This window comes from Pecten maximus, chromosome 3 (genome assembly GCF_902652985.1).
Source record: "Pecten maximus chromosome 3, xPecMax1.1, whole genome shotgun sequence".
Lineage (NCBI taxonomy): Eukaryota > Metazoa > Mollusca > Bivalvia > Pectinida > Pectinidae > Pecten > Pecten maximus.
In genome coordinates this window covers 35,415,411-35,476,358 of record NC_047017.1, presented here as the reverse complement: position 1 = coordinate 35,476,358, position 60,948 = coordinate 35,415,411, and the positions used below count along the sequence as shown (strand labels likewise).

The window sequence follows — 60,948 nt, the reverse complement described above, 5'->3', positions numbered from 1 at the left end:
TACAGTTAACGCGACTGTATGATTTACATGTATGTACAGAACTACAGTTAACACGACTGTCTGATTTACATGTATGTACAGAACTACAGTTAACGCGACTGTCTGATTTAGATGTATGTACAGAACTACAGTTAACACGACTGTATGATTACATGTATGTACAGAACTACAGTTAACGCGACTGTATGATTTACATGTATGTACAGAACTACAGTTAACACGACTGTCTGATTACATGTATGTACAGAACTACAGTTAACGCGACTGTATGATTTAGATGTATGTACAGAACTACAGTTAACACGACTGTATGATTTACATGTATGTACAGAACTACAGTTAATACGACTGTAAGATTAACATGTATGTACAGAACTACAGTTAACACGACTGTATGATTTACATGTATGTACAGAACTACAGTTAACACGACTGTCTGATTTAGATGTATGTACAGAACTACAGTTAACGTGACTGTATGATTAAGATGTATGTACAGAACTACAGTTAACGCGACTGTATGATTAACATGTATGTACAGAACTACAGTTAACACGACTGTATGATTAACATGTATGTACAGAACTACAGTTAACACGACTGTATGATTAACATGTATGTACAGAACTACAGTTAACATGACTGTATGATTAACATGTATGTACAGAACTACAGTTAACGCGACTGTATGATTAACATGTATGTACAGAACTACAGTTAACGTGACTGTATGATTAACATGTATGTACAGAACTACAGTTAACACGACTGTATGATTAACATGTGTGTACAGAACTACAGTTAACATGACTGTATGATTAACATGTATGTACAGAACTACAGTTAACACGACTGTATGATTTACATGTATGTACAGAACTACAGTTAACACGACTGTCTGATTAACATGTATGTACAGAACTACAGTTAACACGACTGTATGATTTACATGTATGTACAGAACTACAGTTAACACGACTGTCTGATTTACATGTATGTACAGAACTACAGTTAACGTGACTGTATGATTAACATGTATGTACAGAACTACAGTTAACACGACTGTCTGATTTAGATGTATGTACAGAACTACAGTTAACGTGACTGTATGATTAAGATGTATGTACAGAACTACAGTTAACGCGACTGTATGATTTACATGTATGTACAGAACTACAGTTAACGCGACTGTATGATTTACATGTATGTACAGAACTACAGTTAACACGACTGTATGATTTACATGTATGTACAGAACTACAGTTAACGCGACTGTATGATTTATATGTATGTACAGAACTACAGTTAACACGACTGTATGCTTAACATGTATGTACAGAACTACAGTTAACGCGACTGTATGATTTACATGTATGTACAGAACTACAGTTAACACGACTGTCTGATTAACATGTAAGTAAGATGTTTACCAAGGCCATCTATATTCAACAGACTGATAAAGAGAATGATGTAGACCAGTTTTTAATTAAGATTTATACTTATTGAAATATGACGTCTACAAAGACGGTACAAACTAGAACCGTCTCTATTCAAACTCTATCATTCTGTAGTATCAAGACCGAGGAGTTAGCTCTCCTTAACTCCATTCTTTTTAAACAGAAAATCTAAGAGCTGCCATTTCGTACTCGTTCTCTACTTGGCATCTTTAGACGTGGTGTTCTGTATTCTATGAGGTATGTACATGTATTATAATATGTACTCGTGGGTATCAAGCCATAGAATCAAATAAATGAATATAGTTACTGCACCTTTACAATAATACTCTAATGAAGGATACACTTTGTATATTAGTGGAAACTAAAACATGTTTTAAATTATGTCATTGTGATTATAGTTCAGACTAATCGTTTTGCTTTGTTTCTTTCTTTTTTTTAATAATCAGTATTTTGTCTGCTGTGAACTATAATTACCGTCAATTAAAGTGTTGTGCTGTTACGACTATTTCTATATGTTTGTGTGATGTCAATTGGATGATTATTCCCACTTATCTATAGTACACACGTTAATTTTTGTGATGATTAGTGTTAATCACCTCCCTGTCTGTGTCTAATTTAAGGAATCTCTACTTTACTTTCATGTCTGGTTTTTCAAAGCACAACTGGAAAGTGTAACGTCTGGATATTAAACACAACCTACAAAATGTATTTCAATCATATTTTAATAACCAGTTCATTCAGCAAGTGTTAATCCTTAGTAAACAAAATTCTGGCAGAAGGTGATTTTAAAATTACGTACTGGAGACTAGAGTTATCGGTTCCCTTTTGTTCACCCTACTTATTTCACGTGTAAAACAAGCGACAAGAATACATAATTCACGTGACGAGAGTGATTTGTTTATATATCAAACATGATAATAATCTACCATAAAGATAGATATTAAGTTCAATTCATTCAAGGTATCAGGCTGTGTTTGGTTAGACAGGTAGAGACTATTAATTATATACTATAAAGATACATGTAGGTATTAAGGTATCAGGTAGTATTTGGTGAGACAGATTCAAGTGAATGTATGGACTGGTGCATTTTATGTTAGAATACTGTAAAGGAGTTAGTGACAAAAGATAGAACATGGTGGAACTTTATATATTTACCATATGTTTCAAATCTTCTGTCAATACGCATGGTTAGGTTTACGTATAATAATGTTATCAAAAAAAAATGAAGAACAGAGTGAGATGTTCGTGTTTAATGTCTTTAGGTATCTAGTTATCTGTAACAAGACTACATTATGCAGACATTGATAATCTGAAGTTATGATAGGTCAAACATATTCACATGCCGTGACGATATTATTATATTCCATTGTCTCGCCGACTATAAAGCAGTATGACTGTAAAATTGATCAGAGATGTTCGGATTCCTTAGATCTAACGTGTACAAGTCGTTTGGTTACGTATTATAACGTCGTTATCGAAAGCTGTAAGCGGTAATTCGTTTACGTTAAGAGAAATTTATCATTAAACGGGACAGCTTTAATCCGTGTTTGTAAGATTCAGGAGTTACTCTCCAGTATGGATAGATAAATTGTCAGTCACAACCCAATTCAAGCTTTAGAAAGCAAGACTTATCTAGTTGAGCAAGACATTCAAATAAAAATATTAACACGAAGTGTTTTTGACATTTTTAATGTATAAGAAATTCATTTGAAATAAATCCAATCTCATAGTTATTAATAGAACAATAATATCTGTATACGTGCGTATAATTTATATGTCGTTCACGTTTAAATATATCTCGTGTAACAAATAACCTGAAATGAAAGAAACATTACAATCAATGACGTCATACATCCATATCGTCAACATGGATATCAGATATATTACATTGAATCATCACATATTTTAACTGACGTCAAACAATACGTGATATGAGTCTGACATGACGTCATACACGTTTCGTAAAAGATCCCTCCTTCACACAACGTCAATCTCCTCTTGTGAGTGGGAATTTTCATTGTCAACTCTAGGTTCTTCGAACCTACTTTTGTAATTGTCACTTGGTGAAGGTGAGTCGGTACAACTGTCGGACCGTTCCGGATTCTCGTGTATAAACTTGGCACTGTGTTCCTGAGCTTTGGCGCGGAGAGAAGCGATGCTTTCCGACCGGATCTCCTCTCTGTCCCTGTCCCGGACATCCAATGTGTCCTTCTCTACCGGTTCGTCGTCTTCTTCTTGTAGTTTGGCAGCGGCTTCAATGGACTTTTTATGCATACCTGCTGGATATAGACAAACTCGACTATACGTCTCTGTCAAAGCAATACATACAGAAGTATCTGTCCATTGTGTTAAATATATTAGCGTGACCGATATATGTCTTGTATCATCTAAATACAATTAACGGTATAGTTATTTTATTATCGAGGCTTGTTGGAATAAAAACAACTTAGTATATTAAGGTAAAGCCTTGGTCCCAGTAGTAAAAGGAGAATTGTAAAGATATTATTAGGAATGTAAATCCGTCTGATACTCACTGAGAAGCCATGGTGCACAGGAATCTAGAACTCCGTCTTTCGCACTCTTTAATATTGTCTCCGGAAGCGGAAGGGAGTGTCGCACCATTGCGCCATATAAACCATATTCTGCCATTATACTACTTCTGCCCCAAGTCTTTTCTGTCTTTCGCCATTTTGCACGTCTGTTTTGAAACCACACCTGTAACCAAATAATACTTTTGATTACTTTTAACAATTATACTTGTCGTTTTGTGTAATATATTATGGAAGGTTTTGTTCTGGTCAATGCACGAGAAGAATGGGTTATTAATTTAATTTATTATTTTACTGATACGGAGAAAATGATATACCATTGACTTCTACCATGTGATCCTCGCGTGTTTATGCCGTCCTCTTTTTTTTATCAATAATATAACGCAGCATTCAGAATTGTTGTATGCAGATACCATTGTCTAAAAAGCCACGTGCTTTAATCGGTAGTGTTACTGTCTCTGTTGGTGATAAATTTTATCCATGTAAGATAAGACAATAACACATTGTCTTGTTGTCTTTTACATATGCTGTTTTCAATCAAGTAAAACACGTATAAATGTTTCACCAGGGGGCTCCAAGGCTAAGGTAGACTTGTGTCCGTTCTCGCACAAGTCTCGCGTTTCACCGTCACGCCATAACAACGTCGCCACGCGATGGATTGTTTTTCAACGTATTTTAACGACCCTTTGCTATAGAAAGTCGAAATTCCAGATAATTTCCAAACCATGGCACACTGTAATTTATGAATTGATGCAAACGTTTCCACGAAGTAATGAAGATGTGTGTAAAAATCACTGGTGGACCATTGTGAAGTTTCCGCTTTGTATCGACGTCATATTGATCGACAGCGCAGCACGTGCCAACGGCAGCCCCGAGTAGTATCACACGCGCGTCATTAGCCGGTGGTAGCGACGGGCGGTATTATCGCTGTGCCACTAAACCAATTACGGCTATTTCTTTGATGGGCTAAGAGGAAGTAATGGGCTGGTATAAATCTTATTAACTTGTAATTAGACACACGATTTAATTGCCAAAAGATATCATTAGCCCACCCCAGGATCATTAGGGACGCATCGGTACCGGTGACAAGGGTTTCGGACACGAAACGGAAAACGAGAAATTTCCTGTCAGGAATGTTGAATTATAAAAACATCTTTATCTGATTAACACAAACACAGCGACATCATGCCATTTGATTCCTTATTGTGTAGAGAGGAAATCAGTGATCGACCACTGAGGCTTGGTCCATAGGTATTGTTAATACCTGACATGGAAAAGAACACAAAAAGACATGACGAGTTTGTGTTTAAATCATTCCTCCTGTCTCCCCGTTAGCTACAATCAATTACGGCAAGACAAAATAAACTAGTGATATTGTTTAATTAAACACATTGATAATTAATAGCGGTAAAATACATTTACAATGTGTTTCCATGAATACTATTAAATGGATAAAGTGATTTCTGTCACAAATGAAAATAGTGTCTTAAATAAGAAAATTTTCAATTTCGATTACAGTACGCAATTTCATTTTTGCATTGGAGATCCAATTTGAGTTGGAGTGCAGTAATTGGAATGTGAGTCTGTTTATCATGTTAGACAGTCTCCGTTTTTTGGGGGGATAGAAACATTTATATTTCCAAGGCTGATATTACACTGTTACGTGGTACTGCCGAGGATCAAAATTCAATAAGATGCATCAATTTATAATGATAGCTGATCTCATGTCTATAAAACGTGACCAAGTGTTCGATTACAAGGCTTAAATCAAGAATTATGACAGCGCTAGTTTACGGACCATTGACTAATAACCGACCGTGACGCTTGGTCTTTAGCGCGTGATTTACTTGATGTTCAATAGTTGACCCGAGACCCCGGGGAAAGTTTTAATCTACTATTTCCAAATCACTACCATTAAGCATCAGATTTTTTCATAAAGAAGAACAATAAGGACAGTTTGTATTCGAATAAAACTCCGCCAGGAGTTATTGAAGTCGCGTTAATTCATTTAGGGTGCCCATCCCGATCACAGCGAGGAAAAGCAATAAACTTAACGCGTCTCATGGCGCGATCTTCAATTAGCTTTTAATTGAAACTGGTCACGACAGGAGAAATTGCATTAGTATAACAAATCTATTAATTGAAATCACATAATTGTAGAGGATGCGTATAAGAATACAGCTAATCTATTAGATAAATGGAAATTAGTCGACAGCATTTCATTCTCCTCGCTCCTGATATCCTCATAGCAAAACACATTGTGACAAATATGTCTCTGGAGGCATCAGTTTCATTCAACGAAAAATAAGTGTCCGAACAAGATAGTGCTCCGATCTGTTTGATGAGGAATTAATCATGGCGATGGTAGACAGGCCAGCATTTTAGCCAGCCTGCACCTCGTGTGATTACCTTTCCCCACCACCGACTCGTCACCCTCATGGGAGGCACTTCTACGGTGTTAATAGACCTTAATTGGGAAGTTGGACTGACCGTATATATATTGTACATGTACTTTTCCTAACTTCCTATCGCTATCGACATGCATTAGCTTCCCTGTGCTCAGTCCATTGGAAGCAGTGCTGTCTGTAACGCTAACCATTCGGTGTGACAAGAGACCGTCTAAGCGTGGAGGGGCACTCGCTTTGATTCGGCTTTCCCAGACACTCTTAATTGCTTATTACATGTCTTTATGACGCAAAATACATTAAATGATTAGCAATCTACTCAATTTCGTGTTTGCTTTGTTAAGTGATGTTTTGTGGCAGAGCCTATCGCTGGTAACGGTAACTTGTATCTGGTGTGTAGTGGTCACGAGTGGGGACTAACGTCGTCTGAGCGAGCTCTGCCTACCAGAACTACCGGTTATTAGTTGTGGCTTGTTTGGATCACGTGAGGGTATGACCAGAGCTAATCACTGGAGTTTACTGTAGTACACCGGTACACGTACACTTGTGTCGTCTAGCACTGATTACAGTTGTTACCGTAAGACGCGTTCACGAAGAAAGTTACACCGAGATAATTCCATTATTGTTATGATACCGCTACCTCCAATTACATCATACCGCGCGACTTTCACTGCATCCCAATATCTCTATAAAACGCACATTGCGTGATTTCTTCGTTTCATTTACTAAAGACATTAGTAACGTTATAGTGCGCGAGGCTTTCTCCAAAAATATGGACACGGTGCTTTAACTTTAGATAAAATTCCCGGATGCAAGTTATGTGACGGAAATAGATATGAACGTTAGTGCCTGGTGTTATACTCTTTATAACAATCCGTCTAATACGAAAGGATATGGTATAGTAATAGCAGTTGACCCTAATATGTTCCATCACTACTCCATTGACAATGTCTTAAAGTGATTTAAGTAAAATTCAGAGACTTGTAGTCTTGAAGATGAAAAGTTACCTGTATTCTGTCCTCAGGTAGGTTAGTTTTCAGAGCTAACACTTCTCTAGCGTAGACATCTGGGTAGTGGGCTTCTTTAAACGCCTTTTCCAGTTCTTCTAGTTGATAGCTCGTGAATATAGTCCTGTGATCAGAAATATTGACGAGTTGAACAATGCAATTTTTCTAAGTTTAGGTGTGTAAAAGCCAATACATTATAATGGGTATTGTTAGTGTTACTATATATAATAATATCGGGAAAACAATGTAGATGGAAACGTGAAGTTTAAAGAGTTGTTCAAAAGACGTGCAAGTGGAAAACTCCTGTAACTATTCACTCAGTAATAGATACAGCCTTTAACTATTAACTCGGTAATAGATACAGCAGTAATAGATACAGCCTTTAACTATTCACTCAGTAATAGATACAGCCTTTAACTATTCACACAGTAATATATACAGCCTTTAACTATTAACTCAGTAATAGATACAGCCTTTAACTATTAACTCAGTAATAGATACAGCCTTTAACTATTAACTCGGTAATATATACAGCCTTTAACTATTAACTCGGTAATAGATACAGCCTTTAACTATTCACTCGGTAATAGATACAGCCTTTAACTATTAACTCGGTAATAGATACAGCCTTTAACTATTAACTCAGTAATAGATACAGACTTTAACTATTCACTCGGTAATATATTCAGCCTTTACCTATTAACTCGGTAATAGATACAGCCTTTAACTATTAACTCAGTAATAGATACAGCCTTTAACTATTAACTCGGTAATATATACAGCCTTTAACTATTAACTCAGTAATATATACAGCCTTTAACTATTAACTCGGTAATATATACAGCCTTTAACTATTAACTCGGTAATAGATACAGCCTTTAACTATTAACTCAGTAATATATACAGCCTTTAACTATTCACTCAGTAATAGATACAGCCTTTAACTATTCACTCAGTAATAGATACAGCCTTTAACTATTCACTCAGTAATAGATACAGCCTTTAACTATTAACTCAGTAATAGATACAGCCTTTAACTATTAACTCAGTAATAGATACAGCCTTTAACTATTAACTCAGTAATAGATACAGCCTTTAACTATTAACTCAGTAATAGATACAGCCTTTAACTATTCACTCAGTAATAGATACAGCCTTTAACTATTAACTCAGTAATAGATACAGCCTTTAACTATTAACTCAGTAATAGATACAGCCTTTAACTATTAACTCGGTTATAGATACAGCCTTTAACTATTCACTCAGTAATAGATACAGACTTTAACTATTCACTCAGTAATAGATACAGACTTTAACTATTCACTCAGTAATAGATACAGCAGTAATATATACAGCCTTTAACTATTAACTCAGTAATAGATACAGCCTTTAACTATTAACTCAGTAATATATACAGCCTTTAACTATTAACTCGGTAATAGATACAGCCTTTAACTATTAACTCAGTAATAGATACAGACTTTAACTATTCACTCGGTAATATATTCAGCCTTTACCTATTAACTCGGTAATAGATACAGCCTTTAACTATTCATTCAGTAATATATACAGCCTTTAACTATGCACTCAGTAATAGATACAGCCTTTAACTATTAACTCAGTAATAGATACAGCCTTTAACTATTAACTCAGTAATAGATACAGCCTTTAACTATTAACTCGGTAATATACAGCCTTTAACTATTAACTCGGTAATAGATACAGCCTTTAACTATTAACTCAGTAATAGATACAGCCTTTAACTATTAACTCGGTAATAGATACAGCCTTTAACTATTAACTCAGTAATAGATACAGCCTTTAACTATTCACTCAGTAATAGATATAGCCTTTAACTATTAACTCAGTAATAGATACAGCCTTTAACTATTAACTCAGTAATAGATACAGCCTTTAACTATTAACTCAGTAATAGATACAGCCTTTAACTATTCACTCAGTAATAGATACAGCCTTTAACTATTCACTCAGTAATATATACAGCCTTTAACTATTCACTCAGTAATAGATACAGCCTTTAACTATTAACTCGTAATAGATACAAGCCTTTAACTATTCACTCAGTAATAGATACAGCCTTTAACTATTAACTCAGTAATAGATACAGCCTTTAACTATTAACTCAGTAATAGATACAGCCTTTAACTATTCACTCAGTAATAGATATAGCCTTTAACTATTAACTCAGTAATAGATACAGACTTTAACTATTCACTCAGGTAATAGATACAGCCTTTAACTATTAACTCGGTAATAGATACAGCCTTTAACTATTCACTCAGTAATAGATACAGCCTTTAACTATTAACTCGGTAATAGATACAGCCTTTAACTATTAACTCGGTAATATATTCAGCCTTTACCTATTAACTCAGTAATAGATACAGCCTTTAACTATTAACTCGGTAATAGATACAGCCTTTAACTATTAACTCGGTAATATATTCAGCCTTTAACTATTAACTCGGTAATAGATACAGCCTTTAACTATTCACTCAGTAATAGATACAGCCTTTAACTATTCACTCAGTAATAGATACAGCCTTTAACTATTCACTCAGTAATAGATACAGCCTTTAACTATTCACTCAGTAATAGATACAGCCTTTAACTATTAACTCGGTAATAGATACAGCCTTTAACTATTAACTCAGTAATATATACAGCCTTTAACTATTAACTCAGTAATAGATACAGCCTTTAACTATTCACTCAGTAATAGATACAGCCTTTAACTATTCACTCAGTAATAGATACAGCCTTTAACTATTAACTCAGTAATAGATACAGCCTTTAACTATTAACTCAGTAATAGATACAGCCTTTAACTATTAACTCGGTAATAGATACAGCCTTTAACTATTCACTCAGTAATAGATACAGCCTTTAACTATTAACTCAGTAATAGATACAGCCTTTAACTATTCACTCAGTAATAGATACAGCCTTTAACTATTCACTCAGTAATAGATACAGCCTTTAACTATTCACTCAGTAATAGATATAGCCTTTAACTATTAACTCAGTAATAGATACAGCCTTTAACTATTAACTCAGTAATAGATACAGCCTTTAACTATTAACTCGGTAATAGATACAGCCTTTAACTATTAACTCAGTAATATATACAGCCTTTAACTATTAACTCGGTAATAGATACAGCCTTTAACTATTAACTCGGTAATAGATACAGCCTTTAACTATTCACTCAGTAATAGATACAGCCTTTAACTATTAACTCGGTAATAGATACAGCCTTTAACTATTAACTCGGTAATAGATACAGCCTTTAACTATTAACTCGGTAATAGATACAGCCTTTAACTATTAACTCGGTAATAGATACAGCCTTTAACTATTAACTCGGTAATAGATACATCCTTTAACTATTCATTCAATAATAGACACATCCTTTTACTGTTCATTCAGAAAAAGACACAGCATTTTAATATTCATTTAGAAATAGATGCAGACATTTATTGTTCATACGGATAAAGATACAGTATTTTACTATTCATTCAGAAACAGATACAGCCTTTTACTGTTCATTCAGAAAAAGATACAGCATTTTACTGTTCACTCAGAAAAAGATACAGCATTTTACTGTTCACTCAGAAAAAGATACAGCATTTTACTGTTCACTCAGAAAAAGATACAGCATTTTACTATTCATTCTGAAATTAATACAACATTTTGCTAGCCATTTAAAATAAATACAGCGTTTTACTATCCATTCTGAAATTGATACACTGTACATCATTTACTACTCGTTAATTAATACATCCATTTATTAATCATTCAGTAATAGATACGTCTTTTACTATTCATTCAATAATGGATACATCATTTTAACTGTTCATTCAGTAATAACTACAGCCTTTTACTATTCATTAAATAATAAATAGAGCAGTAGTAGATACATAATTTTATTCTTCATTCAGTAGTTGATACAGCCTTTTACTCTTATTCAGTAACACATTTAAATACTAAATTCTATCATACAGCTATCCCATCATCATGGGAATCGTAAAACAAGTGAAATCCACAAGAGGAGAAATCAAACGGGCCTTTACAAATATTAATGTATTATGTGATTATGTCATTAAACCCACTCTTTAATAAAATCCACATAAAAAACAAAATGATTGAACAGAAGACAAGAGGCTGGTGAGCAGCTTTAGATGCTGACTCATAAGTATGAAAACGTAACACTGATTTGTTCATACTAATCCGTAATGAAGTAGAATACTAGTATATAAAAATGTATATGGATATAAACAAACTATTGTGGAAGCTGGTGACTGTAATCAGTCGATGTAGTTAAGGAATACGAAACGTTATCTCGATAAACTTGGATGTCTTATTTAAAGTCGTTACAATTTTAGGTTACTGCTCTGTTAAGATAACACATTTGTTTAGCGCTATCTTATTGATAGAAAGATATAAGTGTTATCATATGTCATTGTTTGAGAGTATTACACAGTTTTTGTGATTTATAATCAGATCCTGTCACAGCATTATGTTATTAAACAATAGACTGTGATGATTTACTAAAGATGGACACGTCTTGTAAAACAAATCACACAGTTTAAAACTATAAGACTTTCATACAAAAAGTAGCAAGTACATTCTTACCCCACTTAACAAGAATAGATTTATGTATGCGCTTAATTAGATTCTTCCTCGTTCCTAATGATTGTTTTCCTGATACATCTTTTCCTTTAAATATATTTAATACTAAGCTTCCCAATGTACTTAATTGCTTAACTCAGTAATAGATACAGCCTTTAACTATTAACTCAGTAATAGATACAGCCTTTAACTATTAACTCAGTAATAGATACAGCCTTTAACTATTAACTCAGTAATAGATACAGCCTTTAACTATTCACTCAGTAATAGATACAGCCTTTAAACTATTAACTCGGTAATATATACAGCCTTTAACTATTAACTCAGTAATAGATACAGCCTTTAACTATTAACTCAGTAATAGATACAGCCTTTAACTATTAACTCAGTAATAGATACAGCCTTTAACTATTAACTCAGTAATAGATACAGCCTTTAACTATTCACTCAGTAATAGATACAGCCTTTAACTATTAACTCAGTAATAGATACAGCCTTTAACTATTAACTCAGTAATAGATACAGCCTTTAACTATTAACTCAGTAATAGATACAGCCTTTAACTATTAACTCAGTAATAGATACAGCCTTTAACTATTCACTCAGTAATAGATACAGCCTTTAACTATGCACTCAGTAATGGATACAGCCTTTAACTATTAACTCAGTAATAGATACAGCCTTTAACTATTAACTCAGTAATAGATACAGCCTTTAACTATTAACTCGGTAATAGATACAGCCTTTAACTATTAACTCGGTAATAGATACAGCCTTTAACTATTAACTCGGTAATAGATACAGCCTTTAACTATTCACTCAGTAATAGATACAGCCTTTAACTATTAACTCAGTAATAGATACAGCCTTTAACTATTAACTCGGTAATAGATATAGCCTTTAACTACTAACTCTGTAATAGATACAACCTTTAACTATTAACTCGGTAATAGATACAGCCTTTAACTATTAACTCGGTAATATATACAGCCTTTAACTATTAACTCAGTAATAGATACAGCCTTTAACTATTCACTCAGTAATAGATACAGCCTTTAACTATTAACTCGGTAATAGATACAGCCTTTAACTATTAACTCGGTAATAGATACAGCCTTTAACTATTAACTCGGTAATATATACAGCCTTTAACTATTAACTCGGTAATATATACATCCTTTAACTATTCATTCAATAATAGAACACATCCTTTTACTGTTCATTCAGAAAAAGACACAGCATTTTAATAATTCTATTAGAAAATAGATGCAGACATTTATTGTTCATACGGATAAAGATACAGTATTTTACTATTCATTCAGAAACAGATACAGCCTTTTACTGTTCATTCAGAAAAAGATACAGCATTTTACTGTTCACTCAGAAAAAGATACAGCCTTTAACTATTAACTCAGTAATAGATACAGCCTTTAACTATTAACTCAGTAATAGATACAGCCTTTAACTATTAACTCAGTAATATATACAGCCTTTAACTATTAACTCAGTAATAGATACAGCCTTTAACTATTAACTCAGTAATAGATACAGCCTTTAACTATTAACTCAGTAATAGATACAGCCATTAACTATTAACTCAGTAATAGATACAGCCTTTAACTATTCACTCAGTAATAGATACAGCCTTTAACTATTCACTCAGTAATATATACAGCCTTTAACTATTAACTCAGTAATATATACAGCCTTTAACTATTAACTCAGTAATAGATACAGCCTTTAACTATTAACTCAGTAATAGATACAGCCTTTAACTATTAACTCAGTAATAGATACAGACTTTAACTATTAACTCAGTAATACATACAGCCTTTAACTATTCACTCAGTAATAGATACAGACTTTTACCATTCACTCAGTAATAGATACAGCCTTTAACAATTCAGTCAGTAATAGATACAGACTTTAACTATTAACTCAGTAATAGATACAGCAGTAATATATACAGCCTTTAACTATTAACTCAGTAATAGATACAGCCTTTAACTATTAACTCGGTAATAGATACAGCCTTTAACTATTCACTCAGTAATAGATACAGACTTTAACTATTCACTCAGTAATAGATACAGCCTTTAACAATTCAGTCAGTAATAGATACAGACTTTAACTATTAACTCAGTAATAGATACAGCAGTAATATATACAGCCTTTAACTATTAACTCAGTAATAGATACAACCTTTAACTATTAACTCAGTAATATATACAGCCTTTAACTATTAACTCGGTAATAGATACAACCTTTAACTATTCACTCAGTAATAGATACAGACTTTAACTATTCACTCAGTAATAGATACAGCCTTTAACTATTAACTCGGTAATAGATACAGCAGTAATAGATAGAGCCTTTAACTATTCAGTCAGTAATATATACAGACTTTAACTATTAACTCGGTAATAGATACAGCCTTTAACTATTAACTCAGTAATAGATACAGCCTTTAACTATTAACTCGGTAATAGATACAGCAGTAATAGATACAGCCTTTAACTATTAACTCAGTAATAGATACAGCCTTTAACTACTAACTCTGTAATAGATACAACCTTTAACTATTCACTCAGTAATAGATACAGACTTTAACTATTCACTCGGTAATATATTCAGCCTTTACCTATTAACTCGGTAATAGATACAGCCTTTAACTATTCATTCAGTAATATATACAGCCTTTAACTATGCACTCAGTAATGGATACAGCCTTTAACTATTAACTCAGTAATAGATACAGCCTTTAACTATTAACTCAGTAATAGATACAGCCTTTAACTATTAACTCGGTAATATACAGCCTTTAACTATTAACTCGGTAATATATACAGCCTTTAACTATTAACTCGGTAATAGATACAGCCTTTAACTATTCACTCAGTAATAGATACAGCCTTTAACTATTAACTCAGTAATAGATACAGCCTTTAACTATTAACTCGGTAATAGATATAGCCTTTAACTACTAACTCTGTAATAGATACAACCTTTAACTATTAACTCGGTAATAGATACAGCCTTTAACTATTAACTCGGTAATATATACAGACTTTAACTATTCACTCAGTAATAGATACAGACTTTAACTATTCACTCAGTAATAGATACAGCCTTTAACTATTAACTCGGTAATAGATATAGCCTTTAACTATTAACTCGGTAATAGATACAGCCTTTAACTATTAACTCGGTAATATATATAGCCTTTAACTATTAACTCGGTAATAGATACAGCCTTTAACTGTTAACTCAGTAATAGATACAGCCTTTAACTATTAACTCTGTTATAGATACAGCCTTTAACTATTAACTCGGTAATAGATACATCCTTTAACTATTCATTCAATAATAGACACATCCTTTTACTGTTCATTCAGAAAAAGACACAGCATTTTAATATTCATTTAGAAATAGATGCAGACATTTATTGTTCATACGGATAAAGATACAGTATTTTACTATTCATTCAGAAACAGATACAGCCTTTTACTGTTCATTCAGAAAAAGATACAGCATTTTACTGTTCACTCAGAAAAAGATACAGCATTTTACTGTTCACTCAGAAAAAGATACAGCATTTTACTATTCATTCTGAAATTAATACAACATTTTGCTAGCCATTTAAAATAAATACAGCGTTTTACTATCCATTCTGAAATTGATACACTGTACATCATTTACTACTCGTTAATTAATACATCCATTTATTAATCATTCAGTAATAGATACGTCTTTTACTATTCATTCAATAATGGATACATCATTTTAACTGTTCATTCAGTAATAACTACAGCCTTTTACTATTCATTAAATAATAAATAGAGCAGTAGTAGATACATAATTTTATTCTTCATTCAGTAGTTGATACAGCCTTTTACTCTTTATTCAGTAACACATTTAAATACTAAATTCTATCATACAGCTATCCCATCATCATGGGAATCGTAAAACAAGTGAAATCCACAAGAGGAGAAATCAAACGGGCCTTTACAAATATTAATGTATTATGTGATTATGTCATTAAACCCACTCTTTAATAAAATCCACATAAAAAACAAAATGATTGAACAGAAGACAAGAGGCTGGTGAGCAGCTTTAGATGCTGACTCATAAGTATGAAAACGTAACACTGATTTGTTCATACTAATCCGTAATGAAGTAGAATACTAGTATATAAAAATGTATATGGATATAAACAAACTATTGTGGAAGCTGGTGACTGTAATCAGTCGATGTAGTTAAGGAATACGAAACGTTATCTCGATAAACTTGGATGTCTTATTTAAAGTCGTTACAATTTTAGGTTACTGCTCTGTTAAGATAACACATTTGTTTAGCGCTATCTTATTGATAGAAAGATATAAGTGTTATCATATGTCATTGTTTGAGAGTATTACACAGTTTTTGTGATTTATAATCAGATCCTGTCACAGTATTATGTTATTAAACAATAGACTGTGATGATTTACTAAAGATGGACACGTCTTGTAAAACAAATCACACAGTTTAAAACTATAAGACTTTCATACAAAAAGTAGCAAGTACATTCTTACCCCACTTAACAAGAATAGATTTATGTATGCGCTTAATTAGATTCTTCCTCGTTCCTAATGATTGTTTTCCTGATACATCTTTTCCTTTAAATATATTTAATACTAAGCTTCCCAATTACTTAATTGCTTACCTCTTCTTACATAATTATATGTCTTTAAAAGTAAACTTTTCTTATGCTATTTATTTTAATTCTTATTAACTGTAATGACTGTAACTTAAGACATTTTACAGTTAATATCTAAACTTACTTATATGTAGACACTACATACATACTTGAAACTTATAACAGTATAAATCAGGCTTACAATTTAAATATATATATAAGATATAAAAGTAAGAATTTCCTTTAATTAAGACCTAATCAATACAAAACAATAATATTACAATTGGGTAGGTCCTATAACAATAACATTACAATTGGGTAGGTCCTATAACAATAGCATTACAATTGGGTAGGTCCTACAGTAATAACATCACAATTGGGTAGGTCCTACAACAATAGCATTACAATTGGGTAGGTCCTACAGTAATAACATCACAATTGGGTAGGTCCTACAACAATAACATTACAATTGGGTAGGTCCTACAGTAATAACATTACAATTGGGTAGGTCCTACAGTAATAACATTACAATTGGGTAGGTCCTACAGTAATAACATTACAATTGGGTAGGTCCTATAACAATAACATTACAATTGGGTAGGTCCTACAACAATAACATTACAATTGGGTAGTTCCTATAACAATAACATTACAATTGGGTAGGTCCTACAACAATAACATCACAATTGGGTAGGTCCTACAACAATAACATCACAATTGGGTAGGTCCTACAACAATAACATTACAATTGGGTAGGTCCTATAACAATAACATTACAATTCGGTAGGTCCTATAACAATAACATTACAATTCGGTAGGTCCTATAACAATAACATTACAATTGGGTAGGTCCTACAACAATAACATTACAATTTGGTAGGTCCTATAACAATAACATTACAATTGGGTAGGTCCTACAGTAATAACATTACAATTGGGTAGGTCCTACAACAATAACATCACAATTCGGTAGGTCCTACAGTAATAACATTATAATTGGGTAGGTCCTACAACAATAACATTACAATTCGGTAGGTCCTACAACAATAACATTACAATTGGGTAGGTCCTATAACAATAACATTACAATTGGGTAGGTCCTACAGTAATAACAGTACAATTGGGTAGGTCCTACAATAATAACATTACAATTGGGTAGGGCCTACAACAATAACATTACAATTGGGTAGGTCCTATAACAATAACATCACAATTCGGTAGGTCCTACAACAATAACATTACAATTGGGTAGGGCCTACAACAATAACATTACAATTGGGTATGTCCTATAACAATAACATTACAATTGGGTAGGTCCTATAACAATAACATTACAATTCGGTAGGTCCTACAACAATAACATTACAATTGGGTAGGGCCTACAACAATAACATTACAATTGGGTAGGGCCTACAACAATAACATTACAATTGGGTAGGTCCTATAGCAATAACATTACAATTGGGTAGGCCCTATAACAATAATATCACGATTGGGTAGGTCCTATAACAATAACATTACAATTGGGTAGGTCCAACAACAATAACATTACAATTGGGTAGGTCCTATAACAATAACATTACAATTGGGTAGGTCCTATAACAATAACATTACAATTGGGTAGGTCCTACAACAATAACATTACAATTGGGTAGGTCCTATAACAATAACATTACAATTGGGTAGGTCCTACAGTAATAACATTACAATTGGGTAGGTCCTACAACAATAACATCACAATTCGGTAGGTCCTACAGTAATAACATTATAATTGGGTAGGTCCTACAACAATAACATTACAATTCGGTAGGTCCTACAACAATAACATTACAATTGGGTAGGTCCTATAACAATAACATTACAATTGGGTAGATCCTACAACAATAACATTACAATTGGGTAGGTCCTATAACAATAACATTACAATTGGGTAGATCCTACAACAATAACATTACAATTCGGTAGGTCCTACAGTAATAACAGTACAATTGGGTAGGTCCTACAATAATAACATTACAATTGGGTAGGGCCTACAACAATAACATTACAATTGGGTAGGTCCTATAACAATAACATCACAATTGGGTAGGTCCTACAACAATAACATCACAATTGGGTAGGTCCTACAACAATAACATTACAATTGGGTAGGTCCTACAACAATAACATTACAACTGGGTAGGTCCTACAACAATAACATTACAATTGGGTAGGTCCTACAGTAATAACATTATAATTGGGTAGGTCCTACAACAATAACATTACAATTGGGTAGGTCCTACAACAATAACATTACAATTGGGTAGGTCCTACAACAATAACATTACAATTGGGTAGGTCCTACAGTAATAACATTATAATTGGGTAGGTCCTACAACAATAACATTACAATTGGGTAGGTCCTACAACAATAACATTACAATTGGGTAGGTCCTACAGTAATAACATTATAATTGGGTAGGTCCTACAACAATAACATTACAATTGGGTAGGTCCTACAACAATAACATTACAATTGGGTAGGTCCTACAGTAATAACATTACAATTGGGTAGGTCCTACAGTAATAACATTATAATTGGGTAGGTCCTACAGTAATAACATTACATTGGGTAGGTCCTACAGTAATAACATTATAATTGGGTAGGTCCTACAACAATACCATTACAATTGGGTAGGTCCTACAGTAATAACATTACAATTGGGTAGGTCCTACAATAATAACATTATAATTGGGTAGGTCCTACAGTAATAACATTATAATTGGGTAGGTCCTACAACAATACCATTACAATTGGGTAGGTCCTACAGTAATAACATTACAATTGGGTAGGTCCTACAGTAATAACATTATAATTGGGTAGGTCCTACAACAATAACATTACAATTGGGTAGGTCCTACAACAATAACATGACAATTGGGTAGGTCCTACAACAATACCATTACAATTGGGTAGGTCCTACAGTAATAACATTACAATTGGGTAGGTCCTATAACAATAACATTACAATTGGGTAGGTCCTACAGTAATAACATTACAATTGGGTAGGTCCTACAGTAATAACATTACAATTGGGTAGGTCCTATAACAATAACATTACAATTGGGTAGGTCCTACAGTAATAACATTACAATTGGGTAGGTCCTATAACAATAACATTACAATTGGGTAGGTCCTACAGTAATAACATTACAATTGGGTAGGTCCTATAACAATAACATTACAATTGGGTAGGTCCTACAACAATAACATTACAATTGGGTAGGTCCTATAACAATACATACATATTGTATGTTATCGGTCGTAAGCAGACACTGCTCAGACTCCTCACTCACGCCCACCTGACTCCAATCGGCTTTCTCTTTGTAGCATTGTTTATAAACATTAACTGAGGTAAACAGTGTTTTAAAAACCGTAACACACACATATATATATAAAGAGAAATTTCATGGTATGGACCCGTGTATCACTACAGCTTAACTCCAATACACTATTTATAAGAAGAAATCACGGATATATGAATGTGAACGCTATAGTTGTAGTCGCTTACTTTGATACCTCCTAACATGTAATTACATCAAGGCTGATACACTGTGTTAATAAATTACAACGGATACTTGGAGTTTTCAAAGACTTTTTTACTTAAATGTTTTTCACAAAAGTGATTATTATATATCCACATCTACCTTTCATGATACGAGTGCTTATATGTCTGTTAGTAGTATTATGATAACGCTTATAATTCTTTAGATACTACTATTATACGTTCTTTATAGTATCATAAGTCACCATAAACGATACTATTATACGTTCTTTATAGTATCATAAGTCACCATAAACGATACTATTATACGTTCTTTATAGTATCATAAGTCACCATAAACGATACTATTATACGTTCTTTATATTTGGAGTATTATCATAAGTCACCATAAACGAGACAAACTAATATTATTATGAGTCACCATATACTAGGTAGTATTATATTGAGTCACCATATACTAGGTAGTATTATAATGAGTCACCATATACTAGGTAGTGTTATAATGAGTCACCATATACTAGGTAGTATTATAATGAGTCACCATATACTAGGTAGTATTATGAGTCACCATATACTAGGTAGTATTATAATGAGTCACCATATACTAGGTAGTGTTATAATGAGTCACCATATACTAGGTAGTATTATAATGAGTCACCATATACTAGGTAGTGTTATAATGAGTCACCATATACTAGGTAGTATTATAATGAGTCACCATATACTAGATAGTATTATAATGAGTCACCATATACTGGACAGTATTATAATGAGTCACCATATACTAGATAGTGTTATAAGGAGTCACCATATACTAGACAGTATTATAATGAGTCACCATATACTAGATAGTATTATAATGAGTCACCATATACTAGATAGTATTATAATGAGTCACCATATACTGTATTGTCATTACGAGTCCTATTAAACTTGGTAGTATTATTATGAGTCCCTATATATAAATGCACTAGATAGTATAATTGTTAGTCCTATATACTAGATAATATTATAATGAGTCACTATAAACAAATAGTATATAATGAGTCACCATATACTAGATAGTATTTATTTTGAGTCACCATATACTAGATAGTATTTATTTTGAGTCACCGTATACTAGGTATTATCATTATAAGTCACCATATACTAGGTAGCATTATAATGAGTCACTATATACCAGATAGTATTATAATGAGTCACTATATACTTGATAGTATTTATTTTGAGTCACCGTATACTAGATAGTATTTATTTTGAGTCACCGTACACTAGGTATTATCATTATAAGTCACCATATACTAGGTAGTATTATTATGAGTCCTATAGACTAGATAATATTATTGTAAGTACCTTATTCTAAAGAATATTATTATGAAACATTGTATACTTGATATCTTTTTTTTATTATTTCTTATATACTCTTCTATAATTCTGTATTAATATCTGCCTCTCCTAACCATATTCAATGATTAAAAAATCTAATATATTTTTGCTTTACTTCATAACATATTTCCAATAATTTAAACTGTTACTCTACCTTTTATATTTAATCAATACAGCTTTTTACAAACTTAATTGTAACATGTCTTTATATAGTAATTATAAAGCGTCTTATCATATTTCATAATTTTAAATCCTTTCAACCTTACTATAGTATTCCATATGTAATTAGTGATTCCCGATATAATGTATAACTGTACTATAAACGGCTGTTATACTACATCATACATGCGTTATTACCTAACATAACATGTAAATGTGTATTAACTGCTATACGTAATTAATATACTCATTACATAAGTTGTTTTATGATAACTTCCTTACATGCGTAACTATAATATAATTTTATACAGGTACGTATAATGTTTATCTTTATTTATCATACTTGATAGTCGTGTTTGCATTTTTAAAACAAATCTTCCTTTCATATAATATAATGTGTAAAAAGTCTATAATGCATTCTTATTTGTATAATTATTTGTTATAACTATGCTTCCTTATATACCGTAATGCCTTGATTATTTTCAAAAAAAGAATTGTTTTACTTCCTGACTCGATAAACACACTTCTTGGCCAAATTAATGATAATAATTACAGTAAGTACTTAATTATAATGTAAAAGATATTTTGTCTACAATTTATTAACTACAGACAAGTTGGTCAACCCTATTTTAAACTGTTAAAATGTAACTATAGACATTAAGCAGCCCTCGCTGCTGTTTTCCCCTATTGTCCGTATCAGAGTAAGTAAAGCGAGCACAGTAATTACAGTGTATATTATAATGCATGTATATCAGATAAAAATATGTACACATATACATTAGCGTCGAAGTTATTACAACACCAAACAATATCCTTTCACGTATGGTTTTCAAATGTGATACTTACTGCCTCATATTTTTACGACCAAGAAATTTATCAGCAAATGTAACATTATTGATTACTGAATAAACAGATATTTGATTCGTACTGTTTTTGTGTATTTTAACACGCATTCACATACGACTAACATAATAAGTCTTCATACGCCAATATTCTACACCAAAATGTTGCATTATCCAATAAAGGCTACATATATTGATCTCACTAGTGGGTATGAAATTACTAAGCTCTTAAATACACAAATGCATTTTTATAAGTTGACAACTGATAAATTACTTTGCACGTAAACACTTTAAAGTAATATTTTCTGTCAAAGGAAAATCACAATTTAAACCTTTGTTAAACCTGAGAATAATGAAGATTCATTATAAGTTATCTTACAAGTGTTGTAACATGTATTCCATACGGGGTAGAATTAACATGACAGTCTGATTACGATTTTATATTAATTTCGTGTCAAATGCATCAAAATTTGTAGAAGCAATAACTCTCCTTCCCTAACAGACATGGGTAGAGTATGGGCCTATGGCTTCCTCTGCCGACACGGATTGACATTTTGCGCTAATAAATTTGAAATATTCAGTAGAAATAAAAATGACTACTGCCTAGTTCGGGAAGCGCCTATGTCTATGGAGACAGCTTTGTGCATGCTACACGTATCGATTATGTACGATAACAAATTAGCTCAAATTAGTCTTTCGTGTATCTAAATTGATAAATACGCCAATTTTCACATTACCACTATCAAGTAAAATGTCAGAAAAGTGTTTGCGCCCATTGTCCAGTACGTAAAGGACTTACTGCCCTAATCCCTAGTGGCTTGTTCTCGTCCAATTTATTAATTGCCCACAGACACTAGACAAACGTCTAATAGGCCAATACCAATTCTATGGAATTGCATGAAAATGTGGAACACGACAATAAAGGACAATACATCTGCTGATAATGATTAGGAAGTCTCAAAAGAAGGGATTTATTATATTGTATTATGTGTGTCCTTGTGTTATGGGTGCCCGTCACGCCAGTTTTGTGTTATGGCTTCTCGGTATCAGCTAGCTTCGATCTGGCCACGACGGACCACAGTGTGAAATCGGTTACCTCCGGCGATATTTAGGGGTCAAGTGTCCCACTTTGTAGTTTTCACATTTATAAAAAAAGATGGATATTGACCTTCAGGAAAATCAGTCTTTTACGGTTAATTTAGGCGATATTTTCTTCAATGGAAACAAATGATTGGTCCGACTTTTCCTACGTTCTGCCTTTAGTATGTAAACCTTGTTGGTGATCCTTTCTCAACCGACTTTTTCACAAATTCATTGACGTAGTAATTTGTCGTAAACATATATATATTTTCAATCTACACGCAGATTTTTTCTTGGGTTTTTTTTGTTTGTTTTTGTTTGTTTGTTTGTTTTTGTTGTTGTTTTTTCCCCCCTCATTTTTACGGGTTGGTTCTTTACCGGTTATAATACATGTAATCGATTACAATGAAATATGTGGCTGATTTATTCAATGGTCACCTCCACTGTTAGGATTTCCGACATGCCTCAGTGTGATTTACGATTAATATCCACATTATTTATAAATCTTGCTTTTTCCAATTATATGACAAATGTAATAACGTTGCTTGTGTGTTTAGATTAAAACAAATAAGTAGTTACTGATGTATCCGTGTACATGACATTTCACGAGTATATTCATTCTTCAAACATACATATACAATACAGGATACGTATACATATAACAGAGACGTCACATTGAAAAGTTAATTCGTTTGTTATTCAAGTGTAGTACAACTATGCTATAGGCCTACTTTAACATGTCAAGTGGTTCAATGAATATTCATGACTCATAAACCGCGAATGTCACCCCTAAAGAATGTGTTGTTTATATTTATTAACAATGAGAGATATCAAAATGTTTTGCAAGCGTATGATTGACAAACCTAGGCGTATTAAAGTAGATATATTATTGACGATGTATTGAAGACATTTAAATGTAAACAACAATTGAAAAACAAATAATACTAACCTATATCAATCACGCTTGTTGGTCCGTATGGAAGCGTGTGAGGGGTCTCACGTGAAGTCTTTAAAAGTGGGTTGATACATATTTGAAGATGGAAGGTGTACAATAGCAGATAATGGTGTATTTGAAAGCGTAAAGTCAAAGTGTAGGAAAGCGAAAATTACCTGTGACGTCGCTTCTTTTTCTTTTTCTTGCTGCTCAAACCCGCATTGTCAATATTCTCCAGACTTCCTTTATCACTGTAATTTGATTCTAGATCTGCAATAGATATGAAATAGTGATTAACTGAAATGCGGTAGTACCGTAATCGATTTCCCTAGTACAGTCTAATGTATATATATATAAATAAATATAGTATGATATGAAATTGAAGTTGTTGTCGTGTTAATATTTCTTTTGTTTATGTTTATATAAATATATATCTACTTTTTTATTGAGAACAATTAACGTGTTTAATATATAAGATACATGTTCCTACTCACAAAAATGAATGTGTGCTTCCTCTGTCTAATACTTAATTCATATTTATTGATATATTTGTTTGCTCTTTAATCTATAATGTATATAAACTACAATTATGGATGGAATACGTTGGATAATAGGTGTTTGCAGTTTGATGCCTTTTTATGGAAATCATCGTGTCTTTGTTTTGATTTAGATAATTAAATCTAGGTGTGTGTAAGTGGTATGGTTTATTTAATTGTTTAACTAAGTTAGTAGTTATTAACAAAATTGTGTGAAATTTGTTTATAAATGGCTGTTACGTCAGAACAATTAACATGTGATAAAATTAGTTATAGGATAAATATATCGGTAGTCGTCTACACTATACATGTAGGTGACTTTGGGGATTTCATTTAAATATTACAACTGTATCGTCAATAGATTAATGTATTTAACGAATCATTCATACACTTTTTGTACTTGCGACTATTATTTTTGTGCAATATTTCCTTTATTAATATATCATTGATAAGTACAACTTATTATAACTAAAATTATCAGCATTAATAGGTTATAAATACTGTAACAAGGGTGAGGTCGGTGACGAGTAGATACAATGAGAGCAATTTTTAAGCATACGAAGTAATAGTAAGAGGTTACCTAGTTCAAACAAATAATCATTTGTACCACAGTTTGTAATTAGCTAATTAAAATCCCAGTCTATTAATCCCATGTATAAATTAGCTCGCCGCTTTGGGTGTAATACCAATATCGTTTAATCTTGCTTAAATGGACGAAACCCACAAGCAATTTTCCGATTTGAAAGGAAATCGCATTTCCTCATATTAATAAATAATAAATGTTTTCATTCTATTTTTAATCGGCTATGCCAACGATGCGTGTAAACTGCCGCAGACGAAATGCTTGTTTTCCCGCCGGATTTCCGCACGTGCATGAAATGAGTCAGCTTGACGTTTATAGAAGTCTCTCAGTATCCAGGTAGAGTGGTAAGAATGGAATCTGATGGGGATCAATTTGTGTTCACCTCAGAAGAACCAACGCTTCGCCTATAGCATTACATAGCCCGCGGCATTTTAGGTATCCGACTCATTATTGGTAATACTATATAAAGTCATTACAGTGATGTAGGGACTGTTTCGGGGGTATTCCACTACTGGTACAAATATCATAGTTTATACAGTTAAATATCTCCTTTAATGTATCAAAGTGCCTTTCAAATATCAAATAGATAACATGATAGAGAAAGTAATTGCCTCTTCTTTTGTGTTGTCATAAAAATGGCAGTAAGGTTGAAGGCAGTAGAATATTAGCCATCTGCTGATGGTCCCTCCAATTATACGGCACCGCGATGACACTAAGCAAGGCGTAAGTAAACGCATTTCACGCAACTTTAATTTTCAAACGCAAATTATTTTAGTTAAAAAAATAATGCTTCTAGCAGTTTGAAACATTCCTTAATTGGAGTTGTGAACGTGGGTTTAGCGGTGAGAGCTACAGTAAATTAACTCAGCTAGAGATTGGTAAAATCGTCTTCTAGGACTAGACGTATATTTCCCGTGTCTATCATAATTTACCGCAAACAAAGACGAAATTCAACGTAATTGAATAGATATTAATACGATATACAATTATTCCATTATGTGTGCATACATTTAGGTAAAAAAATGAAATGCATGTACCAGCATAGTTTATAAATGTAAAAGAAGTGTATGGCATTCTTGAGAATAATTTTAAACGTATTATGACACGAAGCCAGTGATAATAACGAGTGGTATATGTCGTTATAATTGCAGTGTATTAGCGTCATTCTTTACTTTATCTTAATGTAGTTATAACATATTTCTAAGTCTTCATTATAGGGCTATACTATACCATTAGTTGTTAGAAAATGTAAGCGTTTGAGCTTTAATTCCATATACTTGATAAACCAGTGTAGTAAATATATGGACACTGGGTATGTAAATGGTCGTTATCATGACATCCTCTCCAGCTGGTCTTTACGCACGTGCGCTAGCCCGTGGTCAGTTAGATAGACCTGACGTGTTTATAGTTAGACAGCTTACTGTTTGACATGTGTACATTATCATTGGGCTTCCAGTATTTACATTCCACACAATTATTTATTGTTACAAACCTAACTAGATTCGCGCCACTGTAACAATTTATTTTAGATAAGAAACAAAAACCTAATTAACAATAACAGTGGTGTTTTATTTCTGTTGTCGGTATTTCATGGTAACATTAATGAAAAGCTTTGTGCGCAAAATCCGTACACTTATAAAAAGAATCTGGCGTAAATTAAAATATTAGAAATAAATCAAATAGCATGTTCGTAAAATAATTGAAAAGTAACACCTTCCGTCGTTTTTAAATCTCGATTAATATGTGAAATCCAAAGAAATAATGTTTAAAAGAAAGAATAACAACAACAAATACGCCAATACATTTGTAATAGATATTTTTCATGAAAGGCGCATCGTAAAAATAAGGTAATATTCATTTTACTTTTGAATCTTCAGCTAAAAATTGGTATAAATTTTATATTGTTTGTTCATGTTCTGAGGGCAAAATGTCGCACAACCCTTGACTTTAAAACAATGCCCTTATCATCCTTGAATTTCTCATGAGCAGAAGTGTCCTTTTATTAAGTGTAGCATTTCTATTCCTTTCATTTCCCCGCCAAAATAGGTCAAATATCAACGAACAACAACGTGAAAATAAGTGATAAATACAGAACTATTTTATCTCTGAATGATGAAAGAACGCTGAGTTTTGTTATCTCAAATTTACGGAAAACAGACACAATTGTACGGAAAACGATTCTTGATAAAACCTGTAGAAATGTTTGTTTTGAGGATTTCTTGAGTGAAAATGTCAAGTACGTAAAGTTTGCCATTATAATTAGCATTCTTCAAAATATGACACATATTAACAACGTTTAAAATCGAGTGATTCAGGTTTAGTTGCTTTGTTTTACAGTCGCATATGAGCGCAAATACAGCACCCGCGTATATGATATGGAATGCATTTAGTGCATTTCAATTGCACGTTATAATTCAGTCAATATGTGTATATCGTTTCCTAAAAAATATATAATTGTTATTGCTTTCTTAAGTTTCAAAACAAAATCATAAAGACATTCTAGCAAGAACTGTTAATAGTTTATGTTTTAATGTGCGATTGCTTACAAGATTGAACTCAAAATATAACATGGAATCATTTAGATCAAAGATAGAAAAAATAATGACAAGGATACCTTTGGGTTTAATGCATTATAACATAATTAATAAGACTCATATACTCACTTGTTTTCACATGGTCGCTACTTTTGGACAAGAGGTTATTCGGTGACGATCCTAAGTTGAACACAGATTGCGCTGAACTGCTTAAAGCATTGATGAAAGTAGACCTCCAAGTGGAGTAAGGAAGAGATACTGGAATGTCCTTGATTGCTGACCTGACTGGACCTAACGAACTGGACAGTGACGAAGCCAGGTAAGATGATGACAGGATAGGGTCACTCTGAGAATGTCTTGGTCTGTCAGATTCCTGGTTGTTGTTACCTAGTCCTAAAAGTTCTTGTATTGCAAACGGCGTTCTCTGACTTCTGTCCGGTAACGATCCCCCGTGTGCGATGGGTGTGGCGGGGAAGGGTGACGAGGTTAGTCCTAGGGTTCCGGACGCCGTTACTCCGAATGCGTACGGAGGGTGATGTGCGGCGAAATTCATCATCGCGTAAGGGTCCGTGTTTTCAGCGTTACCTTCTTGAAATATTCTTACTTTTGGTCTAAATACGCTTAAGAACTTCTTCTATTAATTCCATATAAACATTTTTATGGATATGTGGAAATATGCTAAAACTGAAAAATACTAAACAGTGAATGAGTCCCTCTACCGGATTAAGAATCTAAATCAGAAACTCGCAGATTCTTAATAAAAAGTACTGTGTTATGGTAACACGAAAATAGATGACGTACTGCAGCCTTTTATCGAGTCGTTACCTTGTTTTTGAATCATTTAAGCAGTCTTTTCTGATTATATCAATTTATTAGCGATTGTATATTTACTTTGTAAAGCCACGCCCTCTCCAGCAACATCTATGGCTGCTGCTGCTGCCACTCACAGCCTCTCAGCCAATCGAGTGTCTAGCGAGCCACATGAAGTTATTAGCTGCGTTACTCCTCTCTCTCCGCGCTCGTTCTCGTTGTAATACGGAGTCCCATGACGCCTATAGCCACGGCTTGAGAGGGCTTCAGCACGCGTGTATAGGCCCCTTTTAAGGTGCCATATTAAGTGATGTATCCGCCAGATTTTTACTGTAAGTTTGACAAGTAGAAATGACCACTATCTGTAATTGACTTAATTTGGTCAGCGCTGGATAGGTGGAAGCCCGTCCAGACCAGGCGATACCACCGGAATAAAAATAATTTATATGTGCACGCTTAATTAATTCACATGTCAATCGATTTTTCCATTAGACTGCAGAGAGGATTTAATAATGATCAAATTATAATGATTAGAACCTGTAACCATCTAATTTGAACGACAACAATCATTTGTATGGTGAAATAAATAACTTGTACAGTGAAATGAATAACCTGTTAAATGTAAAAAATATTTTGATAGTGTAATAGAATTGTATAGTGTGATAGGTTATTTGTAAATGAATTGAATAACTTACATAATTTGATAAATAACTTATATTAAGTACAAATCATTTGTGTAGTGTATTACAATTAATGTAATTTAATGAATAACTTTGATAGTGTGAACATATTTTGATAGAGTAATGTAGTTGTATAATGTAATAGATTTGTATGGTGTAAAGAATAGCTTGTATAGTAATGCAATAAATATCTTATATAATGTGAAAAATAACTTGTTACGTTTAATAAATTATTTTATAGTGTAATATCATTGTATAGTGTCATAAATCATTTTAATAGTGCAATAAATTATCCGTATAGAGTAATAAATTTGGATAATATTATACATCATCTGCGCAGTGTAATACATTTCCACAGTGTAAGAAATCATTTTTCCTTGTGTAATAGTTTGTATATTGCAATAAATAGGATTTATAGTGTGATAAATCATTTGTATATTGTAAAACATCATTTGTATAGATCAATAAATCATTTGTATATTGTATAACATCATTTGTATAAATTAATAAATCATTTGTATAGAATAAGAACTCATTTGTGAAGTGTAATAACTAATTTGCATATATTAATAAATCGTTTGAATAGTGTGATAAATCGTTTATATAGATAAATGAATCATTTGTACAGTGTAAAAAAAGTTGGTATAGATAAATAAATCATTTCTATAGTGTAATAAATCATTTGTATAGATAATAAATCATTTGTATAATGTAATAGCTCACCTGTATAGAGTACTAACTCATTTGTATTTTGTAATAAATCATTGCATAGTTAATAAATCATTTGGATTGAGGAATAAATCATCTGTATAGATTAATAACTCATTAAGATTGAGTAATAACTCATTTGTATGGATGAATAACTCATTTGTATTGTGAAATGATTATTTGTATAGTGTGATAATTACATTTAATACATTTTGCTCGAGTTATAAGTAGAAATGTTTGTAACGTGTAGATTGTGTTTTATAGATATATCGAGATTAGATTGACGGTTAATAAAGACGACAATAAACCTAGGAGGTTGTTACGATAACACCCGAGACAAATGCTTTTGGTAAATAAATAAATACTAACATATTAACTCTTTTTTGTTCGTAACCACTACACATGGTAATTGCATAACAAATGTTTTTGATAACAGAGACTTCATACCTAGGTTGTTTACTCCATTCGTATATATGGTGTAAGCCAGACGACTACTGTCATTTTATTGTATACCCAACGTTCATTTCAACTGACCTCTTACTTTCTCTGCGTTTTCTAATTATTTTTCGCAACAGTAAAACGTTAATTATTGCAAAGAATAATGATGCATATTAAATAAACTACTTTTTCTTTGAATATAACATTCAACATATAAAATAGTAACTGACAAGTGTACGGAGTATATCTGGTATCGACATTTAATTACTCAGTTAAAGGCGTATGGTATGATTTGTTACACCTCCATTGATTTTACACTTGTTTATTAAGATGTAATTCTTAATGATGAAATAATTCGTATATTTATATGAACAATGGAAAGTACTTTTAAATGTAATTCTATTTCTGTTACATCTCAACATTTATATGTATATATAGGTAACCAGTGATTAAGACATCTGTTGAGTATGTTTTATAATGATAATTAAATATGTTTTTTTCTTACTGTTGTTGGTATCCAAGTTGGTATAGAGATAATCTAATGGTGTCAATCCGTCTCGATTTGGTATATATATGTATATCAATTATATATTAAATGTTCCCAATTTGGTATGTATTGTATGTTTCCCGTTCTCATTTGAGAAACCCACATGTGTTGATGTATTCAAAAGTGTTCTTCAATATTGGTAAATCCATTCCCACATCCGTATTGGTTGATGATAAATACCCCATCGTGTCATTTCATTTACAACTGTTGGTGTTTAACTCTTACTTATTACATAAAAGTATCACTATCTTAGAATATTGATTTATTAATGCTTACATAACTATTTCATTTCCCGGTGTCGAATTCATATTATTTAATTTTACATGAAAGTATTCCCGTTCTGGTTTAGGTTATAATAATATAATGGGTTGATGTTTTATACATATACTGATCTATTTAATTAATCAGGACAGTGTTCTGGAAAACGTTATATTGCACGAGGAAAAGGCCATGTGACAAAGCAATATAAATGTTTATTGTATGTGCTTATAACTGATATATGTTATTTCATACTTCTAGTTGTCCTTTAATGTGAAGTTGCTGGTATGTAACTGTGAAATGTCAGGAAACGGCGGTGATTTGGAGCCGATTGCGGGGGGAATAATACACCGAAATCACAAAAATATTTAATATTCGTGAAAGATGTTGGAAAATATTAAATTAAAAAGCAAAGCGATGCTTAATGAAATATCAAATACTCAATATCATAAAATGTGTTTAATAGCAAACACTATATTTAATAGGTATGTCAACGAATATCCAAGTTTATAATGTTTAAGTGTTGTAAAGACTTAAACATCCTCAGTGAGGGTCATTTAAGGACGGTTATGATGTTTAAACATTTTCTATTATTGCATATAAAGTCAAATGTCACAGCTTAAAAGAGTCATGATTTTAGTGAGTTAATCATAACAGCCTACAGGAGTAACTGCATTAGTGAGTTAATCATCACAACCTACAAGAGTCACAGCTTTAGTGAGTTAATCATCATAGCCTACAGGAGTAATTGTTTTTGAGAGTTAATCATCACAGTATTAAATAATCACTGCTTTAGTAAGTTCATCACAACCTACAAGAGTCACTGATTTAGTGAGTTAATCATCACCTCCACAAGAGTCACCGTTTAGTGAGTTAATCAACACACCCTACAAGAGTCATTGTTTTAGTGAGTTAATCATCAATATTCTTTACCTCAAGTCTCTTCGTGGTACATTTATTTTCGCTTTTGCAGAAATAACAATTTGACAGAGTATATACAGTATCTTATACAGTACAAAAATATATCTATTGTACACAAAATCGAGTTAACAGTATACAAAAGTAATTATCAACCCTATGCAAAGGTTGGATTTACTAACAATACTAGTCTAACAGTTATCTACTGGACACGTTTGCAGTGAAATACATTCACAATGTTATTGTAAGATTACTTCTACTGTGTTCAAAGACACAACTTACTATATATAATTACCTGTAGATTGCATTCTCTTTGCTCTTTCGTTTAAAAAAAATGCATTGCCTGCTGCTATAGCATTCCTATATAGTGGTTATATTTGATCAGTATCTAACCGTGTAATGTAGGTTAGATATAACAATACTCTAATCTGAACGAAACCAAAAACGCCAGCTCTTTTGTCAAGTTATCACATTTATTAATGACTACAATATTACTGAACACAAGCGTTGCACTCCGTCCGGAACAAAGGAGTAGAATTAAAGTACAGGGCATATATTGTAATCGTCAAACTCTAATGAGACAGTTTGTTTACATGTTATTTACCAACATACAAACAAAGCAGAATACGCACAACTTTTACTGTCGTTTGACAAACTGTTTCATTATCTACATAATACTTACTCGCCTTTCCTGAATTGATTTCATACTTTTTCAATTCATTGAAAGTATTTCAGCAATTACGGCAGTCATTACACGTGCATTTGCATGCACGACCCTATCAGACTGTTACATACGCTGTCTATGGCCCCTTAATATGGAATAGGACACCACCCGATCCGTCAGTGCCGTCAGTAACACTGCGTAATTTGATAAAAATCACAATTTAACTTTTTTAAACTTTCAATTGAGTTACAATACACATACACAGAATAAAGATACTAATTTTTAATTTGAAGGTCTAGCAGGTTTAATTCCACGGTCAACAGCATCAGAAATACGACATTTATCAGTTAACGATTCCACATAAAACTAGCTCAATTTGTCAGTCCATGTCATCGGTTTGTTCGTCATCCCGTGATAATTGGAATATGATCGTAGTGCGCCGGGGAAACCTTAGGATCAACATGACGCTATAGGGGTCACTGATCGATGGCATACTCAAATCACTTTTTTTCATTTCAATTTAAATTGCAGAGACCTAACGGAGTCGTCTAGTTGATGCATGATTTGATGAATGCAATACTTGGTTATCAATAGGATTGGAGCTATATACTGTATTGTGAGGGTCTCTGACGTTTAATAACCACATAGTATTTTTATAGTCAATGCGATCTCTCGCGAATTGGTCATTGCCATTATAATTGTCTGCCTGTCTGACCTGGCTCTATCCCAGAGGTTCCAACACAGATTTCGGTAGATATTGGATACAAAGTTGACGACCCTGTTGTATGTGGCCAGAATGAAGTTGGTCCGGACTCTTGCCTATACACTTTGGTTAAAGCGGAACCCAGAGAAAGGCACACTCTCTTTGTTTGTACTTCTATAAACTAAACTAAAACATGGTTCCTCTTTCAGTTTCATTGAATATGATGTTTATTTTCGTGATTTCACACTGACAGGTCAAAAGAGATGTAAGATTATAGAAAGTTTTGACCTACGACATAAGAGAATATGAACACAAAAGTAACTTTTAAAAAATAGTTTTGAAATGACAGCTAGCATTTAAGTTTAATACTTTCTTGTACCTTTTAAACTTCACAAACTAAACAGTAAAACTATACATCAAAAACACAATAATTACATTGGTTATAAATAATAGAATCGCCCTCAAAGTGTAAGAGGCAGTCTCTGTTGTAGCTGCATGCAACATTCCTAGTGTTTGAAAAGGGGAATCAGGATCTATTTATTGGAAACACCCAATAGATAAGCTCTTACAATTAAATTTTATAGAAAGAGAAGTCAATATTGTGTTTAGCGGGAGTCATATGACCCTTTTTCAGCCAATCTAAATTTGTGAATATCATCATTTTATAACGATATGTTATTATAGCCATTTGTCAAGGTCGATAATTAGTTTATTAACCCGAGAAAAAATATCCACTGAATCACAATTTATTGTTTGATTTTTAATACCTTATTATTGCAGGTCTGTCTGTATAGTATAGAAAGTACATACAATTATTTACATTAACGCAATGCTTCCATATAAACCAAATGTGATACCATTTTGAACATCAAAATGCTTTTTATATTAGTGTTGAATCAGTGAATTCACATGTAAAAGTAAAGAAACGTTGGTATTTAAACTGCGTTAGGAAGCTATGCTTTATCATACGGCTTCTATTTCATAGTTAAGATAACGAGTTATCTAACAAGAATTAATATAATTAGTATAAGAGTTATTTAAGCATTGATGTCATTTTTTTTAGTTTCATCGGGGTATGAGACAAATTTTGTTTGCAAACTGCATGATTACAGAAGTTTGCAAACAAAATTTGTTTCATACCCCGATGAAACTAAAAAATAATTGACATCAACGCTTATAATTAATTTTTGAAAATGATTTTCTAATTAAAAACATGTTTTATGTACAATTTTACTGGTTTTAAATGGGATTCTTTTTCTCAATTCAATACGCAACGTCAATTGTCGTATTGTGACGTCACATTTTTCGCGCCATTCTCGGAATTTCTTTCATAGAAGAATGAAAAGAATTTTTCGACCAATCACATTTGAGTATTTACCATGAAAACAAAGAAAAATTAATTATATATAAATAAATATATACTTAGTTACTAATTAAGATGATAATTCATTATAAAGTATAATTTTTCACAAATTCTGGTTCGAAATTGATAAAATATTTGTTGACTGGATAACATACTTGTCATCTGATAGCCTTTACAAACTTTTTACAGCTGTGCGTAGTGGGACCAACTGTAACATAGTCTTTTCAATCTTTAATCAGTAAATGATAACTTTTCTTTATTACGATGATTTATGTTTGTTGTGTTAACTATAAACTATTTTGAAATTGATAATAATTCTACATATCATATCAGCAAGTTTCAAGAAATGTGAAATCATTTTACATATCATATCAACATGTTTTAAGAAATGTGACATAATTTTACATATCATAACATGTTTTATGAAATGTGACATAATTTTACAGATGATATCAACATATTTTAAGAAAAGTGACATAATTTTACATATCATATCAACATGTTTTAAGAAATGTGACATAATTTTTTATATCATGCCAACATGTTTTAAGGAATATGACGTAATTTCCGTCCTCATTTATTAAACATTTTGCTTACAATTAAACGAAGTTCTGATGTTTTCGTCTTTACTTCTGAATACATTAAGTCAATGACCAATGAATTACTCCTTGTCTTTCCCTATGCTACATGGCGTTACATGTACTTAAGTAAAACTACATGGCTGGCACTTTAGTTTGTGAGAAAGGTACCGTCTTCTAATCGATTGCGAGGCATTATTTTCCCGCGTGTTTTGTCAATCTGTCGTTTGCGTATGGGATGTTAAGCTATTCACACAGTTTGTTAAACATTTTATTTGAAATAAATGAAGTGTAATGTGTCAACATAAAGTATCGCACCTTAATTAGAACAAATCTTATTTTACTTTATCTAATAAGAGTTTAAACCTTTATCATAACAAATGTGTACATATATGGACCCCGCACAGTAGTGCCGTCTTAGGTAGGGAGTATAATTTCATTGGCAATTAAATAATTGTTTTTTTTTTCCTAATTTGTATTTGTAGTAATTACACCCGTTGTTGATGGACATGACTAACTCGGCTACGAACCCGTCGATCCATACATGAAGACAGGTGATTCTGCTGACGCGAGCGACGCACGCTGCGCGAGACTTTACCCGCGTGTTAGTATAGTCACGCCCCTTCTTTATCGAAGGCGCGCCCCCTGGTGTTAGTTTTGCCGCAAACACTATTCCTTTTTCATTTAGGTGGCAGAGCTCTGGTAATTTGGCACTAATTATACAAGCAACGCCACCAGTAGAAGTAATTCATCTTGTCTATTACCCTGCAACTGCAGCCAGTAACGGTATAATCAGTAGTTATGAATACTACAATTTCCATGGAAAAAATATGGTAATGATTTGCGAATAATTGTGGTATCCGTTCGGAATTCTATCGCTCCACGGGTGGTAGGGGAGGAAAACGACAGAGGGTATTCTATTCTCATTTGCAAGGCATTACCACCCTGTTATCTTGTCTAATTTGCATCTTCGTTTCGCTTTTTTTTGTTTACATTTAATTTGAAAAGAAAAAAAACAGTTCAGGTACAAAAATAGCTGATAACTAGTTAAAAATAACATAGGGGTTATTATTGTTGTAATGGTAAACTATCCATACCCGTAATTAATGTTAATAGCTGCCGAGGAGCCGTAAATTGCCGTTGTGTTCGTGTTGTTTCCTAGAAAATTAATTCACCATTAAATATGGATACGTCACTTTTACAATATTGACACATGACATCCTGTATTTCATTTATAATTACTTCTCAGATTGGAGCAGTCAGAGATATGCCAGCGCGCGCGTGAATGCCCTAATAAGGTTTCAATATTTATATACGATTCTAAGCGCATTAGGATTTATTCTGATCTGATGTATAGAACTTCCGTTTTCTCTTTTTAAGCTGGTCTTGGCGTTTTGATATTTATATGATGAAGTCACCGATCGTTCTTATTTGTTTATTTCGCTTTAATTTCACAATTTTCTCACTTCATTAACGTCACTGTTCAAATGTTTTGCATGTCACAATGCCTTTTTGTTTAACTCCAGAACAATTTCTTTTGTGTTAATTTGATTTTCGTTGATTTCGAGGCAACTCTTAATCATTGAATGAATATGTTCAAAGGACACGTTTGAAATTTGATATGAAATTATTTTCATATAGTTGGTATATCGCTAGGTAGATGGGAACAACATAGAATGTCAAAATAATAACGAAACCATAATTCAAACTCAAAATGAATAAAACGAGGGTAAAATATGAACACAATATAGATTATCATGGAGACATACAACATGCAAGAGGAATAGGATCAGGTGCTCCAGAAGAGTAAACGTCTTCTGTTTCACCGACGACACCCGCCATATAAATCTAGGTCACGGCGACATCCGCCATACAAATATAGGTCACGGCGACATCCGCCATATAAACTGAAGTCACGACGACACTCGCCATACAAATCTAGGTCACGGCGACTTCCGCCATACAAATCTAGGTCAAGTCCTGGTTAAGTCACAATCTCGACTGCATATCGAATAAAAAACAGAATATTTCTAAATGAGGTCGTGATGTCGACCGTACAACTTCACATAGTCTTCATACACAGTTCATGTATCTCTCGAAACCTTGTTAACGTCAGTCGTCGACCATACAACTTCACATAGTCTTCATACACATGTATCTCTCGAAACCTTGTTAACGTCAGTCGTCGACCATACAACTTCACATAGTCTTCATACACATGTATCTCTCGAAACATTCTTAACGTCAGTTGTAGACCATACAACTTCACATAGTCTTCATACACATGTATCTCTCGAAACCTTGTTAATGTCAGTCGTCTTCGTAGAAAATGCGATACTGGAAACAACTCCTTGAATCAAATGAGGCATGTAAACACCGTATGTACGGGATGCGGGAAGGTTGCTATATAGAAATAGAAAGGTAACAATTGGGAAATTGAAATCATCACGCTTTGTAAGATGTTGGTTACGATGTAAGTAAAAGTCGAGGTAAACAGCTGATAATGATTTCAAGTTCCACGGCGAATACCCGATCGCTGTTGAAGACCTTTACACAAAACCCAGCAAAGTTTTATCCTCGGTGAATTTCTTCTTGGCATAAGTCGGTTATTTAACGAAATACCTTCCAACACATTTCACAACCATGTATCTATGACGACGCTCGCCTTTCCTGGAAAAGAAAGCTGCCATCACAAGAGAACGAAGGCGACCCCAAATTCAGCATGGCAATGTAAATAGTGGAAAGACCAAACGTTTTGATAAAAGTTCACGTTTAAAGTAGCGGGTGTTGAAGATTGATTAAAAGCTCTTTGGGGTTCTTCAAATCTATATTTAATTCATTTATTCCTTTTTACAAAACGTTGTTTCATAAGAATGAAGATTACAAATCCAAAAATAATAATTATAATATAATTTTGAAAGATTGCAATACTAAAGAATGATTGTCCAGTAATTGGTATAGGGAAGGTCATAGTATTCCCAGATCCTTCCTCAGGATCGTACAGTAGGTCATTGTTATATAAACAATACACCCCATATCCTACCTCAGGATCGTACAGTAGGTCATTGTTATATAGACAATACATCCTCAGATCCTACCTCAGGATCGTACAGTAGGTCATTGTTATATAGACAATACATCTTCAGATCCTACCTCAGGATCGTACAGTAGGTCATTGTTATATAAACAATACACCCCATATCCTACCTTAGGATCGTACAGTAGGTCATTGTTATATAGACAATACATCTTCAGATCCTACCTCAGGATCGTACTGTAGGTCATTGTTATATAAACAATACACCCCAGATCCTACCTCAGGATCGTACAGTAGGTCATTGTTATATAGACAATACACCCCAGATCCTACCTCAGGATCGTACAGTAGGTCATTGTTATATAAATAATACACCCCAGATCCTACCTCAGGATCGTACAGTAGGTCATTGTTATATAGACAATACATCCTCAGATCCTACCTCAGGATCGTACTGTAGGTCATTGTTATATAGACAATACATCCTCAGATCCTACATTAGGATCGTACAGTAGGTCATTGTTATATAGACAATACACCCCATATCCTACCTTAGGATCGTACAGTAGGTCATTGTTATATAGACAATACATCCTCAGATCCTACATTAGGATCGTACAGTAGGTCATTGTTATATAGACAATACATCCTCAGATCCTACCTCAGGATCATACAGTAGGTCAATTTCAATTTCTTTATTGACTGTGGGCCATATTGCCCATTAGCACATATTTCAATATACAAAGTCATAATATACGTGAACAGCAATAGAAATTACAAAGTGGAGAACGAGTTCAGAGTTTGTACATATAGCCAGGATCTTATTGGCTTCGAAAATAAGATTTGCATATACAATTCACTGACATAAGTTATATTAAATATAAAAGTCTATACTTAGTCAAATCATGTACTATTGGTTACATATAATATTGATATAATAACAGTATATTAAAAGCTATGTATTTGATCCAAATGAATGATCTCAACGGTGAGGGAGATGCGAGAGTGGTTGGGGATACCCCTACCAGAAACTCGCACATCCCCCGTTGAGATCAGGCAGATCTGATTGTATGGTGAAATACTTATGTGTATCAAGTTAAAATATATGGAGCGAATGTAGGGGAAAGTGAACAAGTTAAAGACATGCGGCTCGAATCTTATTAGCTTCGAAAATAAATTTGCCTAAACGAGTTAGCTGTTTGATATTATTTACATTCAATAGCTGTATCAATTTAAACATTGAAGGTTTCTGCCAGTAATATTTTTTAATGAGACGACGTCTTAAGTTATTATACATGTTACATTTCAATATAAAATGGTATTCATCCTCTACTTCAGTTGTTGAATTACAAATTATACAATATCTCTTATGTCGATCAATATTCTTGTAGCGGCCGGTTTCGATTGCTAAAGAATGCGCAGACATACGAATTTTCGATAAACATATTCTGTAATTCATAGGTATATATTTTGTTAAGTAAAATTGAATGGAAAAATTGTCCACAATATACTGATATAAAAAGCATTTAGAAGACTTTTCTAAGAGATCTCTTAAATATTGCCTAGCTTGATCAAAAATTCTTTGACGTATACAAGATAAAGTAGCTTTAGAATTATGTGATGATTGGCAGAGCCATACATCACCAAAACCTAAGGAGCAAAGCAGATCCTTTACACATTGTACCCAATTAAAACATGACCCAGTGTTCTTAGTTAACAAAAAGTTGTACGCAGTATTTAAAATACAATTTTTCGTGTCAAGTAGTTTGAACCAGTATTTTATTATCCTATATCTCCTTGTGTATTCTAAAGGGAAACGGCCAAGTTCCCAGTATACCATTGCATTATTTGTAGATTTTTTAACTTTAAGTAATCTCTTACAAAAATGTAAATGGACCTGTTCAATATCTAACCCTTTGGTCGACCCCCAAACTTCACATGAATAGAATAAAATGCTACTTACATAGGTGTCAAACATACTCAGCATGGTTTTACAATTTAGATTCATGTTTACACATTTAGAAAACAAAGCAAACATAGCTTTACGTCCTTGGTCAGACAATTTTTTTTGTACATTCGTGAATTTATTATTGTATCTAAAGTTTACGCCAAGATAGGAGAAATCGTCAACACAATCAAGTTTTTTCTCGCGGTAAGACCATATTTCACAGTTACGGATTTTCCCGCCTTTACGGAAAACCATAACTTTTGTTTTCTCAATATTAACTGTTAGTTTCCATTTGTCACAATAAGTTGCGAGATTATTTAATAATTCCTGTAAGCCTTCGACAGTTTCAGAGAACAAGACTAAATCGTCAGCATACAGCATCAGAAATAAGCTTAATTCGCCAAAATCGTAATTTTGGTTACATTTCGATATAAAAAAAGATTCAAAATCATTTACGTACATGGAAAATAATATCGGCGACAAAGTTTCGCCTTGCATTAAACCAATATCGTTTGAGAAAAAATCAGATAAACAACCTTTAAATTTGACACAAGATTTAACATTGTTATAAATTGATTTAATTATTTGAAGAAGCTTGCCCCTGACACCTAATTTCGAGAGTTTATACCATAAATTAATTCTGTTCACATAGTCAAACGCCTTGCGAAAGTCGACAAAGCAACAATACAAACGTTTATTTTCACTTAAGGATTTAGTAATAATAGAGTGTAAGGCAAAAATCGCATCTACAGTGCTTAATCCACTACGAAATCCAAATTGTGCATCTGTAATTGTCTCATAAGTTTCGGACCAACGTATCAATCTTAAATTCAGAATGGACGTAAATAGTTTGCCCAAACAACTTAGCAAGCTGATACCTCTAAAATTGTTGGGATCAGTTTTTACACCTTTTTTATGAACAGGAGTTATTATTGCCACAGACCACTCAGTTGGGAAGTAACCAGAGTTCAAAATTGAATTAAAAAGTGTACATAAAACAGGCATAATTATTTCTTTTCCAACTAAAAAACATTCGTTCAAAATTCCATCTATTCCATGTGACTTGCCATGATTTAAATTATTAATAGCCTTCTTAATTTCATCAATACTAATTGGACTGTCTAATTCCTCATATAATGGGACAGTATTTTCTTCAGAATCGTGATTACAAAAGGTACCAGTTTCATCACCATCATTGGTGGCTAAACCTTTGAAATGTTCAAACAATGTACTGATATTCATTTCTGGACCTGATGACTTGGAAGATGAAAACTTTTTATAGAACTGTTTTGGGTTGTACTTCCTTAGGTATTCAAGCATATCCCCTTCAAATCTAATATACATCCTTTTCTTTGTAAGTTCGGCTAATTTATATAACCTTTTCTTATCAATTAATATTTTATGATTATTTATGGATTTACATCTATTGAAAATATTCAATGCGTTTTTATAATTGTAAAACATTTTTTTTAACTCTGTGTCAAACCAGGGTTTGTCCTCGCACACGTGTGAACCTCTAGTTCGGTTCGTCTGGTCATGCCCTGTTGCACTTTTGGTGTGTGTATCGCACGTACGAGTAGTCAGAGTAAACGGGCGCATCGTCCGGGTGAATTCGTCGGTAAAGCGACTTACACAGGAATCGATTGAATGTTGAGTGACCTCACCCGAAATTACAACGGACGCGTTAATATTATCAAGATTACTAGTAAGGTTATCTAAGAACTGACCACTATGTTCCTCATTCCAGCGATAATTCGGGATTTTTTTGTGTTCGGTTGATTCCGCATACGCGGTGTCGCGCTCGTCCAATGAGAATCGTGTAGACAATTCCAGGTGCAAGGGGGCGTGGTCAGACAAAACATTGAAATTACACACTATGAATTTTTTAACTAAGTTTATAAGGCATGGGTTTAAAATCAAATAGTCAATAACACTCATACCATTATGACCACAATATGTATAATCATTAGAATAACCGTCTACATCTCTACCGTTAAATATGCGTATTCCAGTAGATTTACATAAATCAATTAACCGATTGCCAAACTGGTTAACAGTGTCGTCAGGGTTGGACCGTGTACAATATTCATCGTCAGGGATGTAGTGGAACATATTAGAGAGTTGCCTCTCTAAACTGACATGGATATTATCATTTTGAACAAAATCAGATTTTGTGCCTGTGCGGCTATTAAAGTCGCCGATTAACATAAGTTTACCTTCGCTACTATAGCGATTAATACAAGCTTCAAGCTCAAAAAATAAATCACAGTTATATTTGCTGTAAAAAATAGAATTTGCGGGTGGTATGTACACGCCCGCTAAATAGACATCCTCAGTTTCTAGTAATAAACATTTATCTATCTTCAGCCATACAATCGAATCGTGAATTATGTCACAAACAGAAATATGTTGTTTCAATTTAGAATCAATTAAGACTACAATACCGCCACCTTGAGTAGTATTGGTAAGTTTCCTAGGTACCACATGGGAGTCGAAACCATCAATATCAACTTGATAATCGTTTGGGATCCAACATTCAGTAAGGATGATTATATCATATGTTTTCAAAAATAATTGTAAACTAATAGATTGTAATTTTCTGTCCAAACCACCATTTATGTTCCATGATAACAGGCTAATACCGGTACATAATGACTGTGATATAGAGTCTGGGTTTGACTCATACTCCACGTTGTCCTATTTACGAACGTTTTTGGGGGCACCCTTGGTAGGTACACGGACGGACTGGACGGACGAATCGGGATCCTTGTAAAGGTCACCATTTATGTACAATTTGTCTTTCACAAACACTGCCCTTTTCTTTTCGCCACGTGCTTGTTTCCAGATTGGCCATAGTTTCTTCCTGGTTTCCTGGATCTCCTTGGGATACTGGTCCGATATGAAAACGTCACTCCCCTTCAATTTTTTAGAGTTTTTTTTCACTCTCTCTTTCTGCTGAAACTGATTGAATTTGGCTACTATGGGTCTGATCTTACCCGTCGTCTTAGGACCAATCCTGTGCGCCCTGTCAATGAGTAGATCTTCAGTAAAGTCCATCTTATCAACCGCTAAGGATTTGATTTTTTGGATACAATCCTCATTTGGTTCACGTACTTGGGCCCCTGTAACAACATCCGTTCGATCAACATAATCAGGACCATCTTCTTCCTTAACACCAAAAAATAGCAAGTTGTCCCTCATTGAACGACATTTAAGATCCATGATGTCATCATTTGCACGGTCAAGACTCCGTTGAATTTGGCCGAGGTCGGCATAATTTTGACGATTATCTTCAAACTGTTTGTTGATAAAAGCTTGAGAACCCTCAGTGTCGTCCAATCGTACCTTAAAGTTTTTAACATCCTCGTGGAGTTCACGGAAAACTTTCTCAAGAGAGTCCAGCTTAGATAATTTGCCTGTCAATGCATCCACTTTCGATATTAAAGGTGTAATAAGAGAAAGTGCCCAAGCGGGGGGGTTGTCCATAGATTGCGGCGGGGTGTGGGGTTGACTGGCCGGAGTCATCGGTGTAGGAGACGCCATATTGTTATAAAACATGTTCTGAGGCTGGCCGTTATTCATATAGGGTTGTCCATTATACCATTGGTTACTTTGTGGTTGAAACATAGGGCCCGGGCTGGGAGCCGGAGGTGGACACGACATATTGGTATTACACGTGTACACGTTAGCACTGTTCATGCATGGATTACCACTATATGCAGTACTGCTCACCTGTGGGTCGTCACTTTCGCTGGCTTTTTTAGTATTTGTACCCTTGACACGTTTCTTCGGAGGCATAGTAATTAGTTACAGATTTATATCTACTCCAACATGGTATACAACACCAAAAAACGTTCATAACTCGTAGAATAAGACCGTGCATATCGGAGCTCCGACATGCACGTCCGCACTGTCTCACGCCGGAAGTTCATTGTTACAATATATCCTCAGATCCTACATTAGGATCTGAAGTAAGCCATTGACAACAGAAATTGACTCGATGTCAATCAGATACACCACTGTCCTCGATATGACTTTACACGTGTTTGATACCGGTTTTTATGAGGTTAGGTTTACTGTCACTATGCTTGTATTTATTTTAAGAACATACCGTAGTATTTATTGAACATAGTGAACGTGTCCTCTTTCGGAACACCTGGTCTTATCCTTATATTTTATTTATGTTTTCGTTTCAATTAATGGTCTCTTCGTAAGCCTTTCTCTTGTTATCGATTTCTAGTTAGACTTTGTTGTGTCTCGGCGTTCAGCTGCATTGCTTTCAGACACAAGAACGTTCAACCTCTAAAACATAATCGAAATTTTAATATTTGACATGACATATTAACAAGTGGTTTGATGTTTTGCGTCATTGACCAATGTCTTATTGTATGTAACTGCTACTGTATCTTACTCTATCATGTACCCCGGGCTGTTTGGATATTGTCCTATCGTTTAATGTATGGTATACTGTATACTGTATATACTACGTGACGGGGCCCATTGGCGTTCTTACGTATAAGGACATTTCAACAGTGCTCTGACAGCATTAAGGACATGATTGGTCATCCCTCCTCCAGGAAATTGTCTCCGCCGTTCACTGTAACTAATGCAATAACTGCAGCATATAAGTCGTCATAATCTGCCCCCATTGTCGACTCGATGGCTGTTAATTTGACACGCACTTTCTATTGTAGGCGATTGCTTCGTTGCTAAAATTATTAAGGCATCTCTCGTCGTGCTCCAAAAGGTATCTCGACCTACCCAAGATTAAGAAGCAATCAACGATTTCATTGCATCAAATTGATGGAATCAGCTATAGCATTTATTAACGAAGACCTTCCTATTTTCTAATTCATATTATCCGTTCGCTTGATCGGATTATAAGCCACTCATTTCAAATTACGAGCCATTACGAAGTCACGGAAAGGCTTCACGCACTGGTCTCTGACAGGCTTCAGCGAACCTGACTCTACTTGTCTCCAGTAAATGCGCGTCGACAGACTATAATTCGATGCAAAATGCCATTAATACTAGCATGTTGTTTGTTCTTAGAAGGGCAGGCAAACACGGCGACGACTTGTTCAAATCCATTCGAAATGAAGAATCCTTTTCAGTTCCACTATAACTAGTTTCTCTTTGCCTGTCTCGACCCTCAGTCGTCTCTTTGGAATACGCACAAGTTGCTGTAACTGAACCTGTTTATTTTATAATCCGCTCACTGAAGAGGGACAGTGATTGTATTGCTTAATATGTATTAAATTGAGAAATCGCATTTTAACTAGTTTTAAACTTTTTATTCCTTTAGACAGTCAGTTTTTTTTCACTAGGCTCCTTCCAACATAATCATTTAATCGCTTTGTATTTACCTCAGTTCGCGTCTTATTGGCTTTAATTCGCATAAAGTTTAAAACGATAGCAAGTGTGTTATAAAGATACTGGAATTAATTACCTATAAAATTGGTATTTGTGATCAAGTGTCATCGGATTTTAACGTCTCTCAAAGACAAGTGTAATGATTTTAACCTAAAACTAGTATCTCGGGGAATAGTGTAATGATTTTATCGTAAAACTCGTCTCTCAGTGACTAGTATAATTATTTTATAGTAAAACTAGCCTCTCAGTGACTAGGTTAAAGATTTTGTCAAAAAACTAGTCTCTCAGTGACTAATCTTTCAGTGACTAGTGTACATATTTTATCGTAAAACTAGTCTCTCAGTGACTAGTGTAATGATTTTATCGTAAAACTAGTCTCTCAGTGACTAGTATAATTATTTTATCGTAAAACTAGTCTCTCAGTGACTTGTGTAATGATTTTATCCTAAAACTAGTCTCTCAGTGACTAGTATAATTATTTTAACCTTAAACTAGTCTCTCAGGGGCTAGTGGAATGATTTTATAGTAAAACTAGCCTCTCAGTGACTAGGTTAAAGATTTTGTCAAAAAATTAGTCTCTCAGTGACTAGGTTAAAGATTTTGTCAAAAAACTAGTCTCCGTGACTAGTGTAAAGATTTTATCGTAAAACTAGCCTCTCAGTGACTTGTGTAATGATTTTAACCTTAAACTAGTCTCTCAAAGACAAGTGTAATGATTTTATTGTAAAACTAGTCTCTCAGGGGCTAGTGTGAAGATTTTATCCTAAAACTAGTCTCTCAAAGACTAGTGTAATGATTTTATCGTAAAACTAGTCTCTCAGTGACTAGTATAATTATTTTAACCTAAAACTAGTCTCTCAGGGGCTAGTGGAATGACTTTATGGTGGAACTAGTCTCTCAGGACAAGTGTAGTGTGTGTGTGTGTGGGGGGGGGGGGGGGGGGGGGGGGGGGGGGTCGTAAAACTAGTATCCTAGAAACTAGTGTAATGGTTTTACTGAAATACTTTTCTCTCATTGACTAGTATAATGGTCGATTTCTTTGTAAAACTACTCTCTCAGTGACTGATTTGATGATTATTTACATACTTCTTTTCTTTGTAATGCGATAATTATTTTCAACACGTACCTTTTCATTTAACATGATGGCAAAGGTTGCTCTACAAGTACCTATATTAGTAAACTAGTTTTATTGCTTTTGTCTTTAACAAGGTACTACGTCTTCCCCATTGAAATACAGACAGCCATCAATATATCCTCATTTATTTTAAAAGGACAATTACCTATAACATATGGTTGCTTTTTTATTTAAAAAATTATATTGACTCCTGACTTTAAATGATTGTTAATACGAGTATCGAGTTGTGAATATTGCTGAAACTATTGTAGAGCGGCATCCCCTCGTGTGTGTGTGTGTGTGTGTGTAGTCTAACAAATTCAATCATTAATTGAAAAATAAAACACAACTGTTCAAGAAATAAACTTAGAAATTAGATCAACAAAATTAAGGTGTCTAGTAGACAGCTCGACCTATTGTGTTTGAACCAATACACTTACCCATTACATTAAGATTATCTTATTCTGTATTAGATTGCCTCATTGATTACCATCTCAAGCTTTGTTATACGGGGCTAGTTTAGAGCGATATCTACAACGACGTGTGTGCCCAGTCACCTCGACTCATCCTATCTGTTTTAAAATTTGCTTATATATACTATTGTTTGACAATTGTGTCAAAACCATTGCTTCTAGACATTTTATGGCAGTTTTCAATTTTAGAATCTTTTAAAATGAAACATTTCAACTAGCATCGCATGCATCTTTTATATACGTGCTATCAGCAATATACCTAGTATGTATTGGAAAGAGGAAAAAACATCGTTTTCATCAATTTGAAAACTTTATCAGTGGAGATCAGTCAGGTTAAAATTCGTAAAAGTATTAAAATTTTAAAATCTCTGCCTAACCAGTAGAGATTGAAGAGGTGCGGCGCCATCTTTCGGCTACAGTTGAACGTGATTTATATGTGCGTTAGAATTTCAATTACATAATATGTCCTGGATAGAAAATGTTACAACGGAAGATATGTCAATTGTCCATCGATTACGCTATCAAATTTCGACTCGGATAAGCGTGTGAAGCTATCGGATTAAAACCTATCGCGACAGGGCATGGATCACAGACAACTAAATGTGAATAAGCTGTTAAGATCCCAATCTTAAACCCTTCAGCAAAGATTCACCGGCAAATATCGCAATCATAGCCATTAAAGCTAGGATTCTAAAATGTAGATATTTGTGTCACCTCTGTAGGGTTAGATATGGCGTTTTTGACTTCCAGTTGAGTTTTTGTTTAGACCAATGGGACTTATTCTGGCAGTGGCTACTGCAGCTCTGTTCCTACTATCAATGCAGCTATCAACAAAACCATGTTCTCAGATTTTCATCATAGGTTTTGAAAGTAGAGAATATACCCCAAAATTTCTGTCTCCCGTGTATCTGAAGATGGTATTTACGGCAGTGTTAGATAAAAGCAAGAGATTTTAAAGATTTCTTTTTATGAGATACAGAAACATCAGTTTTTATTATTTTAAACTCTAACAGCTACAAAATATTGTCATCTCTCGTGTTCGCTTACTTAAAGGATTATATAGTCGCCTTTCCGACTAATAACGCTTCTATCTGATCAGGTACGTTATCAACATTTTCATTCAGACGGTTTAACATTTCAGTTAACGTGGATATTACGGTTATTTCCTGCAAGCCACATTAATTTCATTTACTGTAGATGTGTTGATTAACTATGTAGTTACCGGTTTATTTAGTTACAGGATGGAATTCCGTGATAAGATAAAAATTAGCTTTCCTAATTGGAGATAAAACATCGTGATGTCAGGACCACACAATCCCGCTATCTGATCTTTATTGAAAACTGTCATTTTGTAGGCGATTTGTGTTTATATCCACCCAAATGTATCCTCGTTACTGTATGTCACCCTTTACCTAACCCATCCCGCCATATAAACTTCTCCGAGTGTAAAAATTAGGCCTTTGATATGACTAGTGTGTTGACTTTAGCATCAGATCACAGGAAACCCCAGAGTTTTATAGCAACCTGGTAACAATTAGAATCAATCAATGTGATTGGCTCGATCGTTTTACCTCGGCCACCCGATCTCCTATCTTATTAACTAATTGTTAATAATGTTTTCCCATGATGCGCTTCGGCGCTATCAATTAGGTACCGGCTCTGATGCTGAAGAGGAACCCTTTCAGAGAGGAAGATGTATCTTGTATTGAATGGATTAATAAAGTAATTAGATTGTAAGCTGTCCGAGATTGGCTAGGTAGGAGAAGGGCAGAGACAGGTCTGTTTCACCTGAAGTTAATCATCGTATACCCGTTATAACGGCCACAGTTGTCATCGATTCCGGACCCGATTCACGACTCACTGGCCAGGATACACACAGTAGAATAACCCGATTCGAGAGTGACGCGCCTGACATCTGTACTCATTGTTACTGAGTAAATATATCATCATATGATGTTTATTTGTCTATACTAATTAAGTTTTGACAAAAATAGATTTATTTCATGATTTCTACTGTCGTCAATTAGTTTCATTCATGCTTAGCCATCCGAAGAAGGCTTTCTAACTACCCAAACCTGAATATCCAAATCACCAATTGTATTTAAGATATGTTTAATCTGTTTTTCAAAAATGACACAGCGTGTTCGCTCGCCAGAAACTGATTGGAAATGATATAAATCTCGACATCCAGTAAACAATATCAGATGTTTATAAAATCTTACATGGGTTTCCTTGAAATACATTGATCCATACCGGCATTTAACATAGATATTCAACACAGACAACATCGACATAGAATATAGATACAATATACACAACACAAACAACATAATATATATAGATATACAACACAAACAACATAATATATATAAATATACAACACAAAAACATCATATAATATAGATACAATATACACAACACAAACAACATAATATATATAGATATATAACACAAACAACATAATATATATAAATATATAACACAAACAACATAATATATATAAATATACAACACAAAAACATCATATAATATAGATACAATATACACAACACAAACAACATAATATATATAGATATACAACACAAACAACATAATATATATAAATATACAACACAAAAACATCATATAATATAGATACAATATACACAACACAAACAACATAATATATATAGATATATAACACAAACAACATAATATATATAAATATACAACACAAAAACATCATAGAATATAGATACAATATACACAACACAAACAACATAATATATATAGATATATAACACAAAAACATCATATAATATAGATATATAACACATGATAACTTACTGCCTATTTTCTTGTGTCCGAGGCCGCAAAGATTCTAGAGAAACAAAAGCAAACGGATTATTAATAATACCTTAAGAAATAAGTGAACATGATGTGTAATTAACAGATATACAAAAACTAGCATAATTTATATAAGACGGAATCAACATATATACAGATACTAACATTTATATGAGACGGAATCAACATATATACAGATACTAACATTTATATGAGACGGAATCAACATATATACAGATATTAACATTTATATAAGACGGAATCAACATATATACAGATATTAACATTTATATGAGACGGAATCAACATATATACAGATGCTAAAATCATTGATATGAGACGGAATCAACATATATACAGATATTAACATTTATATGAGACGGAATCAACATATATACAGATGCTAAAATCATTTATATGAGACGGAATCAACATATATACAGATACTAACATTTATATGAGACGAAATCAACATATATACAGATACTAACATTTATATGAGACGGAATCAACATATATACAGATACTAACATTTATATGAGACGGAATCAACATATATACAGATACTAACATTTATATGAGACGGAATCAACATATATACAGATACTAACATTTATATGAGACGGAATCAACATATATACAGATACTAACATTTATATGAGACGGAATCAACATATATACAGATACTAACATTTATATGAGACGGAATCAACATATATACAGATACTAACATTTATATGAGACGGATTCAACATATATACAGATACTATTATAATTGATATGAGACGGAATCAACATATATACAGATACTAACATTTATATGAGACGGAATCAACATATATACAGATACTAATATAATTGATATGAGACGGAATCAACATATATACAGATACTAACATTTATATGAGACGGAATCAACATATATACAGATACTTATATAATTTATATGAGACGGAATCAACATATATACAGATACTAACATTTATATGAGACGGAATCAACATATATACAGATACTAACATTTATATGAGACGGATTCAACATATATACAGATACTATTATAATTTATATGAGACGGAATCAACATATATACAGATACTAACATTTATATGAGACGGAATCAACATATATACAGATACTAATATAATTGATATGAGACGGAATCAACATATATACAGATATTAACATTTATATGAGACGGAATCAACATATATACAGATACTAACATTTATATGAGACGGAATCAACATATACAGTCGAACCCACTTAATTTGAAATCGGATATATTGAAATATCGTTTAATTTGAAGTGAAATAAAATCCCCGTCCAAATGCCTTCTTTGTCTTTGTATTGTTTCTTCGGTTATTTTGAAATCGGTTTATTTGAAATATCGCTTTTTTTTTAAAGGAAATTATTGCCCCCGGCAATGCTAAACCATTGTTTATGTATCGCTTAAATTGAAAGTCGCCACGATTGGCTTAGATTACCGGCCATTAAGGTACGTGCGTCCGATGAAAAGACAGGTAAAAATAAAACTCTGATTAACCAATACAAATAAATTGTGACTTTTAATCATTGAATGCGTCCGCTATGAGCATGAATCTGCATTTGTTAACAGATATATACCTTGAGGGACACAGCTTATTTTGGCTCTGCTACATATTTATCTACACGTGAGACAATTACAAATGACGAGGCCATTCTTAGGGATTTAACAGACAATGATAACAACGTAACCAGGACAGTGATATTGACAATGACCCTTAAAACAATTCGCAAAAATCCATCTATCGCCGACGCACAGGTCCGACTTTAGACGGTATAGTTTCTTGGAAAGTAGCCCGGATGTACCGGAAACTGTTTTCACGTGTGTCCGCGAACTCAAAATAAACAAAAAACAAGCAACAGTTAATGACTTTTTCCATCGAATTTAACATTATTTCTAATAAACTGTGAAACTATTATCATTTTGGAACCAATTGCAAGTACTGACTAGTTATAAGCAAAATGTCGATTAACTATATTGAACAATGGCGTGTTGTTTGACGTAGCGCGGTACTGAAATATGTTGGCAAAAGGCTGGATCCCGGTTATATTGAAAACCGGTTAATTTGAAGTATTTTTCCATTCCCCGAGGATTTCAATATAACCGGGTTCGACTGTATACAGATTCTAACATTTATATGAGACGGAATCAACATATATACAGATACTAACATTTATATGAGACGGAATCAACATATATACAGATACTAACATTTATATGAGACGGAATCAACATATATACAGATACTAATATAATTTATATGAGACGGAATCAACATATATACAGATACTAAAATCATTTATATGATCAACATTTATACAGATTCTAACATAATTGATATAAGACAGAATCAACACAAATTAAGCGTTTCGAAATGACAGGCAAAAGTTTAAATCGTCGAATCATTAATTCCGTGAAAAACTAAGATTTTTATAATTTTTTTCTAGATAAATAAATATACAATAGTCGGAATAAATATATTATTGACGAAACAATATGTTGACACTCTCGGGAGATACACGCAATGCATTATGGGATGTGTCCTTGAGAAATACTTTATGGGGATTGATTTTACTACAAAAGACACATGATGCCGACACATTTTAGCATAAATTGAGAGTTAGATAAGTAGCTCAAATTAATTAAACTGCGTCATACAATTGTTTCGTCCTTCAAGGACTCGTTAGTGATTAAGAGTTGATTGGAGGTAACAGAAGAAACTAAATAGGTCGAAAAGTGTCAAAGCCTGGACGGAAAGGTGCAATAATAAAATATTAAAGATATGTTGCCGAGAAACACTGAAATTGCATGGCTGGATATCTCCGTCATTTTGCCTGGGTTCCATTTAGCTGTATACCCTGCACGCTTGATTCATCAGTCGGTATAGCGGTGTTCGTCGATACACGTGGAATTAACCCCCCTTTCTGCATTACAGATCACTATCGCCTGCCATCGACGGATAATGCATTGTACACCTTCAGGCTAGAAACGTACTAATTTGATTAAAACAGAATTTGATTTTAATTATGTCCATGAAATTAAATTAAAGTTCAAAGATGAAAAAAGTCAACTGTAATGGTCTTGTTTACGAGCCTAGCCGTCGTCTGTAGCGTGAGGGAGCTGTGTTCAGTAGTGACGCTCTGCTACCACTTACACACCTGTTTAGCGGAAACAAATACATGTGTCGATCGCATTCTAATCAGATCCTAATTACATCACTAGTGTCGATACTTCAGGGATATCAACTGGCACTGAACTCTCACAAACATTTATGTAATTAGCAAGTTAGTTAACGTATACAACGGGAGTAATAAGTATACATTCATACAACCTGTTTGTTTCGCTATTATTAATCAAAGTTTATCTTAGACATATTACACTTGACGTACACGCCTTATGTCTTGAAATGCTGTTAAGCAAAACTGTGTTGAGAGTTTGAATGAAGGTAATTACAATGCATGTACCAATATTGCATCAAAGTTTGAACCAATAAAACATTATTGTTTGAAATCTCTTGCATAAATCATAGAAAATATACACGCTTAGATATAGCAATAATGAGGAGAATCTTCCAATTACATTTTAACGTGATAGGTTTAAAAATAGGATGCTTCCATTCATTCCGCTTGGCTCGCTATCAAGAGCATTTCTGTCGGCCGTCCATAGACATCCTAGACACCAACTTCCTAATCCCTTTTGTAAGCAAACAAAACCAAGGGAAAAGTAACTTTAACGCCAGGACGTGCCCTCATACCCAGAACCCCACCAGGGTTTGTTTGTAGGGTCGACGGATAAAGCTTATTCGTGTTGGTTAGGGCTTGATTGTATCAATAACCAATTATCATACGCCGATCGTGGCATTTGGAAGGTCCGTATACAATGTGTACCCGTGGTTTTACCGTAAACAGTGGTGATTAACTTGTAGACTAGTCGGAGTAGCTCTGTAACAGACATGCTGTCTTGCCTAGCACTGCCATAGAGTTGCACGGTTAACCAAAACCGTAATATAACCTTCTAAATTGAAAAAAATACATCCTCATATATCTTACAGAGCTTTTAAATTCATTTTCTTTCTCCTGTTATTGTTGAAATTCTACAGCATATATTGTGTGCATTGTCTTAGGTAGCAATCGTCTGTACATAAGGAGATGACTATATATACGTCGTCTGGCGCTCAGTGTGTTTTGTGAGGTTTTCTTCCGAACACATATCACTTGTGAAATCTGTAATATCTGTGTTGTAATTATAAAACAGGGTTGTTGCATGTCGACAGCACACCAAGACCGTAGTCGGCATTGTAACCCGTCAAGACAGGGTTATATATCTCAAAAGCCAATTGCCTTGGTTACATTGCCGGTATTATTACCTTGATCAGGCTAGGAGGCGGCCGAGAATAAGCTACATATAGAGCCCGTATATTGATATCTTCACTTCAGATAATAATGGAAATCTCCCATTTAGTCTTATTTGATGCCAAAAACAAATGACTTGGAGGCTATAGCTCTGGAATTTCATTTCTAGGGGCACTATATTACAGCTAACCGTCAGTCCCAATAACTAATTACTAGCGCCAATATTGGATTATATTTCAGTTCTCCGGTAAAGTGAGTCTTTCGCTGACAAACTATTAGCCGGGAATTAATAAAGGAGCTGACAAGTGGGAGCTTGCTGGTAAAAACGTCCTCCAAATGTCATCTCCATACAAGACTACATTTGTAACCATTACATCAGTTTTTTTAGATTTCTTTTTGTTTTTATGAGAATTTTGCTCTTGGTCTCGGTCTTGGCGTTTTTCAACATAGATTCCCCAATAATGGCGTGAATAGTAACAAATGTGTTTGGTGGTAATTGATGGTATGATATGTATGGACCTGGAGCTTTTACTGCAGTGGGTCTCGTGAATCACAACTGACCATGTCATTTCGGATGATAACGCGCCCAATTTGCCGTCTGTTCTGTATATCACCATCAGTCATTAATTCGTTAAATTTCGGTATTTTTTATGATATATAGCAACCTTTCAACTTAGAAAAGTACACACAATGTCTAGTTTACCCGGTAACGGCTCGTCGTCTGTCATCTACCGCATTACCTTAGTACGTTAAGCTTTGAGGCCGGAACCCGTGGCCGGAACTTAAGTCACCCTATTTTTCACTACAAGAAGAAATATCAAATCAAATTTCATTATTTTGTTTGTGGTCAATACCAAAGTATAACGTCTCTGGCGCGTGGTTTGTTCAGTTCAACCTCAGTATACATGGCAATGATTCCAATTTTTATGGATGGTTTGATATAAATATTGCATAGGAATTCACATATTGTTTTAACACATAAAAATGTTATTTTCATTGCATAGAAACTTGAAGTGGCCACATTCTTTTATATTTTCTGTGTTTGATATAAGAGACGACTTTCATAGCTCTATCGTTGTACGTGTTTTATTTACAGAAAATCATCACGACTGTGCTCTGTGAACTTCAATCTGATTAGCTGTATTCATTTTTTATTTGTAAACATCTTAAGAGTAAACAAAGAGAGATGCAGTTTTGTATGCACGTATCCACGTCAATGATGGCCATTTGTAAAGCTGCTTACAGTGTTACAGCTAGGATTTGAAAAGGGCAGGACGCTGCCTAAAAAAAGGGCATTTTTGTGCGCGACATTTTTTCCTGGCCTATCTATCTCCTACCTTATTTTACAGGACAATTCAAGTACATCCATGCATTACATATGACCTGATTCATAGAGACAAATAGAAATCTATTGATTTTTTTTTTATTATTTCGTTTGTGTGTAAAAATATCTTCTTTCTTCTCTTTATTCTTCAAATATTGTTTTAAATTTTGATGGTAAAAGTAATGACCTAGAGTAATTCAAAAATAAAATGATACTAGCAGTGCTAGTTTAAAATAAAACGTTGTAAGTGACATTTTATAGAAGGTCCTTGGTCCTTGTACATTGCATTAGCGAGAAGCTTCGAGTATTCTAAAATTAATAGCGACATTTTCAATAGATGTACACGATGAACCACACATTTTTTATGAAGCTAACAAGGCTGAATATAGAAAGCCTGGTTTTTATTAATCTTACTGTATGTTAAGAGTCGTTTCTTAGTGGTCAAAATAACATATACATGTACCATGTAACATATGGCCTGTTTGGAAATATAGAGCTTTGTTACTCTCGGGAAGGATATCAGGTTAAGACAATACAGATTTGTTGTATATACTCATAACGTTTTAAAATACTACTCAGGTTGATTCACATATTTAGAGTAATTTAATCCAGCGTGGCACAATGAAGTGTCTTTACCTTCTTTATAAATAATTTACTAAAACGACACAATAAATAAACACTGTTATTTTCTGTACCAGGGATACCAAACGATACAGGCCTACATAAATACTTGTTTTATATAGGGTTAATGATTGATATACGATTGTATAGCTTTATTTAACTAAAATGGCCACGTAGCTTGCTTTATACTGTCTTACTGAATCACACTTCTATTGATTTCTCTGTAGTAACTTAAGATATTCAAATGTTTTACTATTCTCACAACAAGTTATGCCCCCGACTCTCTGTACCTGACTTGGCATGGCAAACGCAGAATCTTAAGGATAAACAAGCGAATAATACTGTACTTCTTAATAAGGTATTACACGCTAAATAACAAATGTAGAACTACACCAGATGTTTTGTCCTTATAAGAGTCGTCAATGATGCTGGGGGCCAAAATCACAGAAAATAAAAGGTGATTACATATACACAGAAACGTCTTCAAATCCCTAATATAATCAATTTCGCGATTCACGGATATTGGTTAATTAAAAAGATCATCAAATACGTGTGTCTGAACCGTTGCCATTTTTCACAAGGGTTTAAACGTGACAGGAGGCAGGGTAAAGACAAATATCGGGGCTCATCGTCCAATAACAGAGCTTACCAATACCACAATGATAAAGACAAATGTCGGGGCTCATCGTCCAATAACAGAGCTTACCAATACCACAATGATAAAGACAAATGTCGGGGCTCACCGTCCAATAACAGAGCTTACCAATACCACAATGATAAAGACAAATGTCGGAACTCATCGTCCAATAACAGAGCTTACCAATACCACAATGATTATATAACTAATGAAGGAGTCAAATCTTTAAAGAAAACATTATTCAAAGACAATATTCCTTGTTGACATCAACCAGCAAACCCTTGTTGCCATCTAACAGCAAATACTTGATGACACCAACCAACGAACCCTTGTTGTCACCTACCAACAAACCCTTGTTGACATCTAACAACAAACCCTTATTGAAACCAACCAACGAACCCATGTTGATACCAACCACCTAACCCTGGTGGTTACCTTCCAAAAAACCATTGTTGCCATCTAACAGTAAATACTTGATGACACCAACCAACGAACCCTTGTTGTCATCTACCACAAAACCCCTTTTGGCGCCTAACATCCAACCCTTGTTGACATCTACCAATAAACCCTTATTGAAACCAACCAACCTAACCTTTGTTGTCACCTTCCAAAAAACCCTTGTTGCCATCTAACGGCAAACCCTTGTTGTCACCAACTAACAAACCACTGTAGACGCCTACCAACAACCCCTTCTTGTCACCAATAAACAAACACTTGTTGTCACCAACTACTGAACCCTTGTTGTCACCAACTACTGAACACTTGTTGTCACCAACTAATGAACACTTGTTGTCACCAACTAATGAACACTTGTTGTCACCAACTAATGAGCACTTGTTGTCACCAACTAATGAGCACTTGTTGTCACCAACTAATGAACACTTGTTGTCACCAACTACTGAACATTTGTTGTCACCAACTAATGAAACCTTGCTGTCACATACTAGATAATATTTGTTGTCACATGCCAACAAGACCACAGTTGAGATGATGTTGGCGTATTTTTACTAATCGAGAATTTTATATTTGCTATAAAATTTCAAAAACTGAACAACTTAAGATGAACAAACTGACAAGTTTACCTGTTTAATCTTCTTTCTGACTTAATGAAATCATTTAAAGGTAATGCTATACGTTTGACAAAAAATAAATAAATACACTGGATCACCTAACATAGCCCTGTGTAGAACTTATGTATCGTGAAACACTGTCTACCCAACATCCACGTTAGGTGTCGTGAAACACTGTCTACCCAACATCCACGTAAGGTGTCGTGAAACACTGTCTACCCAACATCCACGTTAGGTGTCGTGAAACACTGTCTACCCAACCTCCATATTAGGTGTCGTGAAACACTGTCTACCCAACATCCACGTAAGGTGTCGTGAAACACTGTCTACCCACACTCCACGTTAGGTGTCGTGAAACACTGTCTACCCAACCTCCATATTAGGTGTCGTGAAACACTGTCTACCCAACCTCCACATAAGGTGTCGTGAAACACTGTCTACCCAACATCCACGTTAGGTGTCGTGAAACACTGTCTACCCAACCTCCATATTAGGTGTCGTGAAACACTGTCTACCCAACATCCACATAAGGTGTCGTGAAACACTGTCTACCCAACCTCCATATTAGGTGTCGTGAAACACTGTCTACCCAACACCCACGTTAGGTGTCGTGAAACACTGTCTACCCAACCTCCACGTTAGGTGTCGTGAAACACTGTCTACCCAACCTTCACATAAGGTGTCGTGAAAAACTGTCTACCCAGCCTTCACATAAGGTGTCGTGAAAAACTGTCTACCCAGCCTCCACGTTAGGTGTCGTGAAACACTGTCTACCCAACCTCCACGTTAGGTGTCGTGAAACACTGTCTACCCAACCTCCACGTTAGGTGTCGTGAAACACTGTCTACCCAACACCCACGTTAGGTGTCGTGAAACACTGTCTACCCAACATCCACGTTAGGTGTCGTGAAACACTGTCTACCCAACCTCCACGTTAGGTGTCGTGAAACACTGTCTACCCAACCTCCACATAAGGTGTCGTGAAACACTGTCTACCCAACCTCCACATAAGGTGTCGTGAAACACTGTCTACCCAACCTCCACGTTAGGTGTCGTGAAACACTGTCTACCCAACCTCCACATAAGGTGTCGTGAAACACTGTCTACCCACACTCCACGTTAGGTGTCGTGAAACACTGTCTACCCAACCTCCACATAAGGTGTCGTGAAACACTGTCTACCCAACATCCACGTTAGGTGTCGTGAAACACTGTCTACCCAACCTCCATATTAGGTGTCGTGAAACACTGTCTACCCAACCACCACATAAGGTGTCGTGAAACACTGTCTACCCAACCTCCACATAAGGTGTCGTGAAACACTGTCTACCCAACCTCCACGTTAGGTGTCGTGAAACACTGTCTACCCAACCTCCACGTTAGGTGTCGTGAAACACTGTCTACCCAACCTCCACGTTAGGTGTCGTGAAACACTGTCTACCCAACATCCACGTTAGGTGTCGTGAAACACTGTCTACCCAACCTCCACATAAGGTGTCGTGAAACACTGTCTACCCAACATCCACGTTAGGTGTCGTGAAACACTGTCTACCCAACATCCACGTTAGGTGTCGTGAAACACTGTCTACCCAACCTCCACATAAGGTGTCGTGAAACACTGTCTACCCAACATCCACGTTAGGTGTCGTGAAACACTGTCTACCCAACCTCCACGTTAGGTGTCGTGAAACACTGTCTACCCAACATCCACGTTAGGTGTCGTGAAACACTGTCTACCCAACATCCACATAAGGTGTCGTGAAACACTGTCTACCCAACCTCCATATTAGGTGTCGTGAAACACTGTCTACCCAACATCCACGTTAGGTGTCGTGAAACACTGTCTACCCAACCTCCACGTTGGGTGTCGTGAAACACTGTCTACCCAACCTCCACATAAGGTGTCGTGAAACACTGTCTACCCAACATCCACGTTAGGTGTCGTGAAACACTGTCTACCCAACACCCACGTTAGGTGTCGTGAAACACTGTCTACCCAACCTCCACATAAGGTGTCGTGAAACACTGTCTACCCAACCTCCACGTTAGGTGTCGTGAAACACTGTCTACCCAACCTCCACGTTAGGTGTCGTGAAACACTGTCTACCCAACACCC

At 34.2% G+C, this 60,948-nt stretch overlaps 1 protein-coding gene across 2 annotated transcripts; it reads right to left on the bottom strand.

Moving 5' to 3' along the window:
• Positions 1-3,130: 3,130 nt before the first annotated feature.
• Positions 3,131-29,233, bottom strand: LOC117324004 (visual system homeobox 2-like). 2 transcript variants are annotated; one of them, XM_033879589.1, is made up of 5 exons: positions 28,475-29,233; positions 24,869-24,962; positions 7,419-7,542; positions 3,992-4,172; positions 3,131-3,736 (listed from the first exon to the last, which is right to left on the bottom strand). In XM_033879589.1, the coding sequence occupies exons 1-5, from the start codon at positions 28,899-28,901 to the stop codon at positions 3,435-3,437; spliced, it is 1,128 nt and encodes a 375-aa protein (XP_033735480.1). In that variant the 5' UTR covers positions 28,902-29,233; the 3' UTR covers positions 3,131-3,434. The 2 variants fall into 2 exon arrangements, with proteins under 2 accessions (XP_033735480.1, XP_033735481.1); XM_033879590.1 differs by having other exon boundaries at positions 3,131-3,733.
• Positions 29,234-60,948: the final 31,715 nt, after the last annotated feature.

What these genes read in the sequence shown, in the direction of transcription:
- LOC117324004 (XM_033879589.1), bottom strand. Translation starts at nt 28,901, where the DNA reads ATGATGAATTTCGCCGCACATCACCCTCCGTACGCATTCGGAGTAACG. An exon ending in AAAAAGAAGCGACGTCACAG is followed by an intron (nt 7,543 to 24,868) that starts GTAATTTTCGCT and finishes TTCTGATCACAG; the next exon opens with GACTATATTCACGAGCTATC. An exon ending in CTGTGCACCATGGCTTCTCA is followed by an intron (nt 3,737 to 3,991) that starts GTGAGTATCAGA and finishes GTCTATATCCAG; the next exon opens with CAGGTATGCATAAAAAGTCC.